This window comes from Castanea sativa, chromosome 5, assembly GCF_040712315.1.
Source record: "Castanea sativa cultivar Marrone di Chiusa Pesio chromosome 5, ASM4071231v1".
Taxonomy (NCBI): domain Eukaryota; kingdom Viridiplantae; phylum Streptophyta; class Magnoliopsida; order Fagales; family Fagaceae; genus Castanea; species Castanea sativa.
The window spans coordinates 37789782-37861870 of record NC_134017.1 but is presented as its reverse complement, the minus strand read 5'-3'; the positions used below and the strand labels follow the sequence as shown (position 1 = coordinate 37861870).

Genomic DNA, 72089 nt, shown 5'->3' with positions numbered 1-72089 from the left:
TGTGCTAAAGGGGAAGCCTGATAAGTTGGAACCAAAATCGGAACTATGTTTGCTCGTGGGTTATCCAAAAGAAACTAGGGGTTATTTATTCTATAGTCGAAATGATAACAAAGTTTTTGTTAGTACAAATGCTAGATTTTTGGAAAATGACTATATGAATAATTTTACTCCTAGAAGTAGAGTTGTATTAGCTGAAATGAATGAATCTATAAATCAACAACCGTTGGATAAAACTAGGGATGATGTGGTTGTATTAGATACACCACAAGATACTACTCATGAGATGTCTAGTACACAGGAGCCTCATCGTAGTGGGAAAATTGTTCGACCTCCTGTGAGATTCATAGGTTTGGGAGAAACTTATGAAGCTATCTCTGAAGAGGTTGAATCAGATCCTTACACTTATGATGAAGCAATGAATGATATAGATGCACATCATTAGGTCCAAGCTAAGAAATCTGAACTAGATTCTATGTATTTCAATCATGTGTGGGATCTTGTAGAGGCGCCTAACGGCATTAAACCTGTTGGTTGCAAATGGGTATACAAGAGGAAAAGAGGGATAGATGGAAATGTTGAAATTTTTAAAGCAAGACTAGCGGCGAAAGGGTATACACAAAAAGAAGGCATTGACTATGATGAAACTTTTTCGCCAGTAGCCATGCTTAAATCTATCAGAATTCTCTTATCCATTGCTGTTCATTATGATTATGAGATTTGGCAAATGGATGTCAAGACTGCATTTCTAAATGGCAATCTTGAAGAAGAAATCTACATGTTGCAACTGGAAGGTTTCATAGCAAAGAACCAAGAGCATATGGTATGCAAGTTGAAAAGGTCCAATTATAGATTTAAGCAAGCATCTAGGTCATGGAACATCAGATTTGATCAAGCAATCAAATCATTTGATTTTGAACAAAATTTTGATGAACCATGTGTATATAAAAGACATCAAGATAAAGTAGTAATGTTCCTAGTGCTTTATGTAGATGACATTCTACTCATTGGAAATGATGTAGGGGTAATGTCATCGGTCAAAGTTTGGTTGTCAAGCCAATTTGATATGAAGGACTTGGACGAAGCTAACTATATTCTAGGGATCAAGCTTTGACGAGATCGAAAGAATAGGATGTTAGGTTTGTCACAAGCTGGATATATAAATAAGGTTCTAGAATGGTTTAGCATGCAAAACTCCAAGAAAGGATTACTTCATTTTAGACATGGAGTTCCCCTGTCTGATGACTAAAGGCCTAAGACTCAAGAGGAAGAAAACATGATGAGACAAGTTCCCTATGCTTCTGCTATGGGAAGTCTCATGTATGCCATGCTTTGTACTAGACCAGATATTTGTTATTCAGTTGGCATGGTCAGTCGATATCAATCAAATTCAGGACCTAAACATTGGCAAGCTATAAAGCATATTCTCAAGTATCAAAGGAGAACGAGGGATTATATGCTTGTTTACCGTTGTAAGGATTTGATTCCCATTGGCTATACAGATTCGGATTTTCAGTCGAATCTAGATTTCAGAAAATCCACATCGGGATGTGTTTTCACCTTGGGAGGTGGAGCCATAAGTTGGAGGAGTGTTAAGCAATCTTGTATTGCTGACTCCACCATAGAAGCCAAGTATGTTGCTGCTTGTGAAGCAGCAAAAGAGGCTGTTTAGCTCAAGAAATTCCTTTCTAATCTTGGTGTTATGAGAATTGAGCAAGTTCCCATTACATTGTTCTACGACAATAGTGGAGCGGTTGCACAATCCAAAGATCCAAGGAATCAAAAAAAAGGAAAGCACATAGAGAGAAAGTATCGCATCATTCGAGACATTGTTACTCGTGGAGATGTGGTTGTAACAAAGATTGATGGTGCAAAGAATCTAGCAAATTCCTTTACCAAAGCCTTGCCCCAAAGGACTTTTGAGTTACATTTGGAGGAAATGGGAGTTAGATTAGTGTACAATAGTCTTTAGGGCAAGTGGGAAACTGTTAGGATGTGTGCCCTTAAATCCTAAGGTATGATGCTATGTATTTTATTATGTATGACTTAATGTTGTGTTTAATAAAGTTGTTTTTATTATTATCTAAAAATAATGGTAACATGAATATTGAGACATTATCATATAGTCCATGAGATGCATTGTATGTGATTTATATGATTTAGTCACAGAAGATGTAAATCACAAGTTCCTTGTAAACTCAAAATGTAGTTCATAGTCAGTGATGAAAATTAAGCATTTCATCTGCGAAGACTATAACATATCTACTAAGATGATTTGTCTTGATCATGGAAATAGAGATTTCTAGTTCGTATGTTTATATGTTTTAAGAGTTAAAATATATTGAACTGGATCGTGTGAGATTTATTATTCTCTTAACGACTGTCAAATGAATAATAAACTCACGACTTATATTTGCATGAACTCTTAATCCTGAAAGAATAATGGACTTGATCATGAGGTGTAGGTTGCTTTGATATATCGGGAGTGAGATCTAGAATAACGGTCAAAACCTCAGTATGTTGGGAAACCACATTTAGTGTTGATGGAACATATATTCTCAAGATGGAATTCATAGTCTCTTAATAGAGATACAAAATATTCCCTTGAGATAAGTTTAATGAGATTGTTATTCAGAGAGTTAAGCCTAACCATTTTAGTAAGAAGTTACTAAAGTATATGTATTTATGGAATTGGTTTTCATAAATATATAATAAATTACTTTAAATGATTAAACCAGGTACTCAAGGATAAGATGTAGTGATTTACAAAGTGGCAGTCTACATTCATGACTTTGTGTTACTACGAATATTTTATGAAGGGGTTGCATGTAGAATAAAGTCTTGGGATATAATTTATAGATAAGGCCTAGAGTGCAACTATATTTATATAGTGGTATTAAATATAGTTAATGGTAACTTTGGACTTGTTAAGAGTTGACAGAAAAGCCCAAGGCCCATTGGAGCTAGTGTCTAATTAGTCCATTTTGGTCCCACTCCAAGCTACACACTTAAGCCCAATTGGAAAGGCCCAAAAGGCCAGCCCAATTAGATAATCGGTTAGACATAAAGAGAGAAATATACATAATTTTCTATAGAGAATTTTGTAAGGACACCAATGTGAAGTGGTGTAAGAAGTGTTAGACACTCCTTGACCTTCTCCCTTTGGAACTGATTGAGAGACCAAACATCTTGGGCGTTAGTGGAATTGGAGTGAAGATTAAAAGTCTTCCCAAGTGCTTCTGATCTTCCGTTTTGAAATTCACCGCTCCAAGGTACACTCTCTTGTTCTCAAATTCTAAAACTTATATAGTACATGTTAACTTTTATGAATGAAGTAGATCCGTTATTTTTCTGCTGCGCACATGCATATTTCCTTCACCAATTACAAGTAAAGTGCGTTTTGTCAAAGAATTAGCCAATTACATAAAATGTTGACATATGTTCCTAACATCAAATCATATATGGCCTAACAAGGAGAAGTAGAAGGGTCAAGCTCGACGACTAGAGCCTTGGCAAGGATGGACATGTCCACCTTAGGCCTTTTGTGGCCTCGACGACTAGGAAGGTTCCCAATGTCAATTGTCTTGGATACAGCCTTCCTCTTCTCTGAAGAGCTGGGAGGCATATGCTTTAACAACTTTGAGAAGTTTAGACGAGTTTGTAGGGGAGGAATGTCTTCAGTCTGGATGATCTCATCGCCACTAGCAAGCTCTTTCTCCTTATTCTCTTTCGTAGTTGCCATTCCCGAAAAAGATTGTCAAAGCTTAGACGAACCACACACACACACACACACACACATATATAAACTCACATCGACGAGTTGTAAGTTTGTGAGCCAAAACTTCTTCAATTGGAACAGGTCCAAGCCCCCAAGCCGCTAGATAATGGAGTGTTACCGAAGAATGAAAAACTCTGTCAAGAAAGGAGTGAGTTCTTTGGACTCAACATAAGTGAAAATCACTTAAGGAAGGACGAGCTAAAAGAAGAAAAGAAAGTTAGACAAAGATGATAAGATAATTAAGACGAGCTAGAGTAAGGAAGATACCCTCAGAGCGTAAACGAGCCATGGCACTAACATAAGGAGGGAATGTATCCTTACCTACCTCAACAGGGTTACCAGCACAGAACCCAGAAACAAAGAAAAATTCTCTCTTCCACCACCTATCAGACAAAGGAAGGGCCCTAATCATTCTACAGCTAGAAACCCTTGCAGAAAACTTATAAAAACCTAGGGATTGGTTTATTTCAGAAGGTTTATAACAATATAAGAACTCATCCACAATAAGAGGACTGTTCCCTCAAAAGCCTCCCTCTAGAACACTTGCATTACCACAATAGTCCTCCATCCATTGGAGTTAAGTTGGTTTGGTCTGATACCTAACCTATGGAGGAGTTCTCTAGCAAAGGCGTTTAAGGGTAACCTAAGACACCCTAAAAGATAAGCTTCATATATGCCAACTCTAGGAAAATTTGGAGTACAACACCACTTGCCCGAAGCAAGGAGACGAGTTTGAACTTTATCAGGAATTTGGTATTTATCTTTAAGTTTAAGAAGCCTCTTATTGTCTATCTTTGATGGAATGTTCATGGTACAGCACACCAAAACATCCTCCATTTGACGAGAAGGAGAGGGAATGTACGATGGAGGAGCAGTAAACGGGCCAGCAGAAAATACAGATGTTACCCTTCTCCTCATTTCCTCTTGGAAAACCTTTAAAGGAATCCCAGGGGTCCCAGAAGAGTACACCTCGTCTATGGAACCACTCTCACTACTACTATTACTACTACTACTACTACTATTATTATCGTCAAGATACTTGTCTATCTCCCTATTGTCCTTATCACTAGACAAAGAAACTACAATCTCAGCCATTTATAAGAAAGCTCTAAAGAAGAAAACCTTGGGTGAAGAAGGAGATAATATCTGATGCTAGACGAAGAAGACTAAGGAAAAAAGAGGACTTCTAGACGAGGCGCAAAGGACGAACCAAGACAAGAATGTTAGAAAGGAAAATTCAGAAAAGTGAGAGGGAAAGAGATGTATTGAGCTATTTATAAGCGACCAGGTGGGTCATTGAAATGACATGAACAACCCATAATACACCACGTGGCCAATTTCCTAAAGAACGAAGCGACGCAACTTTCTGGCTGCTATGATCAAGCCACATGGCAACACCTACACCAATTGATTTCATCAATTTTTGGACGCCAAGTGCATGACTTATCAATAAATCAAGAAGTGCCATGTATAAAAAAAAAAATAGAAAAAGCAACACAAGGCAAGTATGACGAGGGCATGGATGACCTATGGACAAGGGAGCAACTGATGGTGATCAACAACAAGTAGTTTTTGTCCATAATGGTCGTCCAAGACTAGTAACGTCCAAGATAGTCTTTAGAAAAAAGAAAATAGGAATATGCACCATAAACATAAAATAAGGACGTTTAAGCATGTCACCAGTTGTCCAAAGAGAATATGATCGTCCATATCGTGAGAAGGTATGGACAACCCATAAACACTTAGCAAATTTCTGAACATTTTCCAATTTTCCACAATCTCGAAAGTGTTAGATCACTAACCCACATCTTGGAACATAGGGTCAATTCCTCGAAATTCGCTTCATTCTCTCCAATAAGTCCACACATCTCCCATGATGTTAGTGGCACCTAACAAGTAAACCCATTCCAAACTCTCTATAAAAGGGACCAAGCCTCATCGAACTAAGGTAAGTTTTTACTATTTATCCACTCACTATACTTGTGTGCTAGAGAGAAAGTTGACTTAACTGTCGGAGAGTCCTTGGCCAGTTCACCTCGATCACCTTTGATAGTCTCTTTTTTCGTCTTCAAGTAATCCAACCGTCATTGAAGCCTGGAGTACTCAGCCTACTAATTTTCGAGCACCATCACTATTCATCTACTTAATATACTTGAGTTCTAAAGAGGAAACTAACTTAACAGATGAAGGGTCCTTAGCCGGTTCACCTCGGTCACATTCGATAGTCTCTTTCTTTCTCTTCGGGTCATCCAACTTTCGTTGAAGCCTGAAGCATTCAGCTTGCTAATTTTTCAAGCATCATCAGTTAAATGAAGTTTTCACTCTGATGTTATATCCTTGATTTTAGGTTGTTTTAAGACTTTTCTAGTCATGTTTTTACTTTGAACATAAATTTGTTAAGTAGTTTAACAGGGATGAAATATGTAAAACGGAAATTGAAATCTATTATCAATAAACAAATTTCTTTTTTTTTTCTTGTACGGTGGATTCAATAGTTCTTATTTGTGGATTCAAGAAAACTATTATGCATTTATTGTTTAAATTGTTTGTTCAAGAAACCCCTTAAATTTCTTATTAATTTAATGTTTTTTATTTCTAGTTGGAAAAGCATTATGCACAAATCTAACAAAAACTGTTCCAAGGTATTTGAAGAGTTGGGAATAAATAAAACATTGCTATTCAACATCCTACTTGGTTCAAACCCAATATTTAGAATTTACCCTAACCCCTATATTTCACCTATGTTGCGAATCTCATTAACCACAAAACCAAAACTTGGAACTCACCCTTAATCCACTCCCTTTATGATAAGGATGAAGCCAATCATATTCTAAACATCCTAATCCCCAAAAAAAACTTTTTGAGCACAGGATGATAAAATCATTTGGCCTTACTCCATAAATGACAAATTCCAAGTCAAAAAAGTATACAACATTTTTCTCCAAGATGAAACACATCATCATCCCCACACTTGTCACCCACATATCCATATTGAAACTTAAAAATGATGGAGATATGCATGTACGCAGTAGAAAAATAACGGATCTACTTCAATCGTAATTGATAACATGCACTATGTAAACTTCAGAATATAGAATCAAGAGAGTGTACCTTAGTGCAGTGAATTTCAAAACCAAAGATCATAAGTTCTGGAGAACAATTTTAATCTTCACTCCAATTCCACTAACGCCCAAGATGTGTGGTCTCTCAATCAGTTTTCAAGTGAGAATGAAAGTGTGTCTCACTCTCACATACACACAATTTTACATCGATATCTCTCTTTTTCATATATTAAAATTATGTATGCTTCTCTCTTTATAACTGATTATCTAATTGGGTTAGCCTTTTGGGCCTTTCTAATTGGGCTTTAGTATGTGGCTTGGAGTGGGACCAAAAGGGACCAATAAGACACTAGCTCCAATGGGTCTTGGGCTTTTCTGTCAACTTTTGACAAGTCCAAAGTTACCATTAACTATATTTAATACCACTATATAAATATAGTTACACTTTAGGCCTTATTTATAAATTATATCCTAAAACTTTATTATACGCAACCCCTTTATTAAATATTCATAGTAATACAAAATCATGAATATAGGACTGCCACTTTGTAAATTACTACATTTTATCCTTGAGTACCCGGTTTAATTCTTTAGAATTATTCAACATATATTTATGAAATCTAATTTCATAAATATATACTTTAGTAACTTCTTACCAAAATGGTTAGGCCTAACTCTCTGAATAATTGAACCATTAAATTTATCTCAATGGAATATTTTATATCTCCATTAAGAGATTATGAATTCCATCTTGAGAATATATGTTCCATCAACACTAAATGTGGCTGCTCAACATACTGAGGTTTTGACCGTTACTTTAAATTTCACTCCTGATATATCAAAGCAACCTACACTTCATGATCATGTCCATTATCCTTTCAGGATTAAGAATTCATGTAAATAGAAGTCGTGAGATTTATTATTTATTTGACAGTCGTTAGGAGAATAATAAATCTTACAGTGGTCCAGTTCAATATGTCTTAACTCTTAAAACATATCAACATATCAACAAGAAGTGTACACTTTCATGATCAAGACATATCATCTTAATTGATATGTTATAGTCTTCGCAGATGAAATGCCCAATTTCATCACCGACTACGAACTATAATTCTGAGTTTACAAAGAACTTGTGATTTATATCTTTTGTGACTTTTCACATAAATAACATATTATGCATCTTATAGACTATATGATAATATCTCATATTCATGTTACCATTATTTTAGATAATAATAAAACAACTTTATCAATCATAATATTAAGTCATACAGCATATCATACATAATGTCATACATAATATCATACATAGCATTATACAATAGGATTTAAGGGCACTAATCCTAATAATAAATCTCTATGGAAAGTGCATCTACCCCTAAACATCTTCAATTTCACCATAAAAGTATTCCATGAGGCTTTACCTATTAGAATTACCATGGTGCATAAAGGAAAACATGTGCTCTATGCCAAGAGAACCTAACTTGTTTGTGCATTGTCCTTCTTTTAGCTATATGGCTAGGCAACTCTCTTACCATTAGAGTGGACACCCTGCCTTCAGCTCTATAACGATCACCAAATGGTTCATGGGAAGTAAGAAGAATTTGCGGATCAAAAATAATATTCAAAGGCTTCTTACTTAATATTGCTTGTGTTTGGTGCATCCACATAAGAATAACATCAACTTTGAAGGACAATAACAAAATATCATGGAAATTGTGCTAACCTCAAAATCTTTGGCTAACAAGTACACAAAGGCTTTTGTTAGTTTTGATGCAAGTGTATCCTAGACAACAAATGAAAAAGATTGTTGAATTGAAGCAACCTATCTTGCCAATAGCCTTACGACTCAACTAGTACAACTTGGTGTTTTTAATAGAGATGTACAGGTATAAGCACCCCCTCCCCAAATATCTTAATATAAAAAATAAAAAAAGATGAAACTATACTATTCGTCCTTGAAGTTTGTTTACTGAGCATTATTAGTCCATCAAGTTTCAAAAAAGAGCGCAATTAGTCCTTCTGTTAACGGCCATTAGTTTCAATACATATGTGGCAAATAGAATTATAACGTGGCAAATTTTAAGTGATATGACATTAAATTTAATATTTAAAAAAGTAAAACACAAAATATGAATTGTTAAAAAAAAAAAACTCATCTACTCAAAACTCAACCCATTTTAGGTAACCATTGACCAGTTAAGAAACGAGTATTCCAATTTGAAACTACGTGATCTGAAGGGAGAATAGGATTTCTTTGAGTTCTTAGTGCATAAGGCCTTGTTTGGATTTTGCATAACTGAGTTAACGAAACTCAATTTTGTTAACTCATCATCCAAAATCCGTGGGGCCCACATAAGGGAACATTTTTTGGCCAATTTTTTTTTTGCTTGCTCAGTTAACAAAGCTGAGCTTTTTCAGCTTTGAGTTATCGATTTTGGAAACACTGGATGCTTGTTTCCAAGTTATGAGTTCATTAACTCAGTGGCATTTTTTGTAATTTTTCTTCCTTGCCGGGTCCCACAGAGAGAACAACGGATACATCTGACTTTTTCCCAACTACCTAAGCTCCTTTCTTCATCTCACTTTTCCTTTTCTTCTACCAAACCCACAATAAGTGAAGCAGAGCTCCATTGCGCCAACCAAAACCTTCAGCCCGAGACAAGCATTCACAGAGCACAACCAACAGAAAAAAAAACGAAAGGGAGAGGCAGAGAAAAAAACAGAGCACAACCATTGACGTCACAGGTCCAGACCATGATGTCCGTCGCTGGGTTCGTGGAAGGGTTCGCTGGGTTCGTGATTTCCGTCGTTGGGTTTAAACCCAACCAACTACTTTTCTTCTTTATTTCTTTATTTCTTTCTTCTCCAGTTCACGTAGCTTTTTCACTTTGCCTATGTTATTCCTCACTTCTCTCTTCTTTAATTTTTTTTGCTTAAATTGATTTTGGCCATCAACGGTAAGATCGATCACTCTCTCTCTTGGATTTCTCTCTCTCCATTCGTTTGTCCCTCTCTCTCTCAGTTTGCTACTTTGGGTAGCTGATCTAGTGGTGGCCATGGTTATGGGTATGGATGTGGGATGTGAGCAAAATCTAATCAAAGCCATGGTGGGTTTGGGTATTGTGAATGTTTTGTGGGTTTGGGTATTGTGAATGTTTTGTGGGTTTGGGTTTTGGTTTTGTGAAATTTTTTTGGGTTTGAGTATTGTGAATTTTTTGGGTTTTTTGTTATTCATTGTGATGAAGGTGTGTTTTCAGTTTTGGTTTGTTGTGTGGATGTGGTGTAAAGTTTTGGTGAACAAAACTTTCTAGGTTAAGCTGTGGAAAATGAACCCACGAACTGTTTATAAAAAATCTGTTTATGTTTATCAAGGAGAAGCAGAGGAGTTTGGGAGGGGAAAAAAGAGAAGTGGGGGAGAAAGAAAGAAAGAGAGACGTGGGTAAGGGAAAAAAAAGAGGTTGGAACTTTATAAAAAATCTCACCCAATTTGACATGTGGGCTCCACATGTAGAGTGAAAAACTCAATGAGATATTCCACCTAAATAGGCCACCAAAAAGAGTTATAAGAAATTGGGGTATTTTTGAATGATGAGTGATGAGAGATGAGTGATGAGTGACGAAAATTGAGTGAAGAGTGATGAGTGATGAAAAAATATTAACCAAACAGGGCCTAAAGATCCATTGTGAGTTTTCAAAAAAAGACAAGTATTGTACAATCCTTTGTGGAAAATGAAAGATATTATTTTGTTTTTCCTCTATAGTGTATTTACCTTGTAAGCAAAACCTACACCCACTTCTCTTTGATTCCATTCCAGCACATATCTGATCTCTCTTTCTCTCTTTGATTTAGTTCACTCTTTTGTTAATTTCCCAGTCAAGCACACTAATCAATTCAGTTTCATTTTGTTAAGTCTAAGCCTCATCGAATTGAGGCATTTGATGCAAGACTCACTCATCAATTGGGAATAACTATTTCTTAACGGATCACCTGAAATGGGTTAGGTTCTCTAATGGGTGGATGCAGTTTTTATATATTTTTTTATTTTTAATAAGTTAGATTTTGTGTTTTAATCTTTTAATGTTAAATTAAATGCCACATAACTTAAAAATTTTCCACATCATAGTTCCATTAGCCATATAGGTATTAAGACTAAAGTTGTTAACAAAATGACTAATTGCCCTCATTTTTAAAACTTGAGGAATTAATAGTGCTCACTAGCTCAATAAGTAAACTTAAGAGACTAATAGTATAGTTTTGCCAAAAAAAAAAAAAATCAAAATCTATCTTGTCTATAAAAGCCACATTAAAGAAGGAGTTTAAATTCATTAATAATGTGATGTAAAAGCCTACAATTACACCCTACAATAAAACAACGCCACGTCAAACTTTATTAAATAAAAGCATAAGGTTGGATACACAACATCAAACTCTTATGAAAAACCTATTCAACCAAAATTTTTTTTTTAAAAAAGACAAAGTTTAGCTACAAAATTAGTTGTAGTCTTAGGCTACAACCTTACTCAATATCTTTTTATTAGAGGTGAATATTGACAAATTCACCATTAAATTACGTCTTCTTATATATCCTCTATGCTTGCAAAATTTTTAGAAAATTAAAGATCAAAAGTTATGTCATCAATAAATTGTTTAAATTGCAAGTTTTTGTAATTCAAAATTATGAATAATATATAAGTTTATAGATCATATAGTAAATAATATCTGATTGACACAAAATTTGGCATGTATATTAAGAGCATGTAGAATATGCAATTCAACAGTTAGATTTTCAAAATATAGTAATGTTTATATATATATATATATCCTATGAATTTCATTTTGCATTGGAAACTATTCTAAAAGAAGTTCAAATCCGTTCTGTTCAAATATTGCTCGGTCTTGGTTTGACATGGTTTACGCATTACTGGTTCCCGGAAGAGTTAATATCTCCATTAGTTAAACCCCTACTTACCTTTTTGACTTGTATTTTGTTTTCACACAATCAACGGAAGCTTTCCTGATATATGTTGCAACATCTTCAATAACATGCTCTTACTTCGTCTTTCCCTTAATAAGTCATCAAATTTGGTGTTTTTTAACCCCCAGTTGCTATGGAGAACAAATGATGAAATACAATAGATTCCTCTATTTAAATGGTTCTCGCTTCTCCTTGTTCTTGTTCCTAACTCCTTCCTAGGTAGTTCCCAATGTTTGGCACTTTCTATACTTTGTGGGTGCAACATCAACATATTCGCTCACGATCAAGTTACAACCTAAGATCTATGACTATATTGTGTTAATTGTTTGTATTTTGTTCATTCCATCAGTATGCTCCTAGATACCTGTAATTGTGATCCGCTTGCCAGAACTAAGGGGTCTTTTTGTAGAAACCTTCATGAACAATCGTTGTTTTTATTATTATTTATTTATGGTTTTTCTACTTTTCACAGTTGCTCTTTCCACACCTTCGGATATCTGGTGCCAAATTGTCGCATGTTTCGTTATTGAGTAAAGTTGTAGCATTAAGCTACAACCAGTTTCGTAGATAAATTTTGTTTTAAAAAAGTGCCACTGAAGTAGAGGAGATGTTGACAAATAAAAAGCTATTCCCTTTATAAATATAAGAAAAAAAATACACAACACCAATCACAAGTATAACACTACTTAAGGTTGATACTCTTGTTAAGAAAATAATTTGTTTAAGAAATATCATTAGCCCATAGAGTGGAGGCCAAAGCCTAGTAGTTAATGCAGGGTTAAACCTATTATAAACACTCTATATTGAGTTCATTGTAACACAAGAATTGCACTTCACTCATATATCAAAGCTGTAGGTGTTTGGTTTAAGGTGTTTTTATAACTCATCACTCATTTTCTATAACTCATCACTCACTTTTCATAGGACCCACACTAAGTTAAGTTGTTTGGCTAAGTTTTTGTTTTTAATTTCCATAGTTCAAAATTCAAAACTCAAAATTTCGAGTTTTGAGTCAATGAAAATGAAAACAACTTTTAGAAGTTTTCAAGTTATGAAAACTGAGTTATTGTGGTATTATTGTAAATCTTTACATCTATGTGGGACTTGCGTCAGTGACTTGTCACAATTAGGTCTGATTCTTCTCATTACTCCAAATGGTTCTTTCTCTTTCTTTCTTCTTTCCTTTACTCCACCTTTTGTCACTAAAGCTCCTCCATCCAAAGTCTAAAACCACACCCAAGCTCCTCCATTTAAAGCTCTCCAGTCCATCCGAGCTCCTGCCCATCGAAGAGATGTTGCTATGTGGAATTTTTTTATAAAGTATTTTTCTGAGTTTGTGGAGTACAGAGTTGTTGCTCTACGTAAGTTTTTGAGTTTATGTGTTGTGCCATCTATTTAGTTTATGTCATTTCTTATTCTAAACCGACTTTGTTTGAGTTTTATGTATATTTTGTTTATGCTATCTAAGACCCAAATCAGAGAGAGAGAGAGAGAGAGAGAGAGAGAGAGAGAGAGAGTTTGTGGATATTACCGATATGGGTTGATTATGTGTCGACAGAGGAGAACAGTGCTTGGAACCCTCAAATGCGAACTCACCTCACAATGAATTAGAGGAGAGAGGTAGAAAATTCGGAAGAGAGAGCTATATGGGTTTTCCGAGGAAAGTGAAGAAGATAGACAAAAAAAAGAAAGAAAGGGAATGAGGAAAAAGAAAATGCACGCAGAGGAAGAAGACTATTCTAAATGTAGATAGTGTGTGGGCTCCATCAATATCTCTGGAATTTGAGTTTAAGAAGTGAGATAGAGATGAGAATTGAGAACCAAACAAAAGTGTGAGTGAGTTAAGGTAAAAGTAGAGATATAGATATGATATGTGGCTTAGGAGGTTTGAGTCATGAGAAATGAGAACTAAGTTTTGAGTTATCCTTAACCAAATAGGGCTGTAGCCTTCAAGGGTTTCCTTTGTGGACATAGGTCATAAGACCAAATCACGTAATTCTCATGTGTTCTTCTTTTATGATTCAGAGAGAAAGAGAGGACATGCCTTGTAGATACTAAAAAGACTTAGGAGATAATAATGATGATGATGAAGAGGGAGGAGGTGGTGATAGTTTTGCCAACCACAAGAAGTTTTACCTAGCTTAGCATTTTTTGTATGATGACATGCCTCACCCAAATTGGAGCCTCTCTTAGCTCCAACCACTCTGCTTTGATAGACACTTTTTGTTTTGTTTTTGATTTAAAAAAAAAATATTAGTTGGCTTCATAGTCTAGTTCTTAATGTCTTTCTCAATTTTTTTTTAATGTGAGTTTAATTGATTGTATTCAAATTTATGCTTTTATTTGAAAAAGTCTTATGAGACATTGTTTTATTGGAGGGTGTAAATGTATTGTTGACAACACATTCTTCTTTAGTTTTAATCTCTTCTTAGATTTCCATAGGTATAGAAACTATTATTTATTTATCTATTTTGAGTTGTAAATAGAAACATTTAATATTAACATAACACAAATTCTATATGTATAGAAACATATTTATAAACGTTTTTACATTATTTTCGGCGGTATCAGCCGTTGTTTTAGTAACATTGTTTGTATTTTTTAGAAATATATTTAAGTAAAAAAATGTATAAAAATACATGTAATGTTGTTTAAAAATTAAAAAATGTTGCTTAAACTATCATACCAAACGCTTAGTGACTTGATGATTTCAACCCCCCAAACATATATATTATCCGATCTCAACCATTTTTCAAAAAACAAAATGACGAAACTACCCCGATCTGATATTAAGAAACAAAACGAATTCTAATTGGCCCTCTCTCCCTTTTAAAAAACCAAAAATCAAAATCAATCGCACAGAATTTCACAAACACCAAAACAAACCAAACGGACCCTCTTGAAATTCCAAATCAGCCACTTCATCAAATTAAAACCTTGCCCTTCTCCTCCTCCTCCTCCTTCTTCTTCTTCTTTATTCTATCTTTCCTGGCTTGGCTGCAATTGATTCTCAATTCAAATATTTTTGCAAATCCCCAAAAAGCCCTTCACTTTTTCCTCTAAATGCCCAATTCAACAACATAACTCACCCCCGAAAATGATCGTCCGTACGTACGGTCGTCGCAACCGAGGAGGCATTCCAAGAACTTACTCAGATTCTTTAAACGACATCGTACACGTCCACGACGACGACACCGACACGGACAACGACAACGACGAAGACGAACAAAACGACCTGCCGTTTAAAGACTCTTCTCTCTCCCAAGACCACAGCCTCTACAGCTTTAATTTCTCGTCTCAGGAATCGTCGTCCCACTCCAACTGGGCCTTCGACTCCACTGCATTCGAATCCGCCAAATCAAACGGTGTCGCTAGGAGGCCGCTAAACAAGAAGCCCAAGAAAGCTAACGGTTCTTGTTCTCTCTCGATTCCGGCGACCTCCACGTTGATGGAGGCTCAGGAGTTTGGAGAGATGATGGAGCACGTCGACGAGGTCAATTTCGCTCTCGATGGCCTTAGGAAACCCCAGCCCGTGCGGATCAGAAGGGCTAGCTTGTTGTCCTTGTTGTCCATTTGCGCCACTGTACAGCAGAGACGCCTCTTGCGGACTCAAGGGTATGTTCATTTCGAGGTTTTCTGTAATGGGTTTTCTTTAATTTTTCAATTTTGAATCTGTGTAATGGGTTTTCAGTTAAAATTTGATTTTTTCTTTTTCTTTTTCGATTTGGGGTTTGGAAATGTGGATGTGATTTTGAATTTTGGGGTTAGAGAGTTTGTTGCGTTCTTGAATTTGAAGTTTGGGGGTGCGTGCGTTTTTGGGTAATTCTTGATGGAGTATGAGTTTACCGTGAATCTTGTAATGGGTTTTGAATTAAAATGTGAATTTTTTTATATTATTTATATTGTTGGGGCTTGGAATTTCCATGTGGGGTTTTGGTAATTTTAAATTTTGGGGTTAGGGAGTTTGTTGGATTCTTGAATTCGAATCGTGCGATGTGTGCGTTTTTGGGAAATTCTATGTGGGTTATGAGCTTACAGTGAATCTGTATAAATGGGTTTCAGAGTTTAAATATGAATTTCAGGATATTGTTATATAGTTGGGGTTTGGAATTTCCACGTTGGGTTTTGGTAATTTTGAATTTTGGGGTTAAAGAGTTTGTTGAATATGAAATATGGGGTATGTGGGTTTTGGGTAATTCTTGTTGAATTGAGTTTTTAATGAATTTGTGTAATGGGTCTGGTTTTTGGGAAGGTGGAGGGGTTTTTTGAATTTATGTTATATTCTTGTTGAGTTGTGACTTGTCAGTTTCCAGTGAATTTGTGTAATGGGTTTTGAGTTAAAATTTGATCTTTGATATGTTTATGTGGTTGGGGATTTGGAAATGTGGAGAGATTTTGGAATTTGCATGCCGGGTTTTGATAGTCTTGAATTTTGGTTTAGAAAATAAGTTGGGACATTCAATTTGGATTATGGGATTCGTGATTAATTGGATATATTTGTGAGTTATGAGTTTCCAGTATTAGAGTGGAGAATTTGGAGGTTTCTTTATTTTTGACATTTATGTAAGGGGTAATGTGGGTTTCATGTTTTATTGATGGTTCAGTTTGAAATATGTTCAAAACTGAATGACTTGGCTATAATGAAAGGTGGATTAGTTCTTATAATCGAAGACATCCGAAACTTGGGTGGATTTGCCAGATTACTCTCTGCGTGCATCTACTTTTTAGTTTCCTTTTTGATGATGTGAGCATTTACTCTCTGTTTGATACATTAAATAAATGAGTCACCAGCTTGTTTGTTTGTATAATTTTTTCAAAGTATTTGCTGATGAATATTATTTGAAGTATGCCTGTGCGTGCATGCCTGTGACTTGTAAGAAAGTGTAGTGAGGAAACTTGATGCAGCCTCCAGAAAAAAGAAAAAAGAAAAAAGAAACTTTAAATTTTTCTTATAGTGAAAGGGTGTCATTGGATTATTTTACATTTTTCCAAGATTTGACATTTATTTTGATAATAGAAGACGTTTTAGGGGGCAATTAATATGGGATAATGTTTTAGGATTCCTAGAAATGTTGAAAGATTCCCTAATATTCCCATGTTTGGTTTCAAATCACACAATGGTATCAAATGCCTATGGGTATCTGAATTCCCTCCCAATCCCATATTTATAGGAATGTGGATTATGTTAAAAAAGAAGTGGGTCCACGTTCCTATGCTTAGAAAAAGTTACATTTTTTATAAACTGACAATTTTACACATTCTTTCCTACCCTTTAACCAATAGAAATAAAACTAAGAATTGGTCTTTTTTTTTTTTTTTCCCTTTTTATTTCTCCTATTTGGTATTGAGTTAGATGCTAATAGAAAATAAATTATTTTTATCAACAAGACATGATGTCATGATTGGCATGAAGAATAAGAATTTAAATAATTAGTTTTGTATTATACATGTCATTCAGAAATGTTAGACTATAGTTTAGTGAATTTGCTATGATTTATAGATTATATATTTTTTCTCATTATTTATTTGGAGGACGATAAAAAAAAGGTTTACAAATCTAAGGATATTTTGGGAAAAATAAATTGTTCCTATAAGATTCTTAGGAATAAATCAAACATAAGAATTTTGTATTCTTGGGAATCTTATTAGATTCCTAATCAAACCAACCTTAGAAATACTTACATACCCGAGCATCTAGATTGTGAAGCATCACATTCCTAGGAATTTGGATGCTGGGGTTAACATGGATTCCCCCAAACGAAATGCCCCCGTATTTATTTATTTTATAAAAAAGCCCCCTTATTTTCTTATCTTTTTGACTCTCTGAGATTATGTTTTATAAAAGGTTAGGACAAGGTGGTGTTTTCTTGTCCTACTTATCAAGTAGATCCTTCTCTCTCTTTTTCTCTCTAGGATAAATAGTACTAAGAATTATACTGAATCTTCCTTTCCCCCTCCCCTTGAGGCCAAAAACAAACGTATCCAAATAAAAGAAAGAATATTATAAAATGATGAAAGGATTAATGCTTAATATTACCTATCAAAAAACAAAAGGATTAATGCTTAATATACGAGTTGGTTACAAGGTATCATCTTATGCTTTTTTTAGTTCCTCCCTATTATATCAAGAATACCTAACTCCATTTCCCTATAGAAATTTAAATTTCTGTGCAATATTGGGTAGTTCTTTCACTAATCTTTGAGGTTCTTTAATTTCAGGATTGCAAAGACAATAATTGATGCTATTTTGGGCCTCAGCTTTGATGACTCACCCAGCAATCTGGCTGCTGCCACTCTTTTCTGTGTTTTAACTGGTGATGTAAGTGATCAAGACAAGAATCTGCGTGCTAAAGTACAATTCTAATGAAGTTTTGCCTTGCAAATTGATGAAAATATGTTAATTCTCCTAATGAAGAAAATTTTGTATAGATGATCAGAAGACTCTTTTGATTAATTGCATTTTCTGTTGTGTTCATATAATACCTTCAATCGAGTTCAATGAAAGCCTTCTAATCAATGGTGAAAGAGGCTATTTTTTTTTCCTTAAATGATTTTGACCTGCCAAAACTTGCATAAGGCCCATGATTGCATGATAATACATTCAAGAATTGCTTTTTGGGTCAAAAGTGATGGGGAAGAGGGGAATTCTCCTTTTTTAATGCAATCTTTTCCACCGCTATTGAATTTTATATCAGCTGAATTGAATGCAAATTCAAAACAATGCATTCATCAAGCATAGCAGGTTTCACTTGGGTTATATATATATATATATATATAGAGAGAGAGAGAGAGAGAGAGAGAGAGAGAGAGAGAGAGAGAGAGAGAGAGAGTTATTGGGAGAGTATATTATATGAGGTTTTGATTTTATATTTATTGGGAAAGTATTGCTTCATAAGTTGTAACATTTTTTTGCAACATTTCCAAATGACGTGTAAATGCTACTTTCTAAAAAAAAAAAAAAAAAGGGATCCTATTTCTGTTGGTGCTGTATAATTAATATGGAGAATATTTGGGAACTGTTTATGGACATGGAATATATTGAATACATTGGTGAGTGCTATTTGTTTTTAATTGGGTGTTTAACTTCTTCCTCTGTATATATCAGATTGGATTTCACTATTATTATCCACTTTTAATCAAGTCTAGAATCTTGCTGTATTTCATAATTTTGAGTGGATACCTGCACATTGCTTTGTTTATTCACTTTTCAAAAATTATCTTCATTATCTAGACATGCCTTTCTTATAGAAATACAGTCCTGAAGGCCTGTCTAATTGCACTATTTCAGGGTCAAGATGATCATCTTTTGGAATCATCCAGTTGCATCCGTTTTCTAATCAAGTTGTTGAAACCAACAGTTTCAATGGCTACTGAGGACAAAGCACCAAAAATAGGCCTCAAGCTTCTTGCACTACGTAATGATGCTGACATATGTCGTGATACAATGAAAAGGGTCGATTCCAGTTCTGCTGCTATTGTTTCAAAGGTTCAGGAAATACTTATAACTTGCAAGGAATTGAAATCAAGCTGTGATGATGATACTGGAACAGGGAGGCCAGAGCTATGTCCAAAATGGATAGCTTTGCTGACTATGGAGAAAGCTTGCTTAACCACTATCTCTCTTGAAGGTATTGCTGAGAAACAGCACCACTAATGCATCTCTTCATTGGAAGCTTGTAGCCTTTTTTTGGGTTAAATTATACATTAATTTGTTCGGTAGTTTGACCATTGTGAAGGTTGTGAATAAATAAATCTGAGATGAAAACTCCCTTTAATATGATTGGCAAGTAAGATCATTAAAATCATTTACATGTTTTTGAGATAAAGAAAATCATGTAGATTTTTTCAAGTAGTTATTTTAAGTACTTATTAAAATATGTGTCTTTACAAACTAGGACTTGTTTTATTATTTTCATTTGTTTAATTTTGTGCATTCTTTTTCCTTGCTTGGTCTGTCTTCCAAAATATGGTTCTTTGATTTCTTGCCCATTTCAAGTTATTACAGAGTTCCTATAACTGCATTATTCTGAATAAATGCTAATTTAAATTAACAGTTCTTCATTGAAGACTTGTTTGCTGTGCTTGTTTAATTACAAACCTGTAATTGCAAGTCTTCTGTGCTCTATTTTATGCTTTTTCACATCCCTGATGAGTTGTTAAATGAGTTTATTGGATGTGGATACTTATCTATGCAACTGTTTCTCAATTTATGTTCTTTTTAGCTTGGGTAGGGATCTTTATATTCCTTAAAAATGCTTTTTTTGTTTGTTTTGTTTTTTAGATAAGTAAACCATCATGCCCTTTATATCCTAATAATATGATTTTTCTTTTTCTTTTGCTCTTTCCTGATTGCTCATTTGTTTTCTTGTTTGGGTTTGCATTCGTTTAGAAACCTCTGGTGCAGTAAGGAAGACTGGGGGCAATTTCAAGGAAAAATTAAGAGAGCTTGGAGGACTTGATGCTGTTTTTGAGGTCGCCATGAATTGTCATTCCAATTTGGAGGTGTGAACTTGTATGTTTGTTTGATCTCATTGTCTGTTTTATTTATTGCTATAAATTGTTAAAAACATGTATCGATTGCCATTTCTTGATCCAGTTAGTGCTATATGAGAATTTGGGGTTCAGTTTATGAATTGAAATTTTCTGTGCTAAAATGCATATATTGGGAAAGAAGAAAAATCATAACAAGAAGCTGTCCTGATGGGACTTCATTGGAATTGTACTTTAATTGTAGTTGTTCAATGAGCAGCAGTGTTCCCATACTAGTTATAGGCTTATAGCATTGCCAATTTTCTTTTGTGTTCATCAATCTATGAATCATGGCATTTTGTATTTATTCTACAGAACTTATGGGCAGTGATCATTGTCTGACCTCTGTATTTATCTAGTGTTAGTTCTTGTTTCCAACTGTTTCTTCTTGTATATGACATGAGAATGCATGCATTCAAACACAGCCATTTCTTTATGGACTCTAAATGAATGTTGTGATGATAATGTAATTGTTTTTACTTGATAAGCATCTGATTGTTTGAGTGATGGTTAGTGCATGGTGTAATTAACAAATAAAATAATTGTTTACTGTGTATCCTCTCCTGTTGATTTCTATATAAATAAATACTGTTACTTGATTAATATCTGGGGAAGCTCATATAACATTTAAATTTTATTTGCAGGGTCGGATGGAATGTAATTCACCTTCTTCTCAGGGTGGAAAAAATGACCTGAATCTTCAAAGTTTGGTGCTGCTATTAAAATGTTTGAAGATAATGGAAAATGCCACATTCCTTAGTAAGGATAATCAGGTAAATTGAAATATGATTTTTGCTCATCTCTCTTATATTTAAGAAATTTCACTTTGGCTTCTTCCATCTTATTGGTTTTGTAAACTTCATAGATTTTTTTTTTTTTTTGCATGTTAGGATCTTCTTTGTTCTTCTCCTTCTAAATAGGTCTTTACATGTATTTTTCCATACCAGAGTCATTTGCTTGGAATGAAAGGAAACTCAAATCCTCGGGGAACCCCAATATCTTTTATAGAGCTCATTATAAGTCTCATCAAGACTCTCTCAGGTGATTGACAATATAAGGGGTTGCTTCTTATGTTGAACCACTATTTCTGCCTTGTTATGTAGAGAGCACTGTTACTATTGCTTTGGTCCACTTTCTTTGTTATAAATAACACTTCTAAATATTCTTTGATCTGTTCTGTTTGATGATTGATGGCTTTGATTTCTAGGTCTATATCTACTTAGAAGTTCTCCTGCCATCTCCAATGATGAAAAATCTTGTAATCTCTCTGATGGGACTTATCATGCTTCTGAATTGGCTTTAATTGAAGACTTCAAAGGTACTCATTTGCTAAGTATTCTCTCTCTCTCTCCCTGTGTGTGTGTTTCAGGATCCTGATCCCATTTCACGAAAGAGCAGTTATCCATCTTCTCTTCATAATTTGCCAATCTTGTGAAGTTGGGCAGAGCAGTTGAAATTCTATGAAGGGGAGAAATAGATCAAATTTGAGTATTCAAATAAGGGGATATAAGAACAACCCCCCCCCCCCCCCCTCCTGTCTTTTCTGAAGGTCATATGTGAAATAGGAAACCTGTTCTTCTCCCCATGGTTTTTTACTGAAACCTCCACCTCCAAAAGTTTTGGAAATCTCTACAAAGTTGTTCATTGAGCATTTGAATTTTTCAGCAATATGTGAGTGGAAAAAGTAGATGTTTCAATGGTTTAACTGTCTAAGTGGTTTGATTTTTAACATCTTCCGGAAATTATAAACATGAAAATATGAAAAATTAGAGACACATTTATGTTTCAACTGGCTTTTGATTTTGTAGCCAAGTTAGCCATGGATATGAAAGGCTGTTGTAATCCACAGGGTCTTGCCCACAGAAGATCTGCCATCTAGATTACTCTACTAATTTTAAGTGCTGATATCATATCATGCCTGATGGAGTTTGAACTTTGAAGCAGAAGGATCCTGTGATATTGATAAAAATAATGATTGATGTGGGTGATACAAATCATTATAAGGGGACCATCACACATCTATTGCGTCATCTCTCATGTTATATTTATAAAAACAACAATATTTTTGTCCTGGGAAAAAGTCTTTCTTGTTACCTGTACAGCACAATATCCTTTTTTTAAGAAAAAAAAGTGTGCAGTAGAATCAAATTCACTGCTGCCAGCCACTAGCTACTTGTCAGTTACTGCTCCGTAATCCTTAGTATGACAAATCTATGTTGACTCTAGATTTTGAAGTTTAAACTGAATGTTTTTTTCAAATTTGCAGTGGACAGCAATGAGACTTTTTCCATCAATTCCTCTAGAAAGTGGTGTAGCACAGGGAGGACCTCCTCTCAGAAGAGCTTCAATATATCTGGGAACAGCCCATTGTTGCCAACTACTCGGTTTGATTATTCTATATCCGGTTCTGAGACTACCAGCACTTCCATGAATGATACTTGTTCGTTAAAGATGAGAGTCACTTCTTCTATGTCAGGCTCATGCAATGGAACATCAAAGTGTTCAAGTAGTGGCATATTTGTAACTGATAATGGCTCCAGCAAGAACTTTGGGTGTGGTAAGAGACCAAACAATACAAAAGATGCCAAGCTTGAACTTTTAGAGAACCGGGATCCTTTTGCTTTTGATGAAGATGATTTTGAGCCCTCTAAGTGGGACTTATTATCTGGGAAGCAAAAAACATCTGAGACTCGGAAAAGTAGGGTACCATACAGAGAACTTGAAGATGGGTGTCAATCTCAACGGTTAATGAGCCAACAAGAATCAAGTAATGGTGAAAACAATTTTTCCCAGGAACTTTGCTGTCCAGTTGCTGTTGATGAAGAGGGTTCCAGTCTTCTGGCTGACTGCCTTCTTACTGCTGTTAAGGTGAATACTGAACTAATATTTGAACTTTAAACGTTTTGTTTTTGGACTTTTGTGATTCTCAATGCTTACTTCTATGATATTGGGTGGAGGGTGATGGTTATACTATGTGTCATTATCTATGTCCTATATTAGACCCATCAACTCTATCTTGATGCTACCTATCAGGTAATGTTATTGTTAGGGCATCTGTATTTGTGATCAACCAGATTTCCTGGTTACTGTTACTGTTAATGTGGCCCTAATAACTGAACTTTCTTCCCCAGTTTAACTTTTATTCTATCTAATATGCATCAGCTGATTGATTTTCTTGTGCAGTTATGGAGGTGATTGTTTCATCTAAATTTGAATAAAATTGATTTATTTGCTTTGTATTAGGACTGAAATACAGTATTTTAATGTATATAAATTATAATATTGGTGGTCCTTATTTTCAGGTTCTAATGAACTTAACAAATGACAACCCTGTTGGCTGTTGTCAAATTGCTGCCTGTGGTGGACTGGAGACCATGTGTTCTTTAATTGCTGGGCACTTTCCTTCATATAGTTTGTCCTCATCTCCCCCCCCCATTTCGATAAAAGGGAATAGTTCAAGCACTGATCTTGACCACCAGAATGATAGACATCTCACTGATCAAGAGCTAGATTTTCTTGTTGCGATTTTGGGCTTGCTAGTGAACTTGGTAGAGAAAGATGGTCATAACAGGTTTATTTTACTTCTTATTTACTTTGCTGTCTGCATTTGTTATATTGTTCTGGGAGATGTTGGTGACCCGGTACTTTAATGATTGATTTTTGACCGTTTCAACTGTGCAATTGTCCCCCTCTTTCCCTATTGCTGTTCAATTCATATGCTTTGGCCATTGAAAATTGCGTTAATTGCTGGCGCCTTTTCTGATTTTGCATATTTTCTTCATTCTATCATTCTCATACAGTATAATAAATTACTACACACAACCACGATAATTGAAGCAATTGATTGTTAAATTAGGTTCTTAGGGAGAGGTAGAAAGAATATAGTGTTCGGATGGGTTTTTAGCATTCTCTATATGTGAGTACATTGATGGCTCGGGTAAAGTGGACAAGTCCTCATTGGGTGGATTTCTAAATACATTTAAGGGCCCTTTTGGATTAAGGGGGGAGTGGAGGGGAGTAGTGTAGAATTGGCTGAAAACAGACTAATTTTTGGGTCAATTCTACTGTACTCCCCCTCCCTCCTCCTCAATCCAAACGGACCATAAGTGTCATAGAAGGCATCATTTGAAACACATAATTTTCTTCAGCTCCTAGTCAAATGATGCCAGTCTTCAATGAGAACGTCTTATTGTTTTGATTTTGCAAGTCGTTATGATGCCTTTAATATTATAGTTACTGGAGCATGGAACTTGGAAAGGAATTTTCGTGTACTTACAAATAGCTTTTCTGCAGATCACGACTTGCAGCAGCCAGAGTTCCATTGCCTAGCTTTGAAGGTTTAGAAGAGGAGAATCAGAGGGATGTAATCCCACTACTTTGCTCTATCTTTTTGGCCAACCAAGGAGCAGGCGAGGGAGCTGATGAAGGAAAAATTTTAACATGGGTGAGTCACCAAGTCACCAACTGTTCAAATTTACTTTAGCTGATAGCTACCATAAAGGAGTAGAATAGTGGAGAAAGTGAAAACAAGAGAGGGAAAAATAAGGACTAAAAACAAAGTTGTTTACATTATGGGTAGGCAGAAGGAATCTGCTTGTTGTTGACATCTAAATCTGCATTGTGTCACAGAATGATGAGACGGCTGTATTACAAGGAGAGAAAGAAGCTGAGAAGATGATTGTGGAAGCTTATTCAGCCCTTCTTCTAGCATTTCTTTCAACCGAAAGGTCTGGTTGCAATTTCTAGATTTTCTTTTTTGTTTGTAAAAATTTCATGTCAGATTTTCTCAGGGAGATGTTTTTCTTGCCGTTTACAGTAAGAGCATTCGTGAAGCTATTGCTGGCTGTCTCCCAAAACACAACCTGGCAATTCTTGTACCCGTGTTGGACAGATTTGTGGTATGTATTTCTTTTTGACTTGTAACTTTGTAATTCATACAGTACATGGGGATTGAAACTTATCCAATTGTGAAATCTGGTGAATTAGAAATAAATTAATCAGGACCATCTTGGTGTTTTAGCTTATCCTATTAAGAGGCCACGTTTTGGTTGACTTTCAAAGGGCTGTAGCCTGTCCAATGGTCAGGTTGTGAATTATTGAAGGATGCATATCATTGTTATGTGGGTGTGCCAGTCCTTAGTAGAGCAGCTAACTTATTTAGTTGCCCTGCTTTTTGGACGAATTGCCCACGACATCCCCTTCATTCTAGCATGGTGTGGGTGAGCAAAAAGTATCTAATGGGATGGTCCTATGAGACCTCACTCTTACATGCGGGATCCACAACTGTGAGAGGCTGGTCTCATGAGATACCACCTCATGGGTGAGAAGCTCAAGTCATAATTGGATCTGTGAATTGTTTTCAATTGTCAAATAATTTAGTGTTCTGCTACTAACCATTTAAAATGGTGGAAGTGACCAACAAAACAGGGATTGTGTTTCCCCAGTGGTTGATGATGGAGCTGTTGAAACCTTGAGATTACCTTCTTTATGTTTCAGTATTATATTTATGACTAAATATGATTTTTTTCCCTCTTGCAACAGGCATTTCATTTGACTTTAAACATGATTTCTCCGGAAACTCATAAAGCTGTGAGCGAAGTAATTGAATCTTGTAGAGTGCCATGAGAGCTCAAGAGAGATTTTGTACAGCGTCAGCATTTCTTACATATCAGGCAGCAGTGTTCTCACTTGCTGGAAGACAACTGTTTGTTATGTGACACGATTCCCTGCTGCTGCAAACTACATCAAACTGACGACAAGCCTGTGTTATTGTCTGATTGATCCTCTTGTTCGTCTCTTCATATTTGGGGTCCCTTATTTTGTTTCTTTACTAGTGTATTCTTTTTTTTTTTTTAGCTCTCTTTGCACCATTTTGTGCAGGCTGAGATGCTTGTATACGAAAAAATGATAGTAGAATGAAAGTGTTTTCTTTGTCCAGTGTACAAGTAATTTGCGTTGTAATTTTTTTTTCTTTTATATTCATTGTTGGCAATTCTGTCTTTTGCCTCATGTATCTCATGAGACCACTCTCTCACAGGTGAGTCCTACATGTCCGGAGACCCCTCATAAATCCTTCTCATAAGCAAATTTTCTGAATTAGAGCGTGTTTTCTTCTCACGACACTGGGTTAGGAGGCCTTTTGCTTTGGATTCCTTCAATTTCTAATAAGGATTACAAAACTTCTATCATCAAGTTGTTTTTGCTGTTTGCACCTCAAGAACTGGGCCACAAATCTGTTTTGCTGGTAAAATCTTGATGCACCTACTTGTATGGCAATCTATGCTTGGGCCTTAAGTTATTGACATGGAAAACGTATGGAAGAACCCAACCCAAATATATCAGTTAGGACGATGATTTTCATGTGTTAACCAACCTGACCACTTGGGAAAAAAAATGTCAAGCCTACGACAAGATCGTATAATCCAGGCCAGACGATTTAGGGAGGTCTTTATATTTTAGGTGGAAAATTACATTCACTAGTGTCAAATTCATTCTCATCTTAACACCAGTTCTGCAACAGATTACCAATTCCGTAATTGTGCTTGGAAAAACACAAGGGGAAAAGAAAAGAAAGAGGGGAGGGAAGAGAATGGAAAGGGAAGAAAAAGAAGTTTTCATTTCAAGTGTTTGGTTTATGAGAAGGAAAAGAAAAGAAAAGAAAAGAAAATTGAGTTATGACGGACCCCACACATAAAGGCCTTTTTTTTCCTTCCTAAATTAAAGAAGATATCTTATGAGTTGGTGTTATGAGAACATTCCCTTACAACGTGTAAAAATCATATATTGTGCCTAGACATATTGTTAGAAAAAAGTCTCATAAGACAGTATAATAAGATACCTTTTGCCCAAATTGGAAGGTAAGAAATTGGTAGGCCATTGAGGAAAATAAACCCTACCCTTTTCCGTTACTCTACCCTAATTCATCTCAGCCTATCAAAGGATTTGCTTTCCTTTCTCTCCTACTTCCTCAAACTAAACATGGTGTATAGTTTTGCTAACGCCTATAATTTATTTTTAGAGTTTAGGGACTGTTTCGGTCTTTGACTATAGGTGGAAAAAGGCATTATGATCAAGTTCAAAATTTCTCTCTCTCTCTCTCACTAGGCTCCATTTATTTTGGCAAAATTTTTTTTTTGGGAAAATGCTTTCCTCAATATTGAGTTTTGAGTGTTTAGGGTGGCAAAAAAAAAAAAAAAAAAAAAACTTGGTCAAATTGAAAACTCTAATTCTTTTAGGATAGCCTACTTTAGAGATTTTCAAAGTGAACCTTCACTTTTGTAATTACACAAACACAAAAATCACATGCCTCATTTATTTTGGAATTAAACATTTTCTTGGAAAATATTTTTCTTCCAATTCCTTAAAAGTTGGAGAGGCTACTTTAGAGACTTTCAAAGTGAACCTTTGCTTTTGTAATTACACAAACATAAAAATCTCTTTCCTCATTTATTTCAAAATAAAACATTTCTTTGGAAAATATTTCTCCTTTGTGGTATTTGGGGTGGTAGAAAAACTTGTTCAAGCATAAATAATTTTCCATGGACCAAGAAAGAACCCTCTTCATGATTTATTATTTTGTAAAATTATTCTATACAACATTCCTCTCACATGAAGGTGTACACCACAAGTGTGAGACCCACCTTTATTCGAGAACATTGAATGCTACCATTATTTTAGTGTGGTATTGGAATAAGCCTCGAACAAAATATAATAAAAACATCCAAAATTATATAAAAAAAATACTCCTAAAATATCTATAATGACGAAGATACTCTTAAAACCTTCTTAAGAACCACAGTATCCCTAAAACAATTAAAATGACCAAAATATCCTCTAAAAACCTCCAAAATAATAGAAATGCCCCCCAAATCTCCAAAATAACCCAAATACCCTTAATACCTTCCAAGTACACATTGAAACCTTTGAAATGATTAAAATATACTCAAACTTCTAAAATGAAAATGAATGATAAAATCTCAAAAATGATAAAATCTCAAAAATGCATGTATATATATATAAGCAGAGACCTTTTGTGGGAGAGCATAAGGTTTTGCCATGTGGAACTCTCTTTGACAAGGAATTTGTTCATATACATTCTTTACTCAAGTGCCACATCAGAGAAAAAGACTAATTAAAATTCAAAAGATAATTCCCTTAAAAAAAATATTCAAAAGGTAAGAACTCTTTATTTTCTTAGATTCATTGTATCAAGATATTTCTCAAGCGCCACATTACAGATAAGGACTAATTAAAATTTAAAAGATAAGGATTCTTTATTTTCTTAAGTTCATTGTTTCAAGACTTTCCTCTCTCTCACAAAACACAAAACTTTTCATGTTTCCACTCACCCTTTTCACATCTTGCACTTCTGCTACTTTATATGCACCTACCCATAGTCTTTCATCTTCATGCCATAGGTTAGGTGCTTTTTGATTTTGTTTTAGCCCTTACAATTTATTGGTTTATTTGCCTTTTTACCACTATTAAGTGTGGTATTGGTACGAGCCTCGACCAAAAAAGTTAAAAAACGATGATTATTTTGGAGTTTTCTTTGTTGTGAGTCAAGATCATCTCAAGTTTAGTTGCAACCTCAAGTTTAGTTGCAACTATTCAGGAATAGTGTGAAACGGTGTACAAATCACAATCATATTGTTAATTTTCTCCATCAAAGCTACAATTAGGTAGTTGTTCACATAATTTTTATGTTCTTTCTCATGTATCTTTCACGTATAGTACTTATTCACCTATATTTTTTTATTACTTTTGTTAATGCTGTAAATTATAGTTATTGTGGTTTGTTAGGATTACTTTCAAATGATTTAATTTGTTGTTACGGTTTGAATGTACGATTGTAAGTTAATTAGTATGCTCTACTTCTCTATATAAAGACAAAGCTCATGTGTAAAATTAATATTACAAGATTAGTTCTCCCATTTTTAGCTTATACTTTTCTTGAATTTTAGCATTCTCTTTGTTTTTTTTAAAGGATATTAAAGCCATATTAGAGGCGATAAATTATTGATAAATGGAAGTATATTTATCCAATTTTTTAAAATTTTTTTTATTACATTCTCTTTATGTTGGTACACAAATAATTTTGTTTCATTTAGATTATGAACAAAGTGTTTGAGATTGGGGTCTTGGGATTTGGTGGTGTGAATGAAGTGGTTGAGAAAATGTTCGGTTGTAGAAATAAAGTCTACCTTTTATGTAAATGTTATTTTATTATTTTAAATAATTAAATTTATAATATGGTGTAAACTCCTAGAAATTTCTAATAACTATGTAATTACAATATATATATATATATATATATATATATATATATATATATATATATATTAGTAAAGAAAATCCACTCAATAGCCAGAGACTACTTCTAGGATAAGGAAAAATTATAAAATATGAATTAAGGAAATTAAGTTTCAAAGCATTCAACAATATTAAGGGAAGCATTGTATAACAAAATGATTATTATATACTAGTAAGTTATCTGTGCGATGCTCAAATAATTTTGTGATATTTTATGTAAGACGGTTTTAGATAATGTTATACATATATTGTAAAGAAAAAGTAAAATAAACTAGAGTAAAGAAACATATGCATTTTGATATATTAAAAATTAGTTTAGTAACTTAATTGTATATTTGTAATCTTCTCAAGGTAAGATTCTTATTATTTTTTTAAATCATGAAACTAAAGATAAATGCAAAAAATAACGGGACCATAGAAATCAACTAATTTGTGTTGTGTTCACATATTTCATACCACGAAATGAACGTATGTCCAACTCTATAACAATCTTCTACTCGTTGATAGTGTGATATTAAGATATGATGTGAATAAGTGTGTATTCATGTGTCTTATAGATGATTTGAAATTAAACTATGGTAGAATTTGACTTTACATTGCACATCAAATATTCTCTCTACTTATATACCCAAAACAAAAACTAACCAAATTATCCAAACTGAAATCATACTTAGGCCCCTAATTTTTAAAGGAAAAAAAAAATTTACGCGTCCCCTAATATTTAAAGGAAAAAAAAATTTACCTATGGGGGTTTCGGCGTTTTGATGATGGTGGGAGGCCAGTATAATGGAGGTGGTGACCTCTCAAATTCCTCTTTCTCTCTCTTTCAAATGTTTTGTCAATCTTAGATCTTTTATTTTGGTAATTATAGTGAAACAATGCGTTTTTTTTTAACAATCTAGAACATTTTAGTATCTCTCTATCTCTCTTCAAGGCCTTATGTGGTTCGTTATAACTATTAGTCCTTAATTATTATTACTATTTTTGCTTTTTAAAAAATACTAAAACGGTGGGTATGTCAAAAGACATGAAGAATAAAGAAATGTGTGGTATAAGCTTAGGCAATTAATGAGATATTAATAAGATAACAGTAAAATAAGTTAATATGAAATTTTGGGTAACAATAAAAAAAAACTTAATGAAAGAAATAAAAAAAGGTTAAATGCAAAATTAAAGCGCCACTTGGTAGGACCTCATGCTTTCCCGCATGAGGTCTTTGCTTTTATATATATATGTGTGTGTGTGTGTATAAACGAAGCCTCCTATTTTTTTTTGCTAAGCTCCACTAAATTCCACGTTAGCATTATTTAAAACTCTGATTTTTTTCTTCTAAAACCCGATAATACAAAAACCTAAATTCTAATTAAACCCGATAATACAAGAGCACGTTTAGGACTCTTTCCTCAATCTCACTCACGTTTAGGACTCTTCCTTAATCTCATTAAATGCAGACCTCCGTTCTTTCTCCTCAGTTGTTCAACAAATCTTTTTCTTTCCCTAGAACTCTTCCCTAAGCAAGTAATCTATGATTTCCCATTCCCAATCCGCAGGCTAACCTACACAAGCCATCTTTGTTTTCCTATTTGACTTTGAAGACCTTTGCTTTATTCCTCTAATCTTTGTTTTCCTATTTGACTTTGCGAATCTTTGCTTTATTCCTCTAAGCTAAGGATGAGGAGCAAAAGAAGAAGATTAATGCCAAAGCATAACACCCAAATAAATGTACTTATTGCGTAGCAAACTTGATGGGAGACACAGGACAAGCATTTGAATTTCCATTTAAACAAAGTACCAAAGATTGTGTTTTACAACAATTGATCTTTGTACGTCCCTCTTTATTTTTTTTAATCTTATAAATATATAACGATTAACGATTGTGTTTTACAACTGTTGATCTTTGTACATCTCTTCTTCTTCTTTTTTTTTTTTTTTTTTTTAATTTTTAAATCTGGGTTTTCTAATTCTTTTGCTTTATAAATATATAACAATTAATCATCGATCCTGCACCTATGATTATTTTTTGTTCATTATTTAAAGTTTAGACCCATTAAAAATTTTTGTTAATGGTTTTCTATGGATTTTTTTTCCCTTTTCCTTTTGTTTTTGTAGGGTTGCTAGGAGCATAAAGTAACAGGAGAGGAAAAAAAATTATTTTATGGTTTTTCATGTACTTTTTAAAAAGTGATCTTGGTATGACCTTTTATACAACTATGAATCACCAAACCCTATACGTATAATTGTTTATGATTCCCTTTTTTTTTTTTTTTGTATTTCTCTTTTGAATAGTCATATATATATTTTTGAATTGTTTCAATAACTTCTAGGCTCTAAATCTTCTAATTATTTAATTGTGTGTGTGTGTGTGTGTGTGTGGCATTTTAGAAGTTGTAGCATCTGAATTTTGCTTTAGTTTTTGCAATATTTGAACATGTTTGGTAGATTCCAAAAATCAAATTTTCTCTTACATTTCTCTATTATGTAGTCACACACACACACACACATATTTATTTCAATAATCTATAGGAAGTGAATCTTATGATTCTTTGGCCTTTCAAAAGTTATAACATCTGGGTTTTTTTAGTTATTTTTTTGCACTATTTAAAATTAGTTGAAATATTTCAATAACGATAGCCGTGAATTTGAGGAGAACACATCTTTCTCTTATATTTTCCTATTGTGTAGTCATATAATACTTTTTTTTTTGTCTATAATTTGTAAGCTCTAATTTTTTTTTTAATTTTAAATTTATACATTTTGGAATTTTTTAACATCTATATTTTTAAGATTCATATTTTTGCAATATCTGAAACTATCCGGTAGATTTAATAGTTATAGTCATGGATTATTATTTTGAATTGAACCATTCTTTCTCTTATATTTCTTTATCGTGTAATCATATATATATTTTTTTGTTTAAATGATTTCTAAGAGGTCCTTTTAGAAGTTTTATAATATTTGAATTTTCGAGTTATTTTTTATAAGCCATTACACGTTCAAGTAATGACTTCTTCATCAAATTGTAACACAAATTTGAAGTCAGATGAGTCTGTTGGGAAATTTAGACCCTAGTTGATAGAATTAACAAGTTTTAAATCCAAGTTGGTAATTAGATTTATTATGAATAAACCTTGTTAAAACAAACAAACATCAATATCATGTGCAGCGAAAAAGTAAATAAGACAAGATATGATGACCTAGAAAAACCAATGAAATAAACTAGTGTCACAGGAAAAAACTTGGGGGGGAGGGAAATCTTTTCGAAAAGTAATTCACTATAATAAAGAGAAGTTTCAGATCTAGTACAAAACCTTTGTCCTTAGATATTATAATCCCCGTAGATGAACTTACAGCAGAAATATTCTACCGCTTCAGAACCTCTGAACTCATCAATATATGAACACCACCCTTTTGCACGGATCCCAGTACATGACTTGTTAGGATTAGTGCCCTTAAATCCTATTGTATGATATTATGTATGACATTATGTATGACTTAATGTTATGATTAATAAAGTTGTTTTATTATTATCTAAAATAATGGTAACATGAATATTTGGACATTATCATATAGTCCATGTGATACATAGTATGTGATTTAGTCACAAAAGATATAAATCACAAGTTCTTTGTAAAATCAAAATTTTAGTTCGTAGTCAGTGATGAAATTGGGCATTTCATTTGCGAAGACTATAACATATCAATTTAGATGATTTGTCTTGATCATGGAAGTTGAGACTTCTAGTTGACATGTTGATATGTTTTAAGAGTTAAGACATATTGAACTGGACCATTATGAGATTTATTATTCTCCTAACGACTATCAAATGAATAATAAATCTTACAACTTCTATTTACATGAACTCTTAATCTTGAGAGAATAATAGACTTGATCAGGAGTGAGAGTTATAGGTTGCTTTGATATATCAGGAGTGAGATCTAAAGTCACGATCAAAACCTTTGTATGTTGGGCTGCCACATTTAGTGTTGATGAAACATATATTTTCAAGATGGAATTCATAATCTCTTAATGGAGTTACAAAATATTCTCTTGAGATAAGTTTAATGTGTTTGGTTATTCAGAATGTTAGGCCTAACCACTTTAGTAAGGATTTACTAAAGTATATATTTATGAAATTGGATTTCATAAATATATGATGAATAACTTAAAGGATTAAACCGAGTACTCAAGGATTAAGATATAGTAATCTTCAAAGTGGAAGTCTACATTCATGACTTTGTATTACTACGAATATTTTATGAAGGGGTTGCATAAACAATAAAATTTTGGGATATAATTTATTAATAAGCCTAGAGTGCAATTATATTTATATAGTGGTATTAAATATAATTAATGGTAACTTTGGACTTTTCAAGGGTTGACAAAAAAGCTTAAGGTCCATTGGAGCTAGTGTCTTATTTGTTCCTTTATGGTCCCACTTCAGGCCACATATTAGAGCCCAATTGAAATGGCCCAAAAGGCCAGCCCAATTAGATAATCAGTTAGATACAAATGGAGAAAGATACATACTTTAAGTAAAAGACACAATTGTGAAATGGTGTATGTGAGTGTAAGCCACTCTATTATTCTCCATTGGAAACTGATTGAGAGATCACACTTCTTGGGCATTAAGTGGAATTGGAGTGAAGATTAAAAGTGTTCCCAAGTACTCTAATCTTTGGGTACGTTCTCTTATTCTTGAACTCTAAAATTTACGTAGTACATGTTATCAATTGCGAATGAAGTAGATCCGTTAATTTTTCGCTGCGTATGTTTTGTATGTAATACAAACATGTATTTTTCCAACAATTGGTATCAGAGCGGTCTTCAATTTCGAATTGGCATAACATGTTTTGTGAGTTTTGGAATCAAAGATAGTAATTTCATGTTGTTAGAAGATTATGAAATCAATTTTCTGCCTGGTCATTGAAATTATTGTTTGATGAAAATTGATATTGATGTTATGATGTTGTTTAAGTTTGATGTTAAGTATGTTAATTTGAACTTTAAGGCCATAGCATCAATGGAATTCAGTTTTGATATCAAATTATGTCTATTATGTTCATATGATGGTTGTTTGTTCATGAAAAACCATTGAAAACTACTTCAGAAAAATTCAAGAAAATTCAAGTTTCACGAGTTTCAATCGATTGAGTGAAACAAGGAACCTTCTGTCCAATTCGATTGACTCTCGATTGCTAGTCGATCGATCGAATATTCTTTTTTGATCGATCGAGCAGCGATTGAGTACCGATCGAGCTAGGCAGAAAGTTTGGTACGAATTTTTTAAACATTTCGATCGATCAAGGGATACATTCGGTCGATTGAAAGTTGGGGATTTTGGATTTTTTAAAGTGTTTTAAAAGTTTTAAAAGTTCAAGGCTATGTGCGATGAGATTACACATATTTCTAATTAAAAACTTTTATTTTCAAATATTTAGTGGGATAGAGATACAAGGATTGGATCTCACAGCTTCCATTATCGGTTCATAGTAGTGTGGTATAAGTGTTGGAAACATGCATGTACGCAGTGGAAAAATAACGGATCTACTTCATTCGTAAAAGTTAACATGTACTATATAAGTTTCAGAATTTAAGAACAAGAGGGTGTACCTTGGAGCGGTGAATTTCAAAATTTTTCAAATTAGAAGCACTTGGGAACACTTTCAATCTTCACTCCAATTCCACTAACGCCCAAGATGTGTGGTCTCTCAATCAGTTTACAAAGGGAAAATGTCAAAGTATCTAACACTTGCATACACCACTTCACAATGATGTTCTTCCAATTCTCAACCGAAAATTCTGTATATTTCTCCCTTTTGTTTCTAACTGATTATCTAATTGGGCTGACCTTTTGGGCATTTCCAATTGGGCTTAAGTGTGTGGCTTGGAGTAGGACCAAAAGGGACCAATAAGACACTAGCTCCAATGGGCTTTGGGCTTTTGTGTTAACTTTTGACAAGTCCAAAGTTACCATTAACTATATTTAATACCACTATAAAAATATAGTTGCACTCTAGGCCTTATTTATAAATTATATCCCAAGATTTTATTGTACATGCAACCTCTTCATAAAATATTCATAGTAATACAAAGTCATGAATGTAGACTGCCACTTTGTAAATCACTACATCTTATCCTTGAGTACCCGGTTTAATCCTTTAAGTTATTCATCATATATTTATAAAATCCAATTTCATAAATATATATTTTAGTAACTTTTTACCAAAGAGGTTATGCCTAACTCTCTGAATAACAAACCCATTAAATTTATCTCAAAGGAATATTTTGTATCTCCATTAAGAGATTATGAATTCCATCTTGAGAATATATGTTCCATCAACACTAAATGTGGTTGCCCAACATACTGAGATTTTGACCGTTACTTTAGATCTCACTCCTGATATATCAAAGCAACCTACACCTCATGATCAAGTCCATTATTCTCTCAGAATTAAGAGTTTATGCAAATATAAGTCGTGAGTTTATTATTCATTTGACAGTCTTTAGGAGAATAATAAATCTCACACCGGTTTAGTACAATATGTTTTAACTCTTAAAGCATATTAACATACCAACTAGAAATCTTCATTTCCATGATCAAGACAAATCATCTTAGTTGATATGTTATAGTCTTCGCAGATGAAATGCCCAATTTCATCACCGACTACGAACTAAAATTCTGAGTTTACAAAGAACTTATGATTTATATCTTCTGTGACTTTTCACATAAATCACATACTATGTATCTCAAGGACTATATGATAATGTCATAATATTCATGTTACCATTATTTTAGATCATAATAAAACAACTTTATTAAACACAACATTAAATCATATATAATGTCATACATAATAACATACATAGCATCATACAATAGGATTTAAGGGCACACATCTTAACAGTAAACTTCTCGTCTTGGCGTATATGCCTCACAATCCCAAAGGAGGGTGTTTATTTCATGGTACTACAAGATTGAACTTACCCGTTTAAAGTAGTGTGAACAAGCACCTTATCTTGACGTATATGCCTTGTGATCCCAAAAGAGGATGTTTTGTTTCACGGTACTACAAGTTTAAACACAATAAGGGAGATAAAATGTGGCTACACATGATTCTAGATAACGGTGTACACTAGAATAAGTGTAATGTTAACCTCCCAAAGGACCTATGTCATTATTTACTTAGAGGGAAAAGTTAATACGACATATTATTAGTGTTTGATAAGAGTTATCATGATAGCACTAATAATGAGAATAGTTCTCAATCAATCATAGTGTTTATAATATACTTGCTACTAAGGAATTATAGACATGAGATTGGGTTATCGTTGCATATTTTATATTATGGTTTTATTAAGGTTCCATACTATATGTTTATATGTAAAATTGATAATGTCCGGTTTACTTATTATATCCATGTTTGTTATTTTTAGATTTGAATCATGACATCTTTTAGCCCACTTGTTGCTATTCTTAATCAAAACAAACTGACTGGATCCAACTATGTTGACTGGAAAAGAAATTTGGACATTGTTCAAACTGCTGAAGAGCACAAGTATGTGTTTAGTCAATCTTGTCCTAAATTTCCATCATTAGATGCTCCTCTTGAGGAAAAACAATGATACGATCGTTGGTAGAAATCTAATGAGATGGCCAAGTGCTATATCCTAGCATCTATTTCAAATATTTTACAGCATCAAATGCAGGATGTAGAACTAGCTTCGGACATAATGTTAAGTCTGAAGGAGATGTTTGGTGAGCAAGGCTGTTCTGCAAGGCAAGAAACTATGAGACAAATTTATAATACCAAAATGGCTGAAGGTATTTCAGTGAGAGAACATTTTCTTAGGATGATCTCTAATCTAAATACACTGGAAGTTTTAGGTGCTGATATTGATGGAGAATCCCAAGTGGATATGATACTCCAGTCACTACCAGAATCATTCAAGGAATTTAGAATTAATTATAATATGAACAAAAATATTTATTCATTTTCTGAATTGATGAATGAATTGGTGGAGGCGGAAGGCATTTTTGGTACTTCTAGTATTGATGCTAATATGTTTGAAGCCTCTACTTTCCAACCTAAGTCGAAAGGCAAGGATAAGAAGAAGAAGAAGAAGGACTTCACCAAGCAAGATGGTAAACAAATTGCCTTAGGAGTTGCCAACAAGGGAAAGAAGAAGGATTATGCCAAATGAAAATGTTTCCGTTGTGGCGAGAAAGGTCATTGGAAGAGGAATTGTCCGATATATAGAGTTGCCAAGAATAAGAGTATGAAAGGTTCATTCCTTCTTAATATATGTTTGGTACAAAATCTCATAGATTCTTGGTGTGTGGATTCAAGTTTTACTAATCATATTTGCAATTCTTTGCAGGGGTTCCAAGAGACTAGAAAGCTGAATAAAGGGGAAATGTTTCTTACCTTGGTTGATGGGAATAGAATTCCAGTTGTAGCTGTTAGAGTGTTTAATTTATGTTTTGAATCTAGAGTTTTAATCTTGGAAGACTGTCTGTATGTACCTAATGTTCATAGGAATATAATTTCTGCAACTTATTTAGGTAAACATGAATATTGTGTTATCTTGAAAGATAATGTTGTAATAAAGAAGGGTAAAGTGTTTATCTGTTCTGGCAATATTGTTGATGGTCTTTATATTTTAACTCCTGATAAGCATGAATTATACAATTTTAAATTAGATAATAACTCTCATGTAAAATCACTAAAGAGAAAGTTTCCTTCTACTAATGAAGCATATCTTTGGCACTTGCGTTTGGGTCATATTAATTCAAATAGGATTTAAAAACTGATCAAAGATGGACTCTTAGAGCCATTGGACTTTGATGGATTTCCAGTTTGTGAATCTTGTTTGGAGGGTAAAATGACCAAACGACCTTTTAGTGAAAAAGGTAGAAGAGCTCAAGAGTTGCTTGAATTAGTTCATACGGATGTATGTGGTCCTATGTTAACCCAAGCAAAAGGAGGATATGAGTACTTCATCACTTTTACTGACTATTACTCAAGATATGGTTATGTGTACCTAATGAGACGAAAGTCCGAAGTCTTTGAAAAGTTCAAAGAGTATAGGGCTGAAGTTGAGAATTAATTGGATAAACACATAAAGGCCATTTGATCTGATCGAGGTGGCGAATATCTTCTTGGGGATTTCAAGGATTACTTAATTCAAAATGAGATTGTATCCCAATTGACTGCACCTGGAACTCCCCAACAAAATGGTGTAGCAAAGAGAAGGAATACGACTCTTTTAGAAATGGTTAGATCCATGATGAGTTACTCAACTTTACCAATTTTCTTTTGGGGATATGCGCTAAAAACTGCAATGCATATTTTAAATTCAGTTCCATCAAAATATGTTCCTAACACACCTAAGGAATTGTGGAGTGGGCGTAAGCCTAGTATGAAATATCTTCTCATTTGGGGATGTCTAGTACATGTGTTGAAAGGGAAGTCTGATAAGTTGGAAGCAAAAACAGAAGTATGCATGTTTTTAGGGTATTCAAAGGAAACTAAGGGTTATTTATTCTATAATCATAAAGATAACAAAGTGTCAGTTAGCACACATGACAAATTTTTAGAGGATGATTATGTGAATAATTTTAATCCTAGGAGTAAAGTTGTCTTGACTGAAATTGATGAACCTGTAACTGAACAACCAATGCATGAAGCTAGGGATGATGTGATTGTATTAGATACACCACAAGATTCTACTAATGAGATGTCTAGTACACATGTGCCTCGTCGTAGTGAGAGAATTGTTTGGCCACCTATAAGATTTATAGGTTTGGAGAAACTTATGGAGCTTTCCTAGAAGAGGCTGAATCTGATCCTTACACTTATAGATGCACATCATTGGGTTAAAGCTTTGAAATCTGAATTAGATTCAATGTATTCCAATCAAGTTTGGGATCTTGTAAAGGTGTCTAACGACATTAAACTTGTTGGTTGCAAATGGGTTTACAAGAGGAAGAAAAGGATAGATGGAAATGTTGAAACCTTTAAAGCAAGGCTAGTGGTGAAAGGGTATACACAAAAAGAAGGTATTGATTATGAGGAAACCTTTTTACCAGTAATAATGAATAAATTTATCAGAATTTTCTTATTTATTGCTACTCATTATGATTATGAGATATGACAAATGGATATCAAGACTGCATTTCTTAATAGCAATCTTGAAGAAGAAATCTATATGCTGCAATCGAAAGATTTCATAGCAAAGAACCAAGAGCATATGGTATGCAAGTTGAAAATGCCCATTTATGGACTTAAGTAGGCATATAGATCATGGAACATTAGATTTGATCAAGCAATAAAGTCATTTGGTTTTGAACAAAATCTTGATGAACTACATGTGTACAAAAGACACCGAGACAAAGTAATAATGTTCCTAGTGCTTTATGTTGATGATATTCTACTCATTGGAAATGATGTAGTGGTAATGCCATTGGTAAATGTTTGGTTGTCAAGCCAATTTGATATGAAGGACTTGGGCGAAGCTAAATTTATTCTAGGGATCAAGCTTTGGTGAGATTGCAAGAATAAGATGTTAGGTTTGTCACAAGCTGGATATATAGATAAGATTCTAAAATGGTCTAGCATGCAAAACTCCAAGAAAAGATTACTTCCTTTCAGACATGGAGTTCTTCCGTCTAATGACTAAATGACTAAGACTCTTGAGGAATAAAATATGATGAGAAAAGTTCCTTATGCTTCTGCATTGGGAAGTCTCATGTATGCCATGCTATGTGATAGGCCAAAAATGTATTGATCCCTTGTGATGAATTAATTGATTAATTATCAAAGTTTATTAATTAATCAAATTAACATGCAATGTACGTGGCAGCACAAACAAATCACCAACTAAAATAAAATACAGCAGAAAATAAAGTTGACATGGTGATTTGTTAACGAATGAGGAAAACCTTTGAGGCAAAAACCTCACCGGGAGATTTTAAGATCACCACTCCCGAGAATTCACTATTATCACAACAAACGGTTACAAGTAAAGAAATACCAGTACTTTATACCAACCTACAGTTGAACCCTTACCCCAATACCCAATTGGACTTGTTCTGTAGTGACAATCTCTCATTTCAATGCACGGCTCCCAGTGCGTGACTAACCAATAGATGCACGAATCTCAGTACGCGACTTGATCACCAACTTGAGAAGGATGTTGGCTACAAAGTTCTTCAGTTCATCACACGATGAAGATCACAAAGTTGCTTGGTCACAAAATCCTACGGTATACAAACACAGCAGCTTCTTCAAGATGAATTAGGGCAAACAAGGTTTTCGGTCACAGTTTGCATGAACAACACTTTGCTTCACACTTATGCAATTGTACTCTGTGTGACGGCCTTTAAAATAATCCTTATATATGTTTAGGGTTGTGAGAAAAGAAATCCCAAACACATACTCACAGATTGGAATGAAATTAGAACTGAAAATCTAATTTTCATAATTCTTGATAAATACTCTATTTGTCGAGCAGCTGTCGAGCTTCGTGCTTAGACAGCTTTTTAAATCTTGATAGATACTAGCTGTCGAGCTTTAAAAACCAGTACTTCATCACTTGATTCTTGGATAGACTTCTATGGCTTTAACACTTGAACTTGAAATCTTGTTCCTTGAAGTATTAAACACATCCTAGATCTACCCAAATATAAGTAAAGTGCGTTTTTGTCAAAGGATTAGTCAATACATGATGACATATGTTCCTAACATGAATCACATATGTCCTAACAATCTCCCCCTTTGGCAATCTGTGACAAAACCATAATAAACAAATGAACATATGAGAGAAGTCATAAATCATTTAACTCATACTCACTTGTTGAATACAATAAATCTATCCTAACACAAACTCTTGAAAAACTTTGCAAGAAGAGAGTTCATGGCAAGGAAGACTTTGACAACCTATAATTCTAAAACACTTTAAACAAAGCTCATCAAGGTATCTTAGTATGAATTAGAAATAAAAGATTGCATACAATTAATAAGAAGCATGTGTATAAAGAGAAAAAAGAAACAACACATGAAGAGATAGGTGAAAGAACTATAATAACAACCTCAAATGTATATATATCATCAACAAGTAAAAAGTTTGCTATCACAAAGTGATCACAATACCAAAGGTACATGAACAATGTATCTAAAATAGAAAGAAAAGAAAAAGATAAGTCCTCACAACATCCCTCAAAATATAGACACTCCCCCTAAGAAAAGTCACCTAAATCAACTCTCCCCCTATGTATATGACTACTCTCATCCCAAAACTACTCCCCCCTTTTTGTCACGAGTGACAAAGGGTAAGTAACTCAAGTAGCCATCTTAGTATCACTAGAAGAGCTAGCACCATCGTCCTCATCAGCATCATCACTACCAGAGCCATCATCACTCTAATCCTCTGAAGCCGGTGGAGATGGAGAAGAGTGAGTAGTGAAACCTCCTATGGTTGCTTGTCATCGTGCAATACGACCAACACGGGTGTTCACCTGACACAACTCATCATTGAGAGTGTCAAGGCGAGTAGCCATGCGCACAAGCTGTGCCATGATGTCCTCAAGAGTCACCCCACTCGTAGAAGAAGAAGGAGCAGATGTGGATGGAGCTGAGGAAATCAGAGGAATTGCCGTCCCAATTTGCCTTGGTCGTAGCTGCGCCTCACTCCGTTTAATGGTAGCAATGTCTATGGCACACATGATAGAAAAGTGTTTCTGACTCGGGATAAGTGACAGAAAAATGGCGAATGATCTGTGTGATAGCCGAAGGAAAAATGAGCTTATCATAGGTCGTTGTATCCCTATAGACATCTATGAGGGATAGAATAAAGTGAGAGGCGAAGTCAATAGAAATATACTCTAAGAGGGAAAGCAAAAATTGAGCATGGGGCTCTGTGATAGAGTTATAGTGAGACAAAGGATGTAGAACAAAAGTCATCACCATATTAAGAAATTTCAGACTTTTAGCAAAAACCAAGCAATGGGTGTTTTGACTATCACCCCAAGAAGAAGGTCGCACACAAAACAAAGTCATGAGCTCGTCTTTAGACACAGTTTTAAGACGATCACAGCTAAGGTGGTTAGGATGCGCTACCCTCGGGACGTGGAGCACCTCAGATACAATATCTGGAGTAACCACAATGCATGTACCTCGAACGCGAGTGAAGAAATGAGGTACTGAATAATCGAATTCGTGCATGTTGGAGTATAACTGCTGTATGATCACGGAAGGACAGGTGACCGGATGCCATACAGTGACTCCCAACCCTAGCTATGAATGACAGTGGGTAGGTCAGTATCAAAGAAGTCTGATAAAATGACTTGGCGTTCTGAATAAATGCCTCGTCTAGAAAAAGTCTTCAAAAAGTCCTTGCGGGCTTTATCATCACAGAACCAAATGTGGGAGGTGGTAGAATCAGAAGAAGATGCCCCGGAATGAAAGGGTGTTGAGACAGAATAGATTTTTGTTTAGGTGCCATAAAGCAACTAACTGAAAGAAGGAGAGAGAGAGAGAGACACGTAGAAAAGCACCAAACAAATCAATACATAAGAATATAAAGAATTGAAGGTACGTATGCATGGAAATGCATGAACATGTGACATGCAAAATTGAAAACATCATGGGCTCAGCCTAATCCAAACCTACCAGCACATAAGTTTGAAACAAAGTAAGCACACATCTAAAGTGCATGAAATATTATTATAATGCAAATGTGACGCAATGCATGTTGATTTAACACCATTTAAACAAGACCCATCCCAAAAATTTCACAAAAATTTCATAAAAATTGAAAAACCCAAAATTTTTTCAAAAGCCCTAAAAAATTAGGTCAAATGCATGAAATGCATGAAGAATGAAGGATTTAGGACCTTTACAAGTGAAGAAACACTTGATCTAGGCCGAAAATTAACTGGGAATGAAGTTTAGAGTGAGAAAGAGGTGTTTGGGAAGTTGAGAGGTCAGAAAGGATCGAGCGAGATCGAGAAAAATGAATCTGGAATCGCGCGGACCCTTTATATAGAATCTCATAATTCTTGATGGATCGAGAGCTGTCGGGAGCTGTCAAGATTTAAAGTTCACCAAATACAGCTATCGAGCAGCTATCCAGAGGTTTCTACAGCAAAGGAGCTTGATGGATCAAGGAGCTATTGAGCATCTATCAAGGAGACATAAACTTTCTCGATGGATTGAGGAGCTATTGAGATTGCGATAAAAAGAAGCTGAAGAGCTCGATAGATAGCTTAGCTGTCAAGTTGTATCAAGAAGCTGTCGAGATTGCTTTAAAAACAGTTTTTCAAGAAGAGAAAAACATAGACGTGAATGCAATCAAACATGCAACTCAACCAAAGATCTAAACAACAATTTTAGCTCTAAAAAAAAATCTTTCAATCAAGAAAAATGTTAAGCACATAGATCCAATAACACACACACACACAGACACACACACACACACACAGACACACACACACACACACAGACACACACTAAACAAGTTTAACCAATTTTATATTTTAAAAACAAGTCAAGACAATTTAGTGGGCATACACTAACACATGTAATCCTTGTGATAGCCAAATCACATTGTACCTGCACATGTATCAAAAGTAGCAAATAATATTGCGTGTTGTGTGTGACAAATATCGCAAGATTGCATTATGACGATTTGAGATATGAGTAAATCAATTTAACTCACACATGATCATAACTGCTTGATGGGGACTATCACCTTTGAGGTACATTCTATAACTCCCACATCTCCTAGAATACACGCTTGCAATCATATTTTAAAGATTTTGATTCTTTTTGCTTTAATTTTTTTTTTTTGCATATTTTTTTTAAGCATATCATGCATGGGCATATAAGAGAGAGAAAAGAAATACCTAATGATGTTAAGCTTTTGAAATTGCACTTTTGCTATGCCTAAGCATGCCGATGTCATTCCATGATTAGCGGGCAACAGTGGTAAGATGGTTATTTATGCCTTTCTCTTAGGATTTTTAGTCATCGTCAAAATGAGTGATACAAGTGTTAAGTCCAAGAAATAACTTAATCTTACTCATCACAAACACGAGTCACGAAGCTCACTTGCTTAGTTGTGCATAGAGATGCTCATCTAAGCTACAAGAAATACTAAGTTTAGAAAACTTTATTTCATTGGGCATTCAAGGTACACAAGTACCAGTGTACACAAACACACATTGTTTTTGTATTTTTCTGATTTTTTTTTTCAATTTTTTTTATTTATATGGAGAAAAACAAAATAAAAAAAAATTGAAAACAAACAAGCAAAAACATGTTAAGCAAAGCAATGCATAAAAACTAGACTGACTCAAAATAATAAAGTAAAACACACAAGTAATGCAAACACACAAAGAGAGAGAGAGAGAGAGAGAGAGAGAGAGAGAGAGAGAGAGAGAGAGAGAGAGAGAGAGAAAAGTGACTAAATCACTTAAAGCCTTTTTCCTTCCACACCTTTGAGGAATCTTTCCTTTTAGCGAATCCTTAAACCGACGGTGAGGGGGAAGAATTGCAATCGTTCACATTTGAAAGGAACATGAGGGTATGGAAGAGGTCTCCAAGAGGAGCAACAGAGAATGGAAACTGACTCTGGTTTCCCGATGAGACCATGCTCTTGCTCTGTTGAGTGGCTAGCCACTTTAGGTCGAGTATGTCCAGCTGCTCTATAGTGATGACAGAGATGTTGCTTCTTCTGTTTGGACTTTTGAGCATTACTCTCCTTAGCCCTAGGGTTTTTATTCTCTTTCTTAGTAAGCTTAAGGGGTGCTCCTAAGATAGATTTACCATTGTCTATGTTCTCACTAGCTAACATAGTTTTGACATCATTGTTCTTAGATTCAATATTATTAGTAGGAGAAACAAAAACAGTAGTACTGGAAGAAGCAATATTAGGAGAAGAGAAGTCATACCCAAAACCAGTTCTATCGAAGGTAGATTTCTGCATACCGAGCATCTCATTAAGCTTTGCACTTGAAGTCCTCTCCAATTGAGCTCTGACTTGGAACAGTTTTTCTTCATGCTTCTTGGTCTTTTCAACCAAGAAATTGATCTCAAACCTCAGTGGTCCAATAGTTTGATTGGCTTCATCAAACTTTGTGGAGATTTCTTCTCATTCGAGCTCCACATCACTGAGCTTCTTAGTGGCCAACCTATATAACTTCTCATGCTTTTTCGAGACCTTGTATAACTTTGCATAGGCAGTGTGGATGTCATCCTGTTCATCCATCTTCTCAAACTTCGACTCCACCAAGTCTTCTTCTCTATCCACATCTTCTACAATCCCCTCAGTAGGATTGACAGTGGTGGTGAAGGCATTCAGGATTCTGTCATCCTCATTTGCAAAATCATCCTCAAGTTCGGTGTCACTCAAAGTAGCAGCAAGTGCCTTGTTTTTCCTGATGGACTTGAGATAAGTAAGGCATTCTTGTTTCATGTGACCAAATCCTTGACACCCGAAACACTTTGGTCCTAAGGGAACAATGTACTGACCGCCATCTCTAGCATTCTTCTTCCCTTTTTCTTGGCTCTTAAACTGAGAAGAACTTGATTGCCTACGGTCCTTGTCGAAGCCCTTTGCATTGGCATTCTTCATGAACTTCTTGAATTGCCTGGTGATGTAGGATTTCATTTTAGAATCTTCATCATCGGAAGACTCATCCGTGTCACTGCTCTTGGCTTTCAGTGCTGCGTTCTTTCCCTTACTAGATTTCCCAATCCTCGTCAAACCTAACTCAAAAGTCTGCAGATTACCAATCCTCGTCATCCTTTGATTCCTCTATTGCGGTGATCTTGACATGAAATCTCTCGGGTAGAGATTTAAGCACCTTTCTCACAATCTTGAGTTCGGGAATGGTTTCCCCAAGATTAAATTCTGAGTTTACTATGTCCTTAAGTTTGACATAGAACTCATCAAATGACTCATCCTCCTCCATCTTAATTTCTTCGAAGCTAGTAGTGAGCCTCTAAAGTTTCGAGTCCTTAACAGCCTTTGTTCCCTCATAGGTTGTCTAGAGAATGGTTCATGCTTCCTTTGCAGTTTCAGTGGAGGATATCTTCTTGAACTCCTCATTAGTGACCGCACTGAATAAGACATTCAATACCCTGCTGTTGAAGTTTGCCACCTTGATCTTAGCATCATCTTAATTGGCCGACGCTTCCTTTGGCTTGGTCCAGCCTATCTCCATAGCTTGCCACACTTTCTCATCTAGAGACTGCAAGAAAGCTCTCATGCGTACTTTCCAGTATGCATAATTAGTACCATTAAATAGAGGAGGTATGATAAGTGACTGTCCTCTATCCATGACAAACAGGGGTCAACGGATCACACAACAAAGATTAAAATCTAATTAGAGTGTGCTCGCTCTGATAGCACTTGATAGGCCAAAAATGTGTTGAACCCTTGTGATGATTAATTACCCAAGTTTATTAATTAATCAAATTAACATGCAATGTACATGGCAGCACGAACATATCACCAAATAAAATAAAATGCAGCAGAAAATAAAGTTCACATGGTGATTTGTTTACGAATGGGAAAAACCTCCGAGACAAAAACCTCACCGGATGATTTTAAGGTCACCACTCCCGAGAATTTACTATTAGCAGGAGTGAGATCTAAAGTCACAATCAAAACTTTAGTATGTTGGGCAGCCACATTTAGTATTGATGGAACATATATTTTCAAGATGGAATTCATAATTACTTAACGGAGATATAAAATATTCCTTTGAGATAAGTTTAATGAGTTTGGTTATTCAGAGTGTTAGGCCTAACCACTTTAGTAAGGAGTTACTCAAGTATATATTAATGAAATTGGATTTCATAAATATATGATGAATAACTTAAATGATTAAACCAAGTACTCAAGGATTAAGATGTAGTAATCTTTAAAGTGGCAGTTTACATTCATGACTTCGTATTACTACGAATATCTTATGAAGGGGTTGCATATATAATAAAGTCTTGGGATATAATTTATTAATGAGGCCTAGAGTGCAATTATATTTATATAGTGGTATTAAATATAATTACTGATAACTTTGGACTTATCAAGAGTTGACAGAAAAGCCCTAGGACCATTGGAGCTAGTGTCTTATTTGTTCCCTTTTGGTCCCACTCCAAGCCACATACTAGAGCCCAATTGGAATGGCCCAAAAGGCTAGCACAATTGTGAAATGGTGTATGTGAGTGTAAGCCACTCTATTATTCTCCATTGGAAACTGATTGAGATACCACACTTCTTGGGCATTAAGTGGAATTGGAGTGAAGATTAAAAGTGTTCCCAAGTACTTCTAATCTTTGGTTTTGAATTTCACCACATCAAGGTACGCTCTCTTGTTCTTGAACTCTGAAATTTACATAGTACATGTTATCAATTGCGAATGAAGTAGATTTGTTAATTTTCTGCTGCGTATGTTTTGTATGTGATACGAACATGTATTTTTCCTACATGACTAACCCAGTAACTTTTTCTAAGAAGATATTTTTGGCCACAAAATTCTTCACTTCATCAACAATGAAGATCAAGAAGTACTTGGATACAAAACCCTAAGACACAAAGACGCAGTTGCTTCTATAGAGAGAATAAGACACTCGGTCACTTTTTCATATGTTCTCTATGTGCATGCCCATTGTGAAGGCCACTAAAATAAGCCTTATATATGTTTAGGGTTGTGAGAAAAGAAACCCTACACAAATATTTCAGAATGGGCTGAAAATTGGATCTGGAAATTTTGATTTCGTAGATCTCGATAAATAGGCTTTTGTCAAGCTTCTGTCAAGTTTCATTCATTTAATCTCGATAGATATGTTTCTGTTGAGGTATCTATCGAACTTTAATGAACATCTTTTCTTCACTTATTTCTTGGTCCAATCTTCATGGCTTTAATACTTGGCTTGAATAACATGTTTCTTGAAGTACTAAACACATCCTAAATCTACCCAATTACAAGCAAAGTGTTTTTTGTCAAAGGATTAGCCAATTATATAAAATATGTCCCTAATAAAGTCTACCACACAAACAGGTAGGTTATTGTGTGTAGCACATGTTTGCGACTAGTATATTATAAAATCAGAAACCTCATGTGGGAGAGCATGGGGTTCTTGCATATGACACTTTTTTTTTACAAGGAATTTGTTCACATAAATTCTTTACTCAAGTGCCACATCAGAGATAAGGACTAATTAAAATTCAAAAGATAAAAACTCTTTATTTTCTTTGATTTATTGTATCAGGACATTTCTCAAGTGCCACACTATAGATAAGGATTAATTAAAATTTAAAAAATAATGACTCTTTATTTTCTTGGGTTCAATTTCAAGACTTTCCTCTCTCACAAGGCACAAAACATTTTGTGTTTCCATTCACCATTTTCACTTCTTGCACTTCTGCTACTATACATACACTTACCTATAGCCTTTCATTTTCATGCAATAGTTTAGGTGCTTTTTTATTTTGTTTTAGCCCTCATAATTTCTTGGTTTCTTTGTCATTGTTTACTACTATTTAGTGTGGTATTGGTATAAGCCTTGACCACAAAAGTAAAAAATGATGATTATTTTGGAATTTTCTTTGTTGTGAATTAAGATTATCTCAGCTTTAGTTGCAACCTCAAGTTTAGTTGCAACTATTCAAGAATAGTGTGAAAATGGTGTACAAACCACAATCATATTGCTAGTTCTCTCCATCAAAACTACAATTAAGTAGTTCTTCACATAATTTTTATATTCTTTCTCATGTGTCTTTCACGTATAGCACTGATCCACCTGTATCTTTTTGATTACTTTTGTTAAAGTTGTTAATTATAGTTGCAATATGTTACGATTAGTTTCAAATTATTTAATTTGTTGTTACAGTTTTGATATACAATTGTAATACAAGATCAGTTCTCCCAATTTTAGCTTATACATTTCTTGAATTTTAACATTCTCTTTGTTTTTATTTTTGTTTTCTTTTGAAAAATGTTATAAAGGTCCTATTAGAGGTAATTAAATATTGATAAATGCAAGTATATTTAGCCAATTTTTCTTTGTTTGATTACGTTCTCTTTATGTTGGTACACAATTAATTTTGGTTCATTTAAATTACGAACAAAGTGTTTGAGGTTAGAGTCTTGGGATATGGTGGTGAGAATGAAGTGGTTGAGGAAGTATTCGGTTTTAGAAATAAAGTCTACATTTTATCTAGATGTTATTTTATTATTTTAAATATTAAATTTATAATAATGTATAGACACCTAGAAATTTCTAATAACTACCGATCTTATATTTATCCAATCTTTTATATACAGATATAAAAGTAATGAAAACTCACTCAATAGTCGAAAACTACATCTAGGATAAGGAAAAATTATAAAATATGAATTAAGAAAATTAAGTTTCAAAGCATTCAACAATATTATGGACAGCATCATAAATATTATATAACAAAATGATTATTATGTATGGGTCTTAAAAAAATAAAAATTATTTTCTAATAAATTACAAAGCATTCCTGCATTGCGCGAGACATTATCTAGTCTATTAAAATGAATGAACAATAAAATCTAAAAAATAAAAAATACCTTCTAAACGACCAGAACTATTAAAATCTCCCCACACTTGCAAATGACCAAAACAGCATTTAAAATTTAAATGAGCATAATACCTTCAAAACATCGAATATGAGATTAAATGATTGTGCTTATAAGTTTGACTTTGATTAATTCTTTAGGTTGATTTTAGTTATTATATCTCAATATTTGAAAGTGGTGAATTAAAATTGTTATTTATGGCACAAATATTTTTCAGTTTTCCAACAAAAAGTATTGTACGCCGAAACAAAAGGAGCTTTACCATTTCAATAGACTATTCTAAGGACAAGAAGAGTGATAGGAATGTGTACACCATCTTATTAAATTTAGAAACATAAATTACATGCGACATTAAACAGAGTTTTAGCATTTCTAAGGCACACTTCAAATGCTTGGTTTTTGATATTACACCACTGTCTTTCAGATTTTAGAAGTACACACATAAAACCTCAAGTCAAACTTTGGGTACACTTTGACAATAACCGTAGTTGAGGTTTCCATCATCAGACATTCTTGGCAAAGAAGGTGAGAATCAGCTGATTCACCTCATCAGGTGATTGCTCCTGAACAAAGTGGGTTCCCTCCGGCAATAATTTGATCTCCAAATCGGGGATAAATTCTTTCATTCCACTATTTATGTAATCCTCCATCCCTGGAAATTTGCAGGAGTAATCCTTGCCACCCGTAATCAGAAGCACTGGTACTTTAACTATTGGATCTGTTGCGTTGAAGTCTTCACCTATGGACCTATAGATGCAAAATCACAACAAAAATCATTAGCACGTATCCACTTATATGAGTTACAACTCTGCCTATTTAGCAGGTAATGCAACTGCCAATTGCAATTTCAGGTCTGTTGCAATCAGTCACACGGACCACATCAATCCACAAATATGCCACCTCCATTTTATTCGAGTTTAAACAAATGATGGTAACATTTCTACACCAAGAAATGCAGAAGTGACCTGTGACAGGTTAATAAATATATATTGACAATATACAAAGTAATAGTAGAGAAGCAGAACCCTGCAATAGTACAGGAGGTGCGGTAGTTACACAATAACTTTTGGTTACTGTTGTGTAAAATACGATGAGTGCAATTACCTATAAGGAACTTGCAATGCAGTTTGGAATCCAGATTTCTCGTACAAAGTTCCGTATGTTGCAAGATCTTCCTCTGTGAACCAAGGGGGAAGAGGAGTAGATGAGTCTACTAAATCCATGATCTCCTGGTTTTCAGCAGCCATTGGTATTTCACTTCGGGAGAAGAGGATGTAAATGTTCCTAACTATTGTTTTAGCATCAAGGCGTCCAAAATCAGCTTCTGCCCGCCCAGGTTCCTAAAAAAAGGTCATAACATAGGATTGCAAGCAGGCAACATTGGTGAAATAATAGCCGAATGTTAATTGGGGAAAGTATAGATATACCCTCCATCTTGAAATGTAGACGCCTTCTGGTAGGTATTTTAGGAATGTAGAGCGTTTTGGCATGTAAGGCGATCCTATTGTTACAACCCCTAAGACCCTCTCTGGGTGGAGAACGGCAAATAGGTAGGCAGGCCGAGCTCCAAAATCCTTTGCAACAAGAAAAATCTATGCACATAACAAGAGCAAGAGAAAGCGAGAGTTTACACATAACAAAATCTTTAACTAGGCATTGTCTTTTGCTTAGGTGTGTTTGGCTTTTGCTTATTTCTAGTAGCTTGTTTGCATAGTGTTATTAAAAGATATGATTTTTGGTAACTTCTGTATTAAATGTGTTACAAAAAGCTAAAGGCTAGTTTACTACAAAAAAGCTAAAAGCTAGATTATTTCCACAAAAACGAAGACAAAAAGCAAAACTTTTTTTCAACAATTTACTGGCATATATGGTCCTAACTCTCTGAGAGACAGAATGTTATTATGGGAGGAATTATTTGGTTTGAGCAGTTGGTGGAATGTTCCATGGTGTGTGGGTGGTGACTTTAATGTGGTAAGATTCCCTTCTGAGCGCGTTGGTTCTACCTCTTTTACTGGTGCTATGCGGGAGTTTTCCAATTTTATTTTTGAGCAAGGCCTCATTGATATTCCGCTTCAAGGGGGATCTTTCACTTGGTCTAATACTTGTGAAGTTGCTTCAAAGGCTAGGCTGGACAGATTTTTGTTTTTTGCAGATTGGGAGGATAAGTTTCCATCGGTCTCTTAACGACGAATGCCTAGGCTGTTATCTGATCACTTCCCGATTGTTCTTGAGGGTGGTTCCTTTTAGAGAGGTAGGAGGCTGTTTAGATTTGAGAATATGTGGCTTAAAAGTGAAGGGTTCGTGGAGAGGGTGCGAGCTTGGTGGGAATCTTATAATGTCCTAGGAGCTTCGAGTTTTGTTTTGGCCAATAAACTGAAACTTTTGAAAAATGATTTGAAAAAATGGAATGTGGAGGTTTTTGGAAATGTTGAAGATCAAGTGAGAAAATTGTGGAAAGATCTTAGTGATTTAGAGATGATTGAGGAAAGTCGAGTTTTATTGGAGGAGGAAAGGCTGGACTTGGAGAGAGTTCGAGGTGAACTAGAAAAAGCTACTTTGATGGAGGAAATTTGTTAGAGGCAGAAGCCTAGAGTCCTTTTTATTAGAGAAGGAGACATGAATACCAAATTCTTTCATCGTATAGCCAACTCTCATAGGAGATTTAACTCCATTGATAGGCTTATGGTGGATGGAGAATTGTCTTCAGATCCGGAGGCTATAGCAGGTTGTATTTCTCATTTTTATAGGCAGCTATTTACTGAAGATGTGGCTCATAGACCTTTACTAGATGATGTGGAGTTCTCTTGTATCTCGGAGGAAGATGCCCTTTGGCTAGATAGGCCATTTGATGAGGAAGAGGTGTTTGGGGTGATTAGTGAGTTTAAGGGTGATAAGGCTCCTGGCCCAGATGACTTTTCTATGGCGTTCTTTCAGTCTTGCTGGTGTATTTTGAAGGCTAAAATTATGGCAGTGTTTCAAAATTTTCATACTCAAGCTGTATTTGAGAAGAGCCTTAATGCTTCTTTCCTTGCTCTTATTCCCAAAAAGGTGGATGCTGTGGAGATTAAGGAATTTCGGCCTATTAGCTTAGTTGGTGGGATTTACAAGATTATTGCTAAGGTATTGGCCAATCGACTTCAAAGGGTGGCTCATGGGCTTATTTCATATTCTCAGAATGCATTTGTGAAAGGTAGATAGATATTGGATTCCTTTTTAATTACTTTAGAATGTATTGATAGTAGATTGAAGACGGGTGTTCTAGGAGTGGTGTAAGTTGGATGTGGAGGAGACGTATGACCATGTGAGTTGGGGTTTTTTAATGTATATGCTTCAGTGCTGTGAGTTTTCAAAGAAATGGAGAAAATGGATAATGTGTTGCATCTCAACTGTTAAATTCTCCATTCTGATCAATGGTAGTCCTTCTGATTTCTTTGGAAGTTCTAGGGGGATTCGGCAAGGGGACCCCTTGTCTCCGTTGGTATTTGATATTGTTATGGAGGATTTGAGTCGTATGTTGAATGTGGCTGCTACTTCTAGACAGTTCTCAAGCTTTTCTATAGGTAATACGATTGGTAACTCGGTGTTGGTGTCTTATCTTTTATTTGCTGATGACACTCTTATTTTTTGTGATGCTGATCCTACGCAAATAGCTAGTTTAAGAGCAATTTTGGCTAGATTTGAGGAGGTCTCAAGCTTAAGGATTAACTTGGGGAAATCTAAGTTGGTTCCTATTGGTGGGGTGCACAATATGGATGTTCTTGTGGGGATGTTGGGTTGTAGGCAGTCCTTTTTTCCATTGAGATATTTGGGCCTACTGTTGGGTGCTAAATTTAAGGAGTTATCAATTTGGAATCCGATTTTGGAGAAGATGGAGAGGAGATTAGCAGGGTGGAAGATGTTGTATCTATCTAAGGGGGGTAAGGTAACTCTTATTAAAAGCTCTCTTTCCTCCTTACCTACTTACTTTCTTTCCCTTCTGCCTTTACCTAGAAAGGTTGCAAATCGTATGGAGAAGTTACAAAGAGACTTTCTGTGGAGTGGTATTAGTGGTGAATCTAAATTACACTTAGTCAATTGGGTTCAGGTTTGTAAGCTGCTGCAGGTTGGAGGGTTAGGTATTAGAAGATTGCGGAGTTTTAATTCTGCCTTGTTAGGAAAATGGTTATAGAGGTATGCCATGGAGACCGATGCTCTATGGAGAAGGGTTATTGAGGTGAAATATGGGAATGATTGGGGTGGTTGGTGCACGAAAAAGGTGACCAATGCTTATGGTGTTAGTTTGTGGAGATATATTAGAAGTGGTTGGATGAATTTTTCTAAACACCTTCTGTATGATGTGGGGGAAGGTACTCGAGTGAAGTTTTGGAAGCATGTTTGGTGTGGAGATCATACTCTCCAAGAGGCTTTTCCGGAACTTTATTGTATTAGTAGGACAAAGGATTCTTCAGTAGCGGAGGTTATGTGTTGGTCTGGTGGGAGGATTCATTGGGATGCTAAATTTCGTTGTCCTCCACAAGATTGGGAACAAGAATCCTTTGATCTGTTTATGGATTTGGTCTATGCTTCGACGGTAAAGGGATTGGGTCCTGATCGGGTTTGTTGGAAGCCAGCAAGGAGTAGAGGTTTTGAGGTTAGAGGATTCTATCTTTCTTTCTACCCTCCTACTCTCTTATCCTTCCCTTGGAGAATGATATGACAATCGAAGGTCCCTTCAAGGGTAGCTTTCTTTTCATGGTCTGCTTCCTTAGGCAAGATTTTAACAACAGATAACCTTCACAAACGACATGTGCTAGTTCTTGATTGGTGCTATATGTGTAAGAATTGTGGGGAGTCAGTGGATCATCTCCTTCTTCATTGCTCCTTAGCTTGTGAGTTGTGGTCGTTGGTGTTTTGTTTGTTTGGAATTCATTGGGTTATGCCTCACAAAGTTCTTGAGTTGTTTGAGTCTTGGTAGGGTATGTTTGGATGACATAGAAACATAGATTTGTGGAGACTTGTGTCTCATTGCTTGTTATGGTGTATTTGGCGTGAAAGAAATGCTAGAAGTTTTGAGGGATGTGAACGCTGCATGTTAGAGTGTGGTCTTTTGTTACACTCTCCTTGATTGGAGTGTGGTCTTTTGTTACACTCTCCTTGATTGGAGTGTGGTCTTTTGTCATTTTTCTTGTTCTTTCCTTTCTGTTTTACTTGATCGTTGTAATCTTGGTTCTTGATTTGTGCCCCCATAGTACATTCTCAATGTATTCGGGTTGGCTGTTTTTCTTTGATTAATAAAATTTTCGTTACTTATAAAAAAAAAAAAAAAAAATTTTTTTTTCAACAATAAATCCGAACGCACCAACGATTGCTCTGCCTTCTGAAACATTAGATTAAATATGGCAGCAATGATGATTTGCTGGAAATGAGGTATCTCATTGACCCTAATTTATAAGTCCTTCTAAACCCAGACTCTCCACATAGAAGGAACTAGACAAACGACAAACCACAAACCACAAGCCTCTTGCCTATCAGCTTAAATGTTAAAAACAACTATACAGCCAAATCACAACTAACATTCCTGTCCTCAAAGAAAAACTAGCATTAAGAATGAACACATATATATTGTCAATCGTAAATGATAAGCCTAAAACTAAACGAATCACTCAATGCTATCTAAAGAAAAAAAAAAAAATTATTATGCGACAAATATGCCTCTTTTTGTTCGAAAACCCCAACCAAGTTGGGTGCTGAGGCCTGAGTGAGGATAATTTTCAAGCCTCAAAACTCCACCCTGAGGCTTGGAACCTTGATTCCTCAACGTTTAGCATTTCCTTGAGCCTTAACTAGAGGCAAAAGTTTTGCCCACATTGAATTATCAGTGAATAAACCCTCTCTCTCTCTCTCTCTCTCTCTCTTGAGGATTTGGGAATGAATCAACTTCAACAATAATGAATTTGGGTTTCAATTGGGTGGGCAGACCACTTAGAAACCGGTTTGGGTCCTTGGGAAGAATGTGTAAATTTTAATATAAAATAAGTTACTATGTCTATAAAAAAAAAATTGTTCATTTTTAAAACTTTAGAAACTAATAACGCTTATTTGAAAATTCAGACACTAAAAACGCTCATTAAGAGTGTGTTTCAGCCTAATTTTAACAAAATAATGAATTCTCAAACAAACATATTCTCTATATTTTAATGTTCAAATTGATCATAAAAATTATGCCTCACCACAAATTCATAGGAAAAATGTAACAGAATAAAAAGTACACATACAGCATTACTTAAACTTTTTCCATGTCCAAGGAACTTAAAAACCAAAACCCTTGGAAGGTGGCTGGCTAATAACAAAATAAAATTTTCGAATTAAAATTTCTTTAACATAGATAGTATCATATATAGTTAATAGCTTTTATTTTAATACCTTAGCGATTTGGAGGGCATCGAGAAGATTGAGGAGGTCAGTGAGAATGTCGGCAAAGGAAGCCTTGTCGGGTTGGGGCGGTGGTTCGGATAGTCCGTAGCCTCGATGATCGGGTGCGATGGCAGGGAACCCAGCCGTTGCTAAAGCTATCATCTGGTGGCGCCACGAGTACCATATCTCCGGAAAACCGTGTAGGAGCAACACCACGTTAGGACCTGTGAAAGTTACGAATGAATGATCAAATGGCAATCGCATATGTGTTTGATTTTTTAAATGAATCAGATTAGATTAACGTTGGTTTCTTTCTGACCAGTCCCGATCTCAGCTACATGGAGCTTTAGTCCTCCAACGTCCACGAACTTGTGCTGGACTTCGTCCATTAATTGTACTCACTACTACACTAGTGCCTTTTAAGTCAACTGGGTTTCGTTTCAGCGAAGGACTAGTAGATTCTCTGTCTTGTGATTTGTGTTCTCATCTTCTGCCTTTGGTTTCTCCCTTTGTCGTAATAGTATCCTTTACTCTGACGGAGATTGTTAAAGAACCAACCAAGACAAGGGCCAAAATGGGCAATTAGCCATAGATACTGAAGAATATAGTTAGTAGTTAAGGTTTACAAACTATATTTTTTATTAGCATCTCGAGTCTTAGAGAGTCGATTTTGGGGCTGTAAATCGAGTCTTTAATGCTCGATTTTTATGGTCTGATTCTGTCCGATGTGGCATTTTTTCCACGTGGCGACTACTTGGAAATCGAGTCTTAGAGACTCGATTTACAAGCCAAAATTTTTTTTCTCTAAGTCCATCCATTCCCAGAGCAAAACCCACCGCCAAAAAAAAAAAAAAAAAAAAAAGCCCACCTGGGTCGCGTTGCCTAGGCGCGCTGCCTGGGTCACGCGACCTGGGCGCGCTGCCTGTGTGCAGTGCGACCAGGTCGCGCGCCCAGGCAGCGCGACCAGGCAGGGTCGCGACCTGGCAACGCGACCCAGGTCGCGCGCCCAGGCAGCGCGACCAGGCAGGGTCGCGACCTGGCAGCGCGACCCAGGTGGGTTTTTTTGTTGTTGTTGTTGTTGTTGTTGTTGTTGTTGTTGTTGTTGTTGTGGGTTTTGCTCTGGGAATGGATGGACGTAAATCGAGTCTTAGAGACTCGATTTCCAAGTAGTCGCCACGTGGAAAAAATGCCACATCGGACAGAATCAGACCATAAAAATCGAGCATTAAAATCTCGATTTATAGCCCCAAAATCGACTCTCTAAGAGTCGAGATGTTACTATTATATATACTTTCAAATCAATGCCTACTAACTATATTCTTCAGCATCTATGGCTAATTGCCCATTTTGGCCCTTAGGCACACTTTTAAGAGAGAAATGCCAATAATATAATATTTTACACAATTTTGGCTGCACCTCGCCCGCCTAGTTGTGAGTGTTGAAAAAAAATTATGGGTATTTTAGTGTCAAGTTATAAAAAAAGTCTTAGTACTAGCATTTCTTTTTAACACTTGCTTTCCCACAACTACACTAAACGCTGGCAAGTCCTGTGGCAAACCAGCCTATGATTGAAGAAAAAATAGTGAGTGAATATGATAATGATAAGCAATCATGGTCGGAGGATAGTTGTAGCAAACTATATATAAAAATGAGTGAATTGTAAATGTAACAAACTTGTTATGAACAGCTCAAGTTTGGTTTGGGAAAATGTTTGTTTATGTTTGTTTCTTTAAAAAATAAGTTAAGTTTAAGCATTAAGTTTAGATATGATTATTAAATGAACCAAGCTCAAACATTATAAGAACATTCTCAACAAATGTGTTCAAATAACGATCAACCAACTTAATGCCTTCCTTAACCAAAGTGGGCTCGAGGGCTCTCGGTATTGACAAGAATGAACACACTCCTTGAGACCAGACATGTAAGTTGCTAGCCCAAAAAATGCCATTTATCTGTGTTGCTTGTTAGAAATTGGACTGGTTTTGACCCAACCCATAAACCATGGCCCATGGATCGTCCACATGAGTTATCTGATAAGTAAGTTTAAATTTAAACTAACTGATATTGGTATGAGTTATCAATATCAGTAGTGGAGTAATTTATACTTAACAGATGAGATCTTTTAGGGATTACATATATTTGATAGTAAATGAATCTTTACTAGTATTTAAAATACTCCTACATCAGTCAGATGAATAAGATATACAGTGAGTGAACATACATATTGTTTTAAGTACTCTCTCAAAATAAGTCATCTCTCTAGGACACCATCTACTGTTCCCTAGAATTTGAAGCGTGGAAATTAGGAGAGACTCTAGTAGCCTCTCCTGCGACTTGGAGGTATTCCATAAAGGAGATCGTGAGGAGTTCGTAAAGCAAACAAAGAACAAGATCCGGCGATTTGGTGATTTGTTCCACCAAAGGTATGTGTCTATATGACCTCTAGTAAAATATATAACTATTCAACATTGGTATCAGAGCCATTTTATGCTTGTTTTCACTCTTGAATGATGCCATGATCTCTGATATATGTAAGCATGCTAAAATTAAAAGTTTAAGTAATTTTTAATTTTCAGTTTTGTAATTTTTAGAAGCATGTTATGGCATGTAGAAAGAAAAATAAAAAGCTGTAATTTTCTAATTGTTTACATGTAATCGAAAATTTACAGGTTTATTTTGACCCATTAAATCTTGTTTAATGTCAAAAATTTTTTAATGGTTTGAAAGTACATTCTATAAGCTTTAAAATGACAGTTTACATACTTAATTTAGACTTTAAATGATGAAGTTGTGGTTAAAATGGAACACCACAAGATCGTAAGTCCGTTCTGTTAGTCCTACATAGAGGACCAAGTGAATAATTGTGTATTCATCGGCCAAGATTTGCTTCGGCTATGAGTCCTGAAGGGCTCCACTAACCACTAATTGTTTGAGTGGTTATCTAAAAAAAAAAAGGATAAAAATAATAATAAAATGAAAGAGCCCCATGTTGATGTTAGTGTATTAGTTACACTTGAACACAACTAATTATCCTTGTTTCTTTTAACAAGGATATTATGCAAGTAATAAGCCACACGCAAGTGGCTGTGTGGTTTGTAATATTATTTACAAACGCTGTGTGGATTTGTAACATAGTTTACAAAGGAATTGGGTTATAACAATATAGAAAATTATATCAAAATCAAATGTTATAACATGCACTATGAGTTTTCTTATTATTTATTTTAATTTATAGTAAAACACTATATATTCTTAATTTTGTTTAGACCACATTTTTTCTAATGTGACATATATGTAGTTGTAGTTGTATTGGCAATTTTATTTACTGTGATGTTAAAATAGAATTGTGATAATATGAGAAAATTATGAAATTAGTTTTCTAATTTTCTGTATAATTATGCATGGTTTTAATCTTTGAATTAATTTATGATGTCTTTTTAACATATTGCGATATAATTGAATTGATATTATATGAATGCATTGATGAATATATGTCCAAAGGGTTTATGAGACTCTTTGGCTCATCTCTATAGTTAGAGATTGTATTGGTAATTTATGCAACATGTATATTTTTATTTATTTTTATTGTGGATAAGATAATTTTTGAAATTATTTGGAAACGTGGCATCCCCAATTTTTTTAATTACAAATAGAATCTTTGTAGTAGGGTACTTGAATCTGTAATTTTTTTTGGGCCATTGTTTTTGGCAATGTAATTTAAGGCTATGTAATTTAATTTTGGAAGCCTTGTAAGGGGATGTGTTTTATGGTTACCTATAATTTTCAAATTTTGTCTTAGCATGTTGTATGAAATTACCAATAGGGCTTATAGTGGATCCCATGCACAATGTGTTGTGCACAAAGATGTATGGACACATGTTATATGTATGATTTAATATGTGGATAGTGTGATATTTTATTCTTCACAAAATTTTATTTACAATCAATTAGATGTGTTCTTCCAATTTACAAAGTGAGAGATGATTATGAGCTTAGTGAAATTTTTGATCTCACTATGTAGAAAGGAATATCATGGTCTAGTTGGATTTTTGGAAATAAAATTAAATGTATGTGCTAATGTCAACTTGTGTAATGAATGTAGTGAACATGGCCACTAAGAATGTAGTTGCTGATCTAACTAAGGGAGAGAAACTAGATGGAACCAACTATGATATGTGGCATAGAAAAATTCAATATCTGTTTAATGAACATGAGGTCCTTGAAACCTTAACCAATGTGATGATGCGGCCTGAAAATGGGAATACTGCCCAACATCGTCGTGACTTAGAGGCCTATGAGTCTTGGGTTAAGAAAGATCGTTGTTCACGCTTCACTATGCTGAGTAGCATGCACAATGATCTTATTGGGGAGTTTGAGGATTACCCAAATGCCCAAGAGATGCGGAACCAACTTAAGATCACCTATGGAGGGACTTCAACAACTAGGTTGCGAGCTCTTACTTTGAAGTTTGAGCAATATGTTATGGATTCAAAGCATAGAATTGCTGAACATCTAAGGACATTTTTTGCATTGATCCATGACCTAAAGGCTACTGGCAATAATCTCTCTGATGAACAATAGGTCACAGCGGTGATACGTTCATTGTCTGAACCTACTTGGGGGCAAATGAAGCTTGTTTTGACACATAGTGAGAATATTAAGACTTTTGCTGATATTTCTCTTCATCTCAAGCTTGAGGCAAAGCGCATGGGGGCGTACCAAAACACCCTCCTTGTCACCCAATTTAGGCAGCGGAAGGCATTCAGGCCTAAACGCAAAGGATAAGGGAGGAATGCCAAAGGAGCTGGTAACCTTGGGCCTAAAAAAGGCAAGATAGCAAAGCGCCAAAAGGGCAAGCGTGCTAAGAAGGACAAGACAAAGATCAAGTGCTACAATTGTGGTAAGAAGGGTCACTTCGCTCGTGAGTACACTGAGCTGAAGAAGGTGTCAATTCTTAACAACTCTGCTATTACTTATGTTTGTACACATGTTTTTGTTGCTCATACTATTCCTGGGTGGATTGTAGATTCAAGAGCAACCAAACATATAGCCAGAGATAGAGTTGGGTATGTGGATTACAAAAAGATACCAACAGGCACACAGTACGTTTTTTTGGGTAACGGAGCTCAAGAAGAAGTCATAGGAGTTGGAACCTACTAGCTCAAATTGCGTCTGGGATGTACGTTACTTCTTCATGATGTGCTTCATGCACCTGATGTCCAATGTAATCTATTTTCAATACTTACTATGCTTAGATTTGGATTTAGTTTCCGTTTTGATGGTCCTCAGTTGGATTTTTATTTAAATAAAACCTTGTATGGACATGGTTATTTATCTAATGATTTCTTTATGTTGGATTTAGATCATTCCTCTTTTTCTTTTATTGCTCATAATGATGATGTTTTTGATTCTGTAATGTGGTATGCTAGACTTGGACATATAGGAAAAGATAGCTTGGCTAGACTAGCAAGAGAAGGCCTATTGGGGTCTATCACTAATGTAAGCCTACCTATGTGTGAACCTTGTCTAGCTGGAAAGGCTTGTGGGAAGCCTTTTGGTAAGGTTCCAAGGGCTCATTCTTTGGAATTAGTCCATTCAGACATATGTGGACCTATGAATGTTAAGGCACACCATGGCACCTCTTATTTTCTTACATTTATAGATGACTATTCATGTTTCAGTTTTGTCTATTTGATCTCCCATCACTGTGAAGCATTGGATTGCTTTAAGTGCTTTGTGGCAGAGGTTGAGAATTAGAAAGAAAGGAACCTAAAGGTTTTTTGAATTGATAGGGGTCGCGAATATTTGTCTAAATAGTTTCAGGAACTGTGTGAGGAAAAAAGGATACGCAGGCAATTGACGATTCCTGGTACTCCACAACAAAATGGTGTTGCAGAGAAGGAATCGTACTCTATTAGAGATGGTAAGATCAATGATGATGCAAGCTAACCTTCCAATTTCGTTTTAGGGGGATGCATTGTTGACTATTGCCTACATCCTTAACCGTGTGCCTTCTAAGTCAGTTCCCACAACACCATATGAGTTATGAACTGGTGCAAAACCCAATTTGGAGAACTTGTGGCCTTGGGGTTATGTAGGTTTTGTTCATAGTACTTCCCATAAGTATGGGAAATTGGACCCTTGAGCAAGTAAGAAAATCTTTATAAGATATTCAGAAAGCTCAGAGGGGTATGTAATGTATGGCGAACATTTTGATGGTGGGATGACTGAGATAGAGTCTCGTGATGTCAACTTCATTGAAGATGATTTTCCAAGCATTAACAAAGCAAAACAAGATCTTCAGCTTTATGAGCTGCAAGAACTTGAAGGTGTCATACCATCTTTGGGCGAGGGTGGAGAATCACAACTTCATCCTGAAATCGCCAAAGATAGTGGGAGTGATTTGGCTCTTAGTGGGAGCAAACCGCTAGATAGTGACACATAAGGATCCAAGGCACGTAGAAGTGAACGTGGAACTATTCCCCATCGTCATTTTGAGATTGAGGGGGAATCTTTTATATGTGATTCACTGGACCTTGGTGAGCCTGCTTCCTATAAGGAAGCATTAGCTTCACTTGAATGGATAGTTGCTATTAGGGATGAGATGGATTCTATGGCAAAGAATCAAGTTTGGGAGTTGGTTGACCTTTCGCCTAGGCACAAGACCATTGGAAACAAGTGGGTTTTAAAAATAAAGCGCAAGGCAGATGGATCAATTGGCAAATATAAGGGTCATCTCGTGGCGAAAGGCTATACCCAAAGAGAAGGGATAAAATATGAAGAGACTTTCTCCCCAGTAGTGAGATTTGTCTCTATTCGCCTTATTCTAGCTATTGTTGCACATTTGGATTTGGAACTCTTCCAAATGGATGTAAAGACTACATTTCTCAATGGAGAACTAGACGAGGAGATCTATATGTTTTAAGGTCATATTTTATGCAATTGACTAATCTTTTGATAAAACGTAGTTTACTTGTAATTTGGTAGATCTAGGATGTGTTTAATACTTCAAAGAACAATAGTTCAAGTCTAGTATTAAAGCCATGAAGATTGGACCAAGAAACAAGTGAAGAAAAGTTGTTCATTAAAGTTGGATAGATTCTCGACGGCTGCCGATAGATAATATCTATCGAGGATTAATGAATCTCGACAGATAGCTTGACAATTGTATCTATCGAGAATTACAAATTTCAGATTTCCAGATACGATTTTCGGCCCATGCTAACATGTATGTGCAGGGTTTCTTTCCTCACAACCCTATACATATATAAGGCTTATTTTAAAGGCCGTCATATATGAGAATACAAGGAGAGCATATGCAAAAAGTGACCGAGTGCTTATTCTCTCTGAAAGAAGCTATTGCATCTTTGCGCCTTAGGGTTTTGTAACCAAGTGCTTCTTGATTTTCATTGTTGATGAAGTGAAGAACTTTGCAGCCAAAATCTTCTTCAAGTTGGTGAGTTAGTCAGGTACTAGAAGCCGTGCATCATTGGTTAGTCATGTACTGGGATCCGTGCAAAAGGGTGTCGTTCATATATTGATGAGTTCAGAGGTTCTGAAGTGGTAGAAGGTTTCTGCTGTAAGTTCATCTACGGGGATTGTAGAGTCTAGGGACAAAAGTTTTGTATTAGATCTGAAACTTCTCTTTACTATAGTGAATTACTTTTCGGGAAGGTTTCCCCCTAGGTTTTTTACCAGTGAAACTAGTTTGTTTCTTTGGTTTTCCTAGGTCATCATATCTTGTCTTATTTACTTTTCCGCTGTTCATGATATTGACATGATATTGATGTTAGTTTGTTTTTAACAAGATTTATTCATAATTAATCTAATTAAAAACTTGGGTTTAAAACTTTTTAATTCTACCAGTCGAGGTCTAAATTTCCTAACAATATGGATCAACCTATTGGCTTTAAGGTCAAGGAACAAGGGCGCAAAGTGTGCCGCCTTAAGCATTCCATTTATGGCCTAAAGCAAGTGTTTAGACAATGGTATTTCAAATTTCATAAGCTATTATTTCAATTGGTTTTGAAATGATGGAAGAAGACCATTGTGTGTATGTCAAATGATCAGGAACAAGTTTACTTATCCTGTCTTTGTATGTGGATGACATTTTGTTGGCTAGAAATGATATGGAGATGATTGTCGCCACCAAAAGGTGGTTGTCCTCTATTTTTGGGCTGAAAATGATATGGAGATGATTGTCACCTCCAAAAGGTGGTTATCCTCTATTTTTGAAATGAAGGACATGGGAGAGGCTAATTATGTGCTTGGAGTTAAGATCTTTAGGGATCGCTCAAAGAAGCTTCTTGGTTTGTCTCAAGAAACTTATATAAAGATAATCTTAGAGCGATTCCATATGGATAATTCCAAACCCATAGACACTCCAATTGAGAAGGGACATACATTAAGTCTTGAAGATTGCCCTAAATCAGAAAAGGAAAAGAGAGAAATGGCAAGATTTCCCTATGCAAGTGCAGTTGGAAGTCTGATGTATGCTATGTTGTGTACTCGACCAGACATCTGTTTTGTAGTTGGTATGGTTAGTTGTTATCAAAGTAATCTAGGACCTGTTCATTGGCAAGTAGTTAAAAGGATTTTTCAATACCTTCATGGGACATCGAATCTCATTCTTTGCTATCAGGGTGGAGATTTGAGATTGAGAGGTTATTTTGATGTTGACTGGGCCAGTGATAGAGATGAGCGCAAGTCCACTACAGGTTATGCATTTCTACTTAGTGGTGTAGCTATCTCTTAGTGCAGTAAGAAACAGTCTTGCATTGCTTTATCCACGATGGAGTCTGAGTATGTTGCTTGTTCAGTAGCAGCACAAGTAGCTGTTTGGTTAAAGAGATTTTTCCAAAGCCTAAGGGTGACATCTTATGCAGATGAAGCTATAAAGATGTATTGTGATAGTATGGCAGCCTTGGCTCATGCTAAAGATCCTGAGTATCATAGCTAAAGCAAACACATACAGACTCGCTATAACTACATTCGTCTTGCTATTACACAAGGAGAGGTGATCCTCCAACATATCTCCATTAGCAGGATGGTGGTTGATCCACTTACTAAAGCCATTGCTAGAGATGCCATTCAGGCTCACGTTAGGAGTTTGTGACTCTATAGGATTTGATATGTTTTTGGATACCTTATGGACATTTATGTTTATTCATACTTTATGTAATAATAATGTTATTCATTTTGATTCATCTTGTGATGTGATTGATATTGCATACTTAGCACACATTATTTGAGAATATATCACTAGGCTTAGATCGGTCTACTCACATAGACGATCACCCTAGTGCTTGAGTAGCGAGTAGGATGAGACATAGTGATCACTTTGATTTTCTGTAAATCAAGTAAGTGATCATCTTGACGCTTAGGGAGGCATGCAAGATAATATAATGAATGTCGCCTTAGCTAGGCTAAGATGAGACTTATGGGAGTCGCACTTGAAGTGTATCCATAACTTCATGAAGCCTGAATAAAGCCAAATGTGAGATCTTGGATAGGACCTTGATGTGTAACTGTGCTGAGAAACTCAAGTTGGTTTCCTTTGTGGAAATTGAACTAAGATTTGTATGGTGTTTGAGTGTGACAAGCCCAGTTGAGTGGGAGCTCCACTGAAGCATACAAATTATATTGTATGTGCTATTGCTGACCAATTAAGGGAGTGATTGGATAGATCCCTACTCCGTCACTATGTGAGCCCTAGTAGACCATTATATGGTCCATTCTGTGCCCTTTTTCGACCTAGAACGATGTTATGAAGTGAATGTTTGATGTCGCTACTTTAGCATGTCATCTTAGGGCCATGATATATACGGTCTCGCGGAGCATGTCTAGGAAAGCAGTCAAGTGTGAATGAATTGACATGAGTGTCTAGGGAAGATTATTTAGAACACACCATTTATTTTATGGCTCATATCCCGAGCGATTATGAGGAATTTGTTTTTCAACATAAGCATGAGCATATTATATGGTATAGGATCAAGTGTTGCTTTGAGTTTTGAACTCATGAGGGACTAAAGAAACTTGATCGGGTGTGATCAAATAATCTGGGGCATAGACGAGATATTATGAGTGATGTACTATGTTAGTTTAGATGGTGACTTAATATAGTACTCCTACCCTACACCTTCTCGTCAGGTTGCACATTCCATTTTTCTATATAAAGAGAGGATTGGACAAGAGATTGAAAGGAGCTAATTTTGACTGTAGTACCTAGTGTGGACAAGTAGGAGATGTTAGAAATTGGGTTGATTTTGACCCAACCCATAAACCATGGCCCATGGATTGTCCACATGGATTATTTGATACGTAAGTTTAAATTTAAACTAACTGATATTTGTATGAGTTATCAATATCAGTAGTGGAGTAATTTAAACTTAACAGATATTGATATGACTTATCAATATCAGTAGTGAAGTAATTTAAACTTAACAGATGAGATCTTTTAGGGATCACATATATCTGATAGTAAGTGAATCTCTACTAGTATTTAAAATACTCCTACATTAGTTAGATGAATAAGAGATACAATGAGTGAACATACGTATAGTTTTAAGTGTTATCTCAAAATAAGTCATCTTTTTGGGACACCATCTACTGTTCCCTACAATTTGGAGTGTGGAAATTATGAGACTCTAGTAGCCTCTCCTGTGACTTGGAGGTGTTCAACAAAGGAAATCGTGAGGAGCTAGTAAACCAAGCAAAGAACAAGATCCGACAATTTGGTGATTTGTTCCACCAAAGTTATGTGTCTATATGACCTCTAGTAAAGTATATAACTATTCAACAGTGCCAAACTCAAATTTTTTAAGCAACTTGCTATAATAACCTATTACTAGTAACAGGTCACTATAGCAAGTTGCTACTATTTTTTTTTTTTTTTATTGATTTCTTTTCCCACTACCATGGCTCTCCTCACCTCTCAGTCCTATGAAGTCTATTCTTAATACTCTATGACTCTATATCTCCATCTCTCTCTGCCTCACACCTTTATCTTTTCCTCTTCTCTTCACCACTACTTCACCATTGGTCCGCTTCTCTTTCTCTCGGTCTCTTCTCTTTATTCTCTCTGCTCTTTGTTTTTTTGTGTGTTTGATAGGTTTGGTGGTTGTGGGTTTAGTGGTGTGGTTGATTTTGACTGTGAGTTTCATAGGATTGGTGGCTATGGTGGTGGTGGTGGTGGTGGTGATTGATTTTGGGAGTGGGTTTTGTGAATTGGTGGTTGTAGTAGTGGTGGGTTTTATGGATTAGCGACTGGAGTGGTGGTGGTGGTTGATTTTGGGTGTGAGTTTTGTGGATTGGTGGTTGAGGTGGTTGATTTCAAGTGTGGGTTTCGTGGATTGGTGGTTGTAGTAATGGTGGTGGTTGATTTTGGTTATGGGTTTCATGGATTGGTGGCTGTGGTTGTGGTGATGGTGGTTGATTTTAGCTGTGGGTTTGGTTGTGGTTGGCAGTGATGAGTTGTGGTTATATTTTTTTTGTTTTTGTTTTTTGTTTTGTTGTGAGTTATGGTTGCCAAAGTGGTGTCTGTGGCTAATGGTGGAGGTCGCTGTGGCTAATTGTCATAGATTTTTAGGGTGGTTGTTGTTGTTGTGTTTTTTTTTTAATTATTTTATTTAATTTTAATGAATTTTTATATTATTTTAGATAAAGTGGTAAAAAAATATAACTTTTGATGTTTGATGTATTTTAAAGTGAGATGGTAAAATAGATAAAGTAACTTTTTAAGGTGCTGAAGGCTAAATTTTTTTAGAATCACTGTTGTAAATGCTCTAATGTGTTCGTGACAAAACTCATGAACATGAGGACTTGATTTAAATATATATAATCTAATACTTTTATATTAGCCGCTAACCCATGTGATTCACGGGAATAGCCACTGAATGAGTTTTTAAAAAAAGCCATTAATTTTTAGTTGGAGTAGTAAGTGAAAATGCATGAAATTAAAAGAAATTATATTGAAAGAAATAGCAAAAACTTTTATTAGTTAGGTAGAAGAAAGTAATGTTGTTTTATTTATTAGTTTTTTTTTTGTGGGAAGGAATAAGAGACAGAATGTTGCATCTCTAGTTTAGTTTGTGTTGCATATATAGGTATATAAAATATGGATTGTAATACATATGCCAAAAAGTGTCTAATGGCTGAAAATGTGTCTGTTGACTGAAGAAGTGTCTATTGGCAAAAAATGTGCCTATTGAATGAAAATATGTCTATTGAATAAAAAGGTGCCTACCAAAAGATGCTTATTGAAAGGTTATAACTCTTCATATTAGATATATTAAAAGGTTCCTTTTAACCGAAAATGAAAAGTCATCTAAATTTCCAACAATTTAGGCAGTTCCTTTTTTGTAAGTTGTTTTTTTTTTTGGTTAAATAGTGAAAATGTCTACAAATTAAGCCACACCAAATTCAAGTGATTGTAAAATATATATTGAGATAAAAGATAAAAAAAAATACTAAATAGAATCATGCCGGGGTTAGAGCTGTTGTTGGAGATAAAAGAAAGGAAAAAAAAAAAAAACTAAATAGAGTCACGTTAGGGTAAGAGTTATTGTTGGAGTAGAAGTTTTTATTTATTTATTTTTTATATGAGAAAAACAACATAATATTAATAGCAATCATAAACAGTCTAGTACATCAGAGGCAATAACAATTTCTAAGAAACTGGGGGTTTCCTCAACCCGTGCCACAAAATCACCAACAAATTGAGCATGTTGAGCTAAAATATGGGCAAGCTTGTTTCCTTCCCTCCTAATATGTGAAAAATCAAAAGAACGAAAATATTGAAGGTGGAAGAAAATGCCATTAAGAGCATTAGCAACAGCAGGAGGGGCTTTGGAGGTTCCGTGTAAACAGTTAATAGGCATTGAAATGGTTAGCATAAACTACCAAATGAAAAGGCATCTTTTTGGCTGTTTTTAATTTAAATGTAGATGTGACATTAATTTGTATAGCTACGTGGCACAAAGAGGAACGGTCAACAAAAAGTCGAACGTTTCGACTATTAGTTATTACGAGCCTCAGAGGCTCTTCTATTTTTTTAGGAAAAAGTTAATAAATTGCATTCACGCTCGTGCTAAGAGGCTCTTCTATTTTTTTTTTTAAGGAAAAAGTTAATAATTTGCATTCATTAGAATTTGGGATTATTACATTTTTCATTTACAAAAATACCTTGGGTGTGATGAGTGTTATGCGTCTTGGATGAAGTAATTTTTTCATCACACCCCTAGGTATTTTTGTGATTGAAAAATGTAGTAATCCCAAATTCTAATGGATGCAAATTATGAACTTTTTCCCAAAAAAAATAGAAGAGCCCCAGAGCACGCACGTGAGCACATGATCAGATGCTAGTTTTTTTGGTGCATCCATTATTTTTTTGAACCCAAGGCCAAAAGTTTAATGAATGAAAATTATTCCTTTTGGATAGTGAATTTTGTAATGACAGAAGAATATATATTAGTCATAAAGTGTCACAATTATCATTTTTTTAAAAAATTAGAGTTATCAATTTAAAAAAAAAAAAATCCTAAAAGGCAGTCACTTACTCCTAAAAGGTAGCTAGTATTACACATCCATAACCATAACAAAAATTTCAAATGCTAAAGACTCTTACGTTGTAAATGTAGATTTTCTTAATTAATTTTTTTAAAAAATGGTAGTTATGTAATTATATATAATCCTAAAAGATAGACACTTAGTACACATCCATAACTAAATTTTAGCATGCTTAAAAAAGTTTTATAAAAAAAAACTAAGAAGGGCCGTCAACGTTACCATAGTTTCAATTAATTGAAATCGTAGTATTACACAAATTAATAAATATAGGCATATATAGGTAGAATATTTACAAAAAAATGGTCTTTAACAACTACTTGATAGATTGACTACCACTTTGCTCACCCGAATTCATCCAATGTGCTTGCTATGCAATCTAACAAAATTGTTGATATGTCACCCTAAAAAAAATACAAAATAAATTAGAGAGTAAGGCTTAAATGTAAGAAAAAAAAACAGGAATAAAAATAATAGGACGAAGGGAGAGCACTACTTAGAACACATACACTAAAATAATGAGTCAAATCCTATAACCACAAAAAAAAAAGACAAATCAATATATATATATATATATATATCATTCCCACTCTTTAAAAAATACTCATTAATTAGAGAAAATATTAAACATCCATCAAACTGACCAAATATAAGAAAAGAAAAGAAAAGATAATGATATAAAGAGGATAATGATAATAAAGTGTGGTCCTATTTTGTAGGCAATATTTTACGTGAGAGTTAAAAGAAATTTGTTTTGTCCTTTCAAACTCTAAATCACGATAAAATAATAAGGTTTTTTTTTTCCCTAAACTCTAAGTCAGCATTCAACTGATTTAATATATATATATATATATATATATATATATATATATATATATTTGGATCAGTGCCCTTAAATCCTATTGTACAATGCTATGTATGATATTATGTATGACTTAATGTTGTTTTTAATAAATTTGTTTTATTATTATCTAAAAATAATGGCAATATGAATATTAGGACATTATCTTATAGTCCATGAGATGCATAGTATGTGATTTATGTGATTTAGTCACAGAAGATATAAATCACAAGTTTTTTGTAAACTCAGAATTTTAGTTCGTAATCGGTGATGAAATTAGACATTTCATTTGCGAAGACTATAACATATCAACTAAGATGATTTGTCTTGATCATGGAAATGAAGATTTCTAGTTGATATGTTGATATGTTTTAAGAGTTAAGACATATTGAACTGGACCGCTATGAGATTTATTGTTCTTCTAACGACAGTCAAATGAATAATAAACTCACGACTTATATTTACATGAACTCTTAATCTTGAGAGGATAATGGACCTGATCATGAGGTGTATGTTGCTTTGATATATTAGGAGTGAGATCTATAGTAACGGTCAAAACTTCAGTATGTTGGGCAACCACATTTAGTGTTGATGAAACATATATTCTCAAGATGAAATTCATAATCTCTTAACGGAGATACAAAATATTCCATTGAGATAAGTTTAATGGGTTTGTTATTCAGAGAGTTAGGCCTAACCACTTTAGTAAGGAGTTACTAAAGTATATATTTATGGAATTAGATTTCATAAATACATGATGAATAACTTAAAAGATTAAACCGGGTACTCAAGGAATTAAGATGTAGTAATTTACAAAGTGGTAGTCTTCTTTCATGACTTTGTATTACTACGAATATTTTATGAAAGGGTTGCATGTACAATAAAGTCTTGGGATATAATTTATAGATAAGGCCTAGAGTGCAACTATATTTATATAGTGGTATTAAATATAGTTACTTGTAACTTTGGACTTGTCAAGACTTGACAGAAAAGCCCAAGGCCCATCGGAGCTAGTGTCTTA

The 72089-nt window shown here is 34.9% G+C and overlaps 2 protein-coding genes across 2 annotated transcripts; one reads left to right on the top strand and one right to left on the bottom strand.

Moving 5' to 3' along the window:
• The first annotated feature begins 14674 nt into the window (after positions 1-14674).
• On the top strand, positions 14675-26352 carry LOC142636159 (wings apart-like protein 1). Its single transcript, XM_075810268.1, has 13 exons — positions 14675-15431; positions 18036-18135; positions 19105-19444; positions 20206-20318; positions 20990-21118; positions 21293-21386; positions 21553-21663; positions 22612-23213; positions 23648-23916; positions 24639-24789; positions 24975-25072; positions 25162-25243; positions 25887-26352. Exons 1-13 carry the CDS (start codon positions 14914-14916, stop codon positions 25968-25970), a joined length of 2691 nt encoding a protein of 896 aa, XP_075666383.1. The 5' UTR covers positions 14675-14913; the 3' UTR covers positions 25971-26352.
• A 24351-nt stretch (positions 26353-50703) lies between these two features.
• On the bottom strand, positions 50704-57211 carry LOC142633528 (epoxide hydrolase 3-like). The gene is made up of 5 exons (XM_075807764.1): positions 56984-57211; positions 56674-56888; positions 51699-51863; positions 51376-51611; positions 50704-51018 (listed from the first exon to the last, which is right to left on the bottom strand). The coding sequence occupies exons 1-5, from the start codon at positions 57051-57053 to the stop codon at positions 50775-50777; spliced, it is 930 nt and encodes a 309-aa protein (XP_075663879.1). The 5' UTR covers positions 57054-57211; the 3' UTR covers positions 50704-50774.
• Positions 57212-72089: the final 14878 nt, after the last annotated feature.

Bases quoted from the DNA above. Each gene is read 5' to 3' on its own strand.
- LOC142636159 (XM_075810268.1), top strand. From the start codon at position 14,914: ATGATCGTCCGTACGTACGGTCGTCGCAACCGAGGAGGCATTCCAAGA. The intron at 15,432-18,035 runs GTATGTTCATTT...CTTTAATTTCAG, and splicing joins CGCCTCTTGCGGACTCAAGG to GATTGCAAAGACAATAATTG. The intron at 23,917-24,638 runs GTTTATTTTACT...GCTTTTCTGCAG, and splicing joins GAGAAAGATGGTCATAACAG to ATCACGACTTGCAGCAGCCA.
- LOC142633528 (XM_075807764.1), bottom strand. From the start codon at position 57,053: ATGGACGAAGTCCAGCACAAGTTCGTGGACGTTGGAGGACTAAAGCTC. The intron at 51,864-56,673 runs GTATTAAAATAA...TTATGTGCATAG, and splicing joins ATGCCCTCCAAATCGCTAAG to ATTTTTCTTGTTGCAAAGGA. The intron at 51,019-51,375 runs GTAATTGCACTC...TTGCATCTATAG, and splicing joins GCATTGCAAGTTCCTTATAG to GTCCATAGGTGAAGACTTCA.